Below are 70,165 nucleotides of genomic sequence, written 5' to 3' on the forward strand. Positions count from 1 at the left end.
ATCAGATGGCACAACACAGTAAGAGGTCTTTCGGACAATCATATCTCTGTCAGCTTTGTACAAAGTGATTTCTAGTTAATCTCAATTGCTTTGCTTCTTTCCATAACCTTTCTTTTCTCCCTTTCAAGTCTTTGTCCAATTCCCTTTTGAAAACTCTGAGTTAAGAAAAAACATATTGAAAGAGTTGCAGGAACTTCTGCAGTGCCCATGCTCAGTGTATGAACATTAACAACGTTTCCCTGAACCAATGACATGAAGAGTTGGCTTTTGACTCTGTTAACAGTTTTCAACATTTTTGAAACAGTTGATGTCAAATCGAATTGTTAAAAATATTATCCTGACCAATCATCTCCTCATTTTTCTCAGTCAATATTTACAATTTCATTACATTTTATCGACATCTTTACCAACATTTCACGCACCAGTCACACAGGAAAAAAGAAACATCATTTGAAACATCGAAATAATGAAACATTGAAAAAGGAAGATAGCAGTAGATATGTTACAAAGTGCAGGATGATCTGATTAACTGGTGGAGCTCGTTCGAGTTTCCCAAAACCTATTGCTGCTCCTTTGCTTCTGTTCTATTTCATTGGCAATACCAGCTATAGGCATCATGGTAGCATGGCCGAGTGGTCTAAGTCACTGGATTAAAGCTCCAATCTTTATGGAGGCGAGGGTTCGAAGCCCACTGCTGCTAAATGTTTATGTTATCCGCCTTTTAGGATCTGCAGCTCTCCAATTTGAACCAACAGATCCCAACTCACATTGAATCCAGCGAAGTTTTACTTTGATAGGAGGAACGAAGAGAGAAGATATAAATATGAGTTGCTGTCGTAAAAATGGTGCGTGTGGGATTACATTCGCTGAGCTACTCTGGCACAGAGTCGACATGTGAACAACTTGCTGAATGACCGTCTGATGTAGCCGCCTATGATTTTATACAAACTACATTCATGCAAATCTGGGGCTTGGGTTCGTGAATGATATGATAAAGTAACGGATTTTGGATACATTTGGGATCGCCAAAGGTGGGCTGGAACCCTGACAGCTAAGCTTCTTATCATTCCTGAATTTAACAGTGTACCTGCACAATTAATTGTCGATTAAGTTGAATAAGAAACACCCAAAATCTTCGGTGTTCTCTAATTTCCATTCATCTCCAAGCATTCACAAAAGTTACAGCTAGGAATGGAACAAAAACGGAGCCAGCTAGGTGACATTCTTGCTTATGGGTGTTTGTCTATCCCTTAGAGACAACCCCGTGCCCTCTGTAACTCTCGGTGTATATATCTGTGTGTGTTCCTCTGTGTGTGTCAGTGTGGTTCAGTTCCCTATTTATACCATCCAAACATTAATCTAAAGAGCCTCCCGTGTCCTTGAATTTGTGAAACGCTTTGTTTAAATGTAAGTCATTATTTCTCTTCTTTCTTTCCACATGTCAATCTAAAGTTAACAATCATATGGAATGGTGAAGTGCATCTGTTCCTTTCGGTGTTTACCCCACTCTCTGTTTTTACCGGTCTCTCTTTGTCACTATATATCTGCCTCGCTCTCTTTCACTCTCTCGGTATCTCTGTCTGTGTCTCTATCTCTGTTCACTCTTGTGCTCTTTGTTTCCTCCATTCACTCGCTGTCTGTGCGCAACCAAGTTTCACTGGATTGATTGCTGAGTGACAGTGAACATGCTGAGAGGCTGTTTCCCCCCGGTTGGAGCGTCTGGAACTTGGCTCACATTCTCCAGATAATGTGTCAGCCATTTAGGACTGAGGTGAGGAGACATTTCTTCACTCAAAGTCTTGTGAATCTTTGGAATTCTGGAGCCTGGAGCTCTGTGGATCCTCAGTTGATGGGTATACTGAAGGCTAAGGTGAATAAACTTTTGGACTTTAAGGGAATGACGGGCTATCGGGATCAGATGGGAAATTGGTGCTGAGGTTGGGGATCTGACATGATCTTATGAAGGGGTAGCGGATGCTCGAGAGGGCTTATGGCCAATTCCTGTTCCTTTTTTGATGTTTTTAATGCTCTGTTTCAGTGGAAACACCATGAAGGCGACGGGAAACAGCAGATTGAGAGAGGTAGCCTGGCCGAACGGCCTCAGGTGCTAGATTCATGTTCTATTATTTGTGAAAACGCTGCCAAGGTTATAGGTGGTTTACCTGTGGGTCACTTTGAATGCTCTCCTCTGACGAAAAGGTGCCAGCTCAAAGTGAATGCGGGTGCGTATTGGGTTTAATTTTAACTTGGAGAAGGAGGAGAGGCAATACAAATATTAATTGCTTGTGTGAGAATGTATGTCAGTGGAAGTACTTGAGTTGTTCTTCCAGACAGCCATCACGGAGAAGATGGGCCGAATGCCTGCCTTCTCTGCTGCAGCCATCTTATATGCCATCAGCATTAACCTGTCCATAGGGCCAGTTGCCCTGGCAGACTTGTTAAGGTGATGGTGTTCAAATCCATTGGGGTTTCCCGCTGCTCATTATTCCTGGTTTTAACTCATTGTCTACAGAGTTAATTCTCGGTTAGATTCAGTCAAATCCAAGGGGGTTTTCCTATTTCCGTTCATTCACAAAAACATTCACGAAAGTGGAAGAAAAACATAGCCAAGTTGATGACATGCCTGCTCTCTTGTTGTTTGTCTCTCCTTAGATACAAACCTTTGCCCTCTGTCACTCTCGGTGTATTTGTCTGTGTGTATCCCTCTTTGTGTGTCAATGTGGTTCAGTTCCCTGAGGGGGTGAACACATTTTTACCATCACAAACTTTATTCACACTAGTTGTGCAGCTTCATATCAAAATGTTACAGAGAAAAATATCAGGATGGAAGATGCAGGGGGAGTTTGCAATGTTTGGAAGGAAATGCAGCTAAGAATTGGAAGATTCAGTGAGAAGTTTTTCCCTCATTTAACAGGAGATTTGGAACCAGATCTGGGAGATACTTGTGTCGATGTGAACTGTAAAATCTCTCATCTTACCGATTTTACCTTGCAACACCATCTCTATAGTCAGTGCTTTGCAACCTATCAGTGCCCTTGTCTCCTTCCCTATCTTCACCTCAGTGTTTGTTCTAGATAACCAGATTACAACCAGATGAAATTTCCAAAATTGCAAAATTCGAGCCACTGATTGTGGCAAAGGTTACCTGCATTTCTCACTTTTAATCAGGAAATTATCCAGATTCATTTCAATAGTTTGCACGAGGTCAAAAAATTATCACTCGCTGACGGGGAACCGAACACAGGTTACAGTGGTGAAAGCATCGAATCCTCACCACTAGACCATTAGTGAAGCGGCACATAAGACTTGGAACCTGGCTTATCGATGTTAACTTTTATTTTTATTTCCGACCCCTTTCACTGGAAGACACGTTTCAAATGAACATAAGAACATAAGAAGTAGAAGCAGCAGGAATCGATCATTCGGCCCCTCAAGCCTGCCCCACCATTCGGTAAAATCATGGATGATCTGCCCCAGGCCTCAACTCCATTTTTGTGCCAGCTCCTCATAGCCCTCAACTTCCCAATATTTTAAAAATCTATCTACCTCCTCTTTAAATGTTTTCAGTGATCTCGCTTCCATAACTCTCTGGGGTAGAGAATTCCAAACATTTGCTACCCTCTGAGAGAGGAAATTCCTTCGCATCTCAGTCTTAAATTAATGCCCCCTTATTCTGTAACTATGTGCCCTCGTTCGAGATTCCCCACTAGTGGAAACGTCTTCTTTACATTAACCTGACAAGCCTCCTCAGAATCTTGTAGCGTTATAAAGGAGATTGTACTGTTTACACCGATACAAATCTCTCCCAGATCTAGATCCAAATCTCATGTTATATGAGAAGAAAACATCTCGCTGAATCCTTTGCTTCTTAGCTGCACCTCCTTCCAAACATTGCAAGCCCCTCTTGCATCTTCCATCCGGATATTTACTCTGTAACATTTTGATATGAAACTGCACAACTAACGTGAATAAAGTTGTGATGGTAAAAATGTTTTCAACCTCCCGGGGAACTGAACCACATTGACACACACAGAGGAACATACCCAGGTATATACACCGAGAGTGACAGAGGGTCTAAGGGGAGACAAACACCCAGAATGCAAACAAGACACCAACCTGGCTCCGTTTTTGTTCCATTTCCGACTGGAAATTTCGTGAATATTTTCATGAATTAATGGAAAAGTTCCCGAATTTCTGGATGGATTTGATTCAATGTAACTGATAATGAACTCTAGGTACAGAGTTAAAACCCGGAATAATGAGAAGAGGAAACTCGAATGGATTTGGACTCCATCGCCTTATCCACTCAGCTACGACGACTGGTCCTCTGGATAGGTTAATATTGTTGGTATCTGAGCACAGATGGCTGCAGCAGAGAAGGAGAGAATTCGGCCCATTGTGTCCGTGCTGGCTGTCTGGAAGAGTTACTCAGCTACTTCCACTGCCGTATATCCTCACCCAAGAAATTAATATTTGTATTGCTTCTCCTCCTTCTCCTGGTTAAAATGAAACCCAATACACGCCCGCATTCACTTTGAGCTGGCACTTTTTCTTCAGAAGAGAGCATTCAAAGTGACTCACAGGTGAACCACCTATAACTTTGGCAGCGGATCCAGAGAGACTGGAACCTGAATCTAGCACCTGAGGCCGTTCGGCCAGGCTACCACGCTCAAACTGCAGTTTCCCATCGCCTTGATGGTATTTCCACTGAAATAGAGCATTAAAATGATCAAAAATGAAACAGGAATTGGCCATAAGCCCCTTCAAGCCTCCTCCACCAGTTCATAAGATTATGGCGGATCCCCAATCTCAACACCAATTTCCCACCCTATCCCGATAGCCCTTTATTCCCTTAAAGGCCAAAAATCTAAACAGCTCAGCCTTCAATAAACGCTGAGGATCCACAGACCTTTGGGCTACAGCATTCCAAAGATTCACAAACATTTGAGTGAAGAAATGTCTCCTCACCTCAGTCCTAAGTGGCTGACACATTATCTGGAGAATGTGAGCCCAGTTCTAGATGCTCCAGCCGGGGGGAAACAGCATCTCAGTATGTTCATTGTCAAGCTGGTTCAGAATGTCGGATTGTTCAATGTGATCACCTTTCATTATTTTAAACTCCAGAGAGAACAGATTCATCCCACTTAAACTCTCCTCCAAGGACAACCGTCTCATCTCAGGAATCAATCCAGTGAATCTTGGTTGTACACAGATAGCGAGTGAATAGAGGGGTCAAAGAGCACAAGAGTAAACAGAGATAGAGACACAGACAGAGAGACTGAGAGAGTGAATGAGAGTGAGACAGGTATACAGAGACAAAGGGAGACAGATAGCGACAGAGAGTGGGGTAGACACTGAAAGGAACAGATACACTTCACCATTCCATCTGATTGTTAACTTAGATTGACAGACGGAAAGAAAGAAGAGAAACAAAGACTTTCATTTGAGCAGAGCCTTTCACCAACTCAGGACAACGGGAGGCACTTCAGAGCAAATTAAATCTCTTTGAAGTGTGTTTAGTGTTGTAATCTAATTACAAACGGATAAAAATGCTGTTTCAGCAGATAACAAAATCCGATCTTAAGAATTCCATCTCAATGTAGAACCTTTCTTTCTATATCTCTGAACATTTCATTGTTTGGTTGGTGCAGATTCAGCAGATGTAAATCTGCAGCTGAGTGAATAAATTTCACCTCGAATCCCTGACGAAACAGGGACGAAGCATCACATTTCTATCAGGAATCTCTCAGCCTTCTTTTTTCTAGAGAAAAGAGCTTCAGGCTGTTCAGCCTTTCCTGGTGATTGTAATCTCTCCGTTCCTGGAACATTTGCGATTGAAATTTTATGTTCCTGTTCCATCCGACACCTGACAGCAGTAGAAACAGTTCCTAATGTCTGAGTGATTTCAGTTTGGACTATTTGTATTTAAAAATTTATTCTCTCGATGTGTCCATTGCCTTAACCACTCAACCACAAGGACTCAGTGTCTGTCCGTTTAAATGTTGATCAGTGAAAATTTCGATCATCCTCCACTTTGTACCACCCCGACCCTCAGAAGCTGAAAAGTCTCCAGTCAAAATAGGAAAGAAAACTCCTCTTGTATCTTTTAAAACTGCTCTTTTTGTTCTCTGTATCATCTTAATATGGAGCCATACAACTAACATGAATAATGTTTGATTGGTAAAAACGAGGAACTGAACCACATTGACACACACAGAGGAACACACAGAGGCATATACACCGAGAGTGACAGAGGGCAAGGGATTGTCTCTAAGGAGAGGCAAACATCCAAAAAACAAGAATGACACCAACCTGGCTCCGTTTTTGTTCCATTTCTAGCTGTAACTTTTGTGAATGCTTGGAAACGAATGGAAATTAGAGAACACTGGGGATTTGGGGTGTTTTTTATTCAACTTAATCGATCATTAATTGTGCAGGTACTCTGTAATATTTAGGGATGCTAGGGGGCGCAGTTGGCAGGATTCCAGCCTACCTTTGGAGATCCCAATGGATTCAAAACCCTTCACCTTAACAACTGAGTCACGGATACAAGCCCCAGATTTGCTTTAATGTCATCACTTCCTTCACTGGTGTTGCCAACACAATAGAACAGAAGCAATGGAGCAGGGGTAGGTCATTGGGAAACTTGAACCAGCTCTGTCAGTTAATCAGATCATCCTGCCCTTTGCAACACACAGAAATCGTCTCTGATTTCACTTAATAAGGAATTCCTGTTCATTTTGACAGTTCACACAGTGGGAGGGGAAAGGTTTCCCTGGCCGGAAATTGAACCTGGGCTGTGGCAGTGAAAGCACGAAATTCAAAGCACTAAATTCTCCGCCTTCCATTGAAGCGGAGGCAGTTTCCACTTATAAACCTAGCAACTGTGATACTAACAAAGCGGGATGGAGAAAGACTCAGTTTGAGTGGTGACACTGCCGGAGGAACGAAGAGCTGGGGATCACCCATGAAAGCAGCAAAGTTTAAAAGCAATAGCATCCAGCAAGCAGCTCCAACTCACAACCCTCCGGATCAAGCGCCACAGACTCTGCCAAGATATAATTTAAGCATCCACTTGCTCTATTCCCCAACACGCAGACTGACAAATATGTTCCATTTGGAGCCTCAGTTTGTTCTGAATTCCAAAGTGTAGAAGGTAATCGATCTATAAAAGCCCCAGGGTTGCAATCCTTTCCTCTCGAGCATCAATAACAACATTCAACATAGAACCACAGAATTATGGAAATGTTACTGTGAAAAAGAGGCCATTCAGCCCATCATGTCTTCGCCAGCCAAAAAGGAGAAAAAAGAAACCAGCCGCTCATTATATTCCCACTTTCTGGCACCTGGTCCATAGCCTTGCGGGTTACAGCACTTCAGCTGTTGATGCATGTACATTTAAAAATAATTTGAGTGTTTCAGCCTCAACCACAAACTTAGGCAGTAAATTCCAAAAGTCCTCCATCCTCTGGATGAAAATGTTTTCCATCTTAACTTTTCATTCACGGGATGTGGGCCTCGTTGTATGGGCCAGCACTTATTGCCCATCCATATTTGCCCCTGAGAAGATGGTGGTGAGCTGCCTTCTTGAACCGCTGCAGTCCATGTGGTGTAGGTTCACCCACAGTGCTGTTGGGAAAGGAGTTCCAGGATTCTGACTCAGCGACTGTGAAGGAATGGCAATAAATTTCTGAGTCAGGATGGTAGTGACTTGGAGGGAAACTTCCAATCGGTGGTGTTCCCATCTAACTGCTGCCCTTGTCCTTCTAGGTGGTAATGGTCATGGGTTTGGAAGTTGTTCCATAAGGAGCTTTGGCACCTTGTAGATGGTACACACTGCTGCTACTGTGCCTCAGCGGTGCAGGGAAGGAACGTTTGTGGAAGTTGTGCCAATCAAGCGGCCTGCTTTGTCCTGGAAGGTGTCAAGCTTCGTGAGTATTGTTGGAGCTGCACTCATCCAGGCAAATAGGGAGCAGTCCAGAATACACCCCTGACTTGTGATTTGTAGATGGTGGACAGGTTTTGGGGAGTCAAGAGATGAGCTACTCGTCGCAGGATTCGTAGTCTCTGACCTGGTGTTGCACCCATAGTATTTCTTTGGCTATTCCAGTCAGTTTCTAGTCAATGGCAACCTCCAGGATATTGTTAGAGGTGGATTCAGTGATGGTAATGGTATTGAATGTCAAGGGGCAATGGTCAGATTCTCTCTTGTTGGAGATAGTCATTGCCTGGCAGTGGTGTGGTACGATGGCTGATCTGGGTGTGGTCTCAACTCCACTTTCCTGTCTGGACCCTTTAACCTTTGACTCCTTTGTCTTTCAAAAATCTGTCTAATTCTGCCTTGAGTAAATCCAATGACCAAACTTCCATTGCTTTCTGGGGAAAATAATTCCACAGGCTGATGATCCTTCGAGATAAAAAAAATCTCCTCAACTCCGTCTGAAAAGGGAGGCCTCTTCCTCTTCTGGGAACTAACTCACCTGGCCCCACTCCCCCGTCTTTTCCCTGGAGACCTGCATTTTTTGTCCAATTCTCTTTTGAAATCCGCGATTGAATCTGCCTCCCCCACACTCTCAGGTAGTGCATTCCAGATCCTAACCACTCGCTGTGTAACAGAGAAACCCCTTTAGAATTATCGGCTTCAAGGCAATCAGAATACTTGGTAACAGACAAACACAAAAAGGCTCGAAGGGAGATGGCACCTGTAGTAGGAGTACTGGTTCCCAGTGACATGGATGTGTCTGCAGTGAGTGGGACCGCGAAGAGTATAACTGATAGAGAATATTTGTCATTTGAGTTGTGGCAATCTGTAGCTTTCACTCGCTGAGCCATTGGTTTAGGGTATCTTACAGCGTGCAAGATATTTCCTCCAATGTCTGTGGCGCAATTGGTCAGTTTGTTGGGCTATTAAAAGCAAGGTTGGTGGTTCGAGACCATCCACGGGCGCAGCTATCACTGCTTTCATTAATATTCTGGTTCCTTCTGTGGCCCCAAAACCACAAAAAAATCCACCTCCGGCCACCATTCCCCCAACCTCACGTTGCAAACTCGGCTGCCACCCAATGGGTTCCCACATCAAGCTCTGTTTATGGATATTCATTTCAGATATAACAAAAGAAATTAACGATCATGTACTCCCATCTAAATCAGTAGAGATTGATGAGACTTTTGGATTGAAACAAACCCATCAATTATTCGCCCTTCCTCTGTTGCACAGAGAGTGAGACAGGAAAAAGTAGCAAAATTCCAGAGCTGCAGACTCTCCAATCACCCGCAGCCAGCGGAAACATCATCTTATTTTGCTGAACGTAATATTCAGAAATAGTGAAGAGCGAATTTAATATGGCTGCACGATCCTGCATTCAGGTCACATTAAACAACAAACAGGAATGGGGATGATGTAACTTTTCCACACAGCTGGATGATAATGTTTTCCCCGAGCAACATGTAAAATTAACGGGGTAACCACAACGCTACAGGAACACTTGCCTGCCTGGATCCCAATGGAGCTGTCTGGAATGCTAAACGGAGACGTCATGCAGCAGCACTTTGGGTCTTTGTTTTGAAGAAATGGAATTCGGCTGTTCTCATTAGGAATGCTAGAGACAGACTGATCAAGAATGTCATCATCAAATGGCACAGGGCAGCAAGAGGACCTTCCACCCATTCTATTTATAACCAGCCATTTACAAACATCTTGCCAATTAGTTGCAATTTCCTTCTCTATTTCCATGAAACAAAATTTTCTCCCTTTCAACCATTGCCAAATTCCCTTTTGAAGAAAGAGTTTCTGCAGAATCCACGCAGTTTGCCTTAATGAACATTTCCCTTACCCAGTGAAATGAAGAGGTTGACTAGGGTTGCTTCTGCAGTTTTCAATACAAACAGTAGTTACTTCCGCAATTCATTTCATATCGAACTTATAAAAGGCTTTTATTCTGATCAATCATGCCCTCAATACTTTCAGTCATGATGACCATGAAACTATTATTGATTGCCGTACAAACACATGTGGTTCACCAGTCCTTTAGGGAATTCAATCTGTCGTCCTAACCTGGTCTGACCTGCATGTGACTCCAGACCCACAGTGATGTGGTTGACTCTCAACTACCCTCTGAAATGCTTTAACAAGTTACACAGCTGAAGAGAAATTCGGGATGGGCAACAAATGCTGGCCAGCGATGCTCATGAAAGAATGAAGATCCATGATGAAGAGCGATACAAAGTGATTTTCTACCATCTCTCCCACTCCCTCATGTTCAATCACAGTATCAGTTGCATCTATCTTTAGGATGACGTTAGTCTTTGGATCACACTGATAGTCATCTTTCAGTCAGTAAGTAACTTTGAATTTGCACTTGTAAACTCATTAATTTCTGTTGTTAACTAAAGCAACTGCTAGTTTTTGTGTCTAGTCAGTTTCATCACTTTTGAATTTGTGGGGGGAGGCGGGGGAGCTTTTTGAGGCTTGGCGGAGGGCAAATTTAATGTGGCGGTGAGATACTATATTCAATTAATATTACACAACAAATGTGAATTATGGAACTTTCCCTCACACTTAGATGTGTAAATCTCGATAATGTTTCTACCCTTTTCAAGATAGGGGACCTTTTGCACGTATTTAGCAACCACTGCATTACAGAAACAATGGGCAGAACCACATAGGACTGACTTAGAATATCAAACCATGCCATCTTACTGCACTGCTGAGCTCTGTTTTGTGGAAGTACAATTCGGCTGAAAAACATAGCCATGCGGCAGAGAAATTGATCTGACATTAGAATCATAAAACGACAGAGCACATCAGCAGGTCATTCAACACCACACATGAGTGAAGTATCTTTTGCAATTCGTCTGATTTATTGTCTCTTTCTCATAACCATGCCTTTTGGAGAAAATGAGTCAAAGCCTGGGGAAGTGCCAATGTCACATGGCTGTGAGATAATGTATTCAGCTATTATTTAGCAACAAACAGGTATTGTGCAACTTCTCACAATTAGTTGACTCAATTTTGATAACGCTTCAGTCAGTTTTCGAACTTGCGACCTTGCACATGAGTGAATGGAAACTACTTTTTTTCTCTAATCAGTTATAGGATGTGGACATCGCTGGCGAGGCCACTACACTACAGAAATAATTTGTGAGAAAACGCCAAAGGGACTTGTATGGAATGTCAAACTGTGTAGACATGCTGCACTGCAAGATCCTGTTTTACAGGAATAGAATTGGAATGGGACATTTTACAGAGAAATTGATCTAATTGTAAATTGACACAGCTCATTAGGAGGCCATTCGACCCATCGGGAGTGTTCTTTCTTCCACTTAGTTCCAATATCATTCTCTTCCTTCATAACCCTGGAGTTTTATTTTCCATTTCAAATAATTGCCCAATTCCCTTTTGAAAATTCTGATTGAAGAAAACCAATATTGAAAGAGTTGCAGGAGCTTCTGCAGTGTCCATGCGCAGTGTGTGAAAATTAACAAAGTTTCCCTGACCCAATTACACGGAGAGTTGTGCTAGGGATTCATATATGGTCTTCGAAATAAAAAGAAATAGTTAGAATAAAGAGTACTCCTTATTCCATATCTACAATCTAATCCCTGTTGTTGCACAACCTGTCACAGAGGCTGCTTTGGAAAAGAGGGAAAGGTTTACTACAAATACACGAAGCTCTGGTTAGATCACACCTGGAGGGCTGTGTTGAGTTCAGGGAATGATACCTTTTCAAGGATCAATATTGTTTTGCAGCATCGTCCAAACCACCTCGCACTTCTCTACAGAAATTGTTTTTTACCCAGCGAGAGTTGAACTCGTGACCCTTGGTTTACGAGACCAGTGCTCTAACCACTGAGCTATGGAGCCAACTACCAAAACAAGCCCACGGAAAGTCGACCATAGTCAGTGGACGAGGACCAGGATGACATTTGATAGACCTGAAAATGCCTGAGAGGGAGAACAGGGAGTTAAAAGATGCGACATGAAAGCGGCACAATTTGATGTGTGTCAGTTACTTTCAGTGATGAATTTCTGCCGTGTGTCGCCTTGTCAGTTTCACAGGAACCGCAGGGATATGGTTGGTGGCACCTGGTTAAAATGAGGAATAATGAGAACTGCAGTCAGCAGGATTCAAACCTTCAGGGGGAGACACCAATGGATTTCAAATCCATCACCTTAAACATTGAGTTATGACCAACAGCTGCCCCGAACTCAAAGGTGTTCTTATCAAATCAGAGATGGCGAAAAAGTAAGTCACTCGGCCCATCGCGCCTGTGCTGGCTCTTTGGAAGAACAACTCACCCAACTCCACACACCCGACTTTCCCCTGCAGCCATTTATACTTTTATTGCCTCTCCCCGTTCTTCCTGTCAAAATAAAGGCTCATAAACCCCCTGCATTAAACTAGAATCCCCTCTTGCTCACCTAAAGGAAATTCCTAAAGTGCCTGAAAGGGGGAATGTGACTGAAACTGTGGCAGCGCTGGGATTCGGACTCACTCCTATATTCACAAAAAAACAATATCTGTTGGAACTCGCTGGGTGACAGCAGAGGTGCAAATTTTTGTTATTCATTTTATTTTGTTTGCCACTGAAGGACCCCGTGACAAACCCGCAACTGTGTGACAATGAATGAAGTTCCAGCTAACAGCAATCGCTCTTGTCATTGGCTGAGGAAGTCGTTTGTGTTCGATATAAACGTGTCATTTTTGTGGGAGAAACGTGTCTCTGGTGAGCGAGGTCTGGAATGAGAATAAAAAGTACAGGTAGCACAGATCAGCCGGTTGTGACGTTTGCAAACAGTTTCTCTGGTGCAGAGGTGATTAAGAATTGGCGCTTTCACTGCTGCGGTTCTATATGTACTTTTTGAAATAAACATAATTGATTTATGCAATTGATTTTATAGCGAATTTAAAACAACACATTTTTTCTTCTCAAGTTACCCTCGTTATTTCTGGGCTGATATCTACAATCTGATTCAATGTGCTCTACAAGCGGGAGAGCTGAATTCATGTTCCAGTTTCTGGCTGAGTGGGTCCGAATCCCGCGGCTGTCAAAGTTTCAGATGCTTTCCCCTTTCTGGCACTTTAGGAGTTCTATTTGGGTGGACAAGAGACAGCTCCAGTTTAATGCCGGGCGAGGGTTGTTGGAGAGGGGGGGGCGGGGGAGGGGGCGGGTTGGGGGGAGGTGGTAGAGATGAGGGGAGCGTGCGGATTGCAGTCCATGATTTTGTTTGGAAGAACGGGGAGAGGCAATACAAATATAAATTGTTGTGGGGGGAAAGGCGGGTGTGTGGAATTGGTTGAGTTGCTCTTCCAGAGAGCCAGCAAAGGCACAATAGGCTGAGTGACTTATTTTGTCACCATCTCTGATTTAATATGAGCGTGCTTGGACTATGGATGTGCTGTTAGTCGGGGACAAGTGTTTGAAGAGATGGTTTCAAGATCTATAGGGCCTTCCCAATGTAGGTTGCAATCCTGCTGACTGCGGCTCTTATTACTCCCGATTTTAACCAGGTACCAACAGAATTAATTATCGGGTAAATAGAATAACACAAAAACACCCGCGCTTTCTTATTTAAATTAACCTGCATGGATTCATGAGATCTGCAGTCAGAAATGGAACAAATTGAGCAAGTTGGTGACATCCTTTCTTTCTGGGTGTTTGTCTCTCCTCAGGCCTCTGTCACTCTCGGTGTATATGCCTGTGTGTTTTTCTTTGTCTGTTTCAATGTGGTTTCATTCCCCATTTTTCACAATCCACACTTCATTCACCTTAGTTGTGTGGTTTCGTATTAGAATCGGAGAGAGAAAATAAAAATAGATTTAAAAGATTGAAGAGGAAATTTTTTTCTGTATTTTTTTGAGTGGAAACTGTTCAGTTACTAATTGCCCGTTTGTTACAAAGTGGAAATTTTCACCGAGCAACATTTAAACAGACAGACACCGGATCGTTATGGTCGAGTGTTTAAAACAACGGACGCTCGAGAGAGATAATTTGGAAATACAAATAATCTAAATTCATATCCCTCGGAAATTAGGAACTGTATTTCTTCTCGAAGCTGTTCCACGTGTGACATTTGCAGCTTTGATATGCAACTTCAACTCTAACTCCTCTGATTCGGGTGGAGCTTTTGTGCGTTTCCTTTTTCAATCAATAAGTGAATCAGGCCTGTTTTAACAGTTTGTATCAGATCAATAAACCTTCATTCTCTGACCAGGAAACGATCCTGGACCGCGGCAGCACAAGGGCCGAATCCTCACCTCTAAATCACGAGGACACCTCTCTATAACTCTTGCAACGTGCTTTATCTGCGCCACATTTGCCATTTGTTCAGACAATTGCACCAGAGACAAATTTTTCCTACAGAATTTTGCGTTTAACTAGAACTCAAATGACATCTTCAGCTAATGACACCCATTCTTTTTAAGGGGATTGGCACCAATAAACTGTCGTTCAACTGGTCTGATTCCAAATCCCGTGCCAGAAATAACAAGAAAACCCCTTGAATTTGCTCACACTTCAAAAGCGTCGGATAGAATGTAAGAAAGTACATTCCCCCATAATGTGCAATAAAATGTGGAATGATAGTGAAAGAAGCAACCGTGATGCTGGAAAAGATAAAATTATCGACAGTTACAGCAAAGAAAGAGGCCATTCGGCCTGGTGCGCTGCTTTCAAAGAACAGTTGTGAAATCGTGATTGCGCACATCATATGAAGGAGAAGCTGTCTCAATTATTACTGCATTTGGCATCATGGTATAGGACAATAACAACAGAAACAGGGAATTGTGTGATATGAATGGAAGCATGTATTGGTGCAGCATTAACTGAGACAGGGTCCAATTTGATAGACACGTGGCAGGTGCTACTGTGGTAAAAGCCGAGACAGAGTCTTGTGAAATGCAAATAAAACATGTTCTAGTTTTCTATAACCAGAGACAAGCTCTAATGCAGTGCCAGCTGGGGCATGGCTTATTGTAACTTTAGCCACGACCTGATTCAGTGTCGTCATGACTGAGATAGTGTCAATTGTATTGTGGCCATAGTGCATAAACAACTGAGACTGAGCCAATTACAGAAACAACTGATAATATGATTAGAGACATGTCCTAGTGTAATAGAAACAGAAACGGCGTCTAATTTAATATGAACAGAGACAGTGCCAAATGCAGTAATAATTGAGACAGAGCTTGCTTCATGTGATGTGAGCAATCACGGTTACACTGCCATCAACTGGTCAAACTCTGCTATTGCAGATGTTGTGAAAATGTCGATTCCATTTCCTGTTTCTGAGATCAATGGTTACAAATGGCGTGATATTTGTGTCAGTGTAAACAGTCGACAGTGAAATCTCCAACATTACCATGGCAGATATTCATCACAGAAGCAACTGACACACATCAAGTTCTGCCGCTTTCATGTCGCATCTTTTAGCTTCCTGTTCTCCCTCTCAGATATCTCCAGGTCGATGAAGGATCATCCGCGTGGAACGTTATCCTGTTCCCCTTTCCACTTATTATGGGGACTTACTGTACCAGGTGTTCCTACATATCTGCTGCCATTGACCTTCTAAAAGGTAATGGTCATGAGTTTGGAAGGTGCAGTCGAAGGAGCCTTGATGAGTCCCTGCAGTGCATCATGTAGATGATACACACTGCTGCTACTGTGCGTCGGTGGTGGAGAGAGTGAATGATGAAGGTGGTGGGTGAGGTGTCAACAAGTGGGCTACTTTGTGCTGGATGGTGTCGAGCTGGAGCCAACAGTGTGTCGTTGGAGCCGCACTCACCCAAGCAAGTGGAGACTCCTGACTCGAGCCTTGTAGGTGCTGGGTGAGTTTGGGGATTCAATAGGTGAATTACTCTCCGCAGCATTCTCCGTGCCCGTCTTACCAAAGAAATGGTTGGTAGGACACGAATTTCTAATCAAGAGCACGCAACAGAATATACTACCAATGAATATTTACGATATTAGGCGATCTGTAGTTACAGTTTGAATAAGAGAGAATAAAAACAAACGGAAACATTCTGGTGAAGATAAATCTTTTATCTTTGTGGAATGATGCAGCATGATTTGTTTTCACACACACATACAGAAGAGGCGATGTCTCATATGTAATACTGTTGGCTGTAATGAAAATGAATATCACGAGCTGCGAGGAACAAAGGATCAATGGGAAACTTCTAGTTTTAGGCCAAAGTCAGAGGCCCATTTCGAGCTCGAGGCCCACCTTATAGAGACATAGACTAGTGCAATAACACCAGTGACAGAGCCTGGTGTGGTAATTACTGAGACAGGGCCTAGAGCAATTTAAGCAGAGACATTACTAGTGCAGTAACAATAGAAACAGCATCTAATATTACTTAAGCAAAGACGGGGACGAGTGCTATATTAACATAGGCAGAGTCTACTGCTGTAATATCGGAGACGGGTCTAGTGCAGTAATTACTGATACAGGGCCTGGATCAATATCAATTGAAATAGGGTAGTTATTACAGGCACATGACATAGAGTAATTGCTTCCTAGAGAGAGTCTAAGGCCATATTAATGGAGACTGCCTCCAGTGTAAGAGAGAGAGAGATATGATCTCGTGGAGTAAAAACAGAGACAGGGAGAGCGGGATAGAAGCAGAGACAGAGGTACAAAAACAAATAAATGATCCACTTTGATTAAAAAGACAGACAATTTCGAGTGTAATACACGCTGATACAGATTCTGCTGTCACTTGTTCTGAAAGGGTCTAGCGGACTATAAGTGCAGACATGATTGAGTGTGTTATAAGCAGGCCGCGATCTAGTGGAATATAACTGAGGCAGTGCCGAGTGCAGTAATAATTGAGACAGGATCTTGTGCAATACGAACCTGCCTAGTGTAGCGATAACAGAGACCGGATCCTGTTTAAGAAAACTGATACACGGCCCAGTGGAGTTTCATATGATTCAGGGCTCTTTTTAATATCAACTGACGCAGTGTCTGGTGAAGTAAATACCAGCAAATGTACGAGATTAATAAAAACAGAGAGATGAACAAGTCCAGCAATAACAGAGTAATGGTATAGGACAATAACAACAGAAACAGAGAAATGTGTGATATGAATGGTGGAATGTATTGGTGCAGCATTAACTGAGACAGGGTCCAATTTGATAGACACGTGGCAGGTGCTACTGGGGTAATAGCTGAGACAGAGTCTTGTGAAATGCAAATAAAAACATGTTCTAGTTTTCTATAACCAGAGACAAGCTCTAGTGCAGTGCCAACTGGGGCATGGCTTATTGTAACTTTAGCCGAGACCTGCTTCAGTGCAGTCATGACTGAGATAGTGTCAACTGTATTATGGCCCTAGTCCAGTACATAAACAACTGTGACTGAGCCAATTACAGAAACAACTGAGAGATGACCTTCTATAATATGATCAGAGACATGTCCTAGTGTAATAGAAACAGAAACGGCATCTAATTTAATATGAACAGAGACAGTGCAAAATGTAGTAATAATTGAGACAGCCCTTGCTTCATGTGATGGAAGCAATCACGGGTTCACCGCCACCCACTGGTCAAACTGTGCTACTGCAGGTGTTATGAAAATATCGCTTCCATTTACTGTTTCTGAGATCAATGGTTAAAATCAGAAATAATGGAAAACGTAGTCGATAGGATTTGAACCTGCGCGGGATAACCCCAAAGAATTTAAAATCGATCGCCTTAACCACTCGGCCACGACTACAAACATTGGCATTAAGCCTGTATTATTTATATGAAATCATAGAATGGTTACAGCAGACAAAGAGGGCCTTCTGCCCGCCCTGTCTCTGTCACAACCTAGCCGGGCATGCACGCGTGTTATTTCCTATGTGAAAATTCAGGGAGATCAATGTTGTTCCCTCCTGGAGCCTCAGCTTGTTCTGAATTTCAAACTGTGGAAGGTAATCGACCTACAAAATCCACAAGGTTGTAATGCATTCCTCTCAATCATCAATAACATCATTCACATCTTCCACTTCTTTGCTGCACCTCCTTCCAAACATTGCAAACTCCACTTGCATCGTTCATCCTGATATTGTTCTCTTTGACATTTTAATATGAAGTTGCACAACCAATGTTAATCAAGTTTGTGTTGGTGAATATGTGTCCATCCCCTCGGGGAACTGAACCACATTGACACACACACAGGAACACACACCGACACAAACAGTGAGAGTCACAGAGGATGAAGGAGAGACAAACACCCAGAAAGCAATGATGTCACCAACTTGGCCAATTATTGTTCCATTTCAGACTGCAAATGTAGTGAATATTTGCAGATGAATTGAAGTCAGAAACACGGGAGTGTTTGGCTGGTTTAGTTTTCATTTGATCGATAATTTATTCTGCAGACAGTTTGTGTCAATCAGGAATGAGAAGAAGTGGAGTTGGCAGGATTCGAACCACATGGGAAAACACCTCAATCACTCGGCCAGGACAACTGAGTAAAGGCTGCATGTTGTTTGTTTAAAATAATAGAATGAATACAGCGAGTTCCAGTGAAAGAAGGTCTTCCAGTCTGTTTCATTGCCCCACCTTTGTCAAATCACCCTGGGATTTACACAGCCTTACCTCATTCTTCCAACTGAAATACAACACTGCACAGCTCAGCTGCCCCTTCACCACGCAGAGAATCTTTTGGAAGCGTCTCAAATAACAAAGCACCAGAAAGTTTGGCAGCGGTGGGAGTAAGGCCCAAATCACCAGAGAGATTGGAACCTGAACCAGCAGCTGAGCCCGCTCGGTCTCACTACCACATTCAGATTAGACACAAACATTGTCTTCACCAACATTGACACTGAACTAGAATGTAAAAATCACGATCGAGAATGGGCCATTCGGTCCCTCGAGCATTCTCAGCTACTTAATAAGATCATGCGAAAACTTCAATCATCCTCCACTTTGAAACATCCAGAAGTTTAGTTGCTGAACAGTCTCCACTCAAAACAAAGAGAGAAATGTCGTGTTAACAGCTTTTTTTTCTGGCTGATATGAAGTCAGGGAACTAATATGGATAATGTTTGGGTGGTGAAAATGGGAAACTGAACCACATTGACACACACAGAAAATCACAAATATGCACGTTGTTAAGATTTGAAATTGTACTTATTTTCACACTGTCTTTCAATGTGCAGAAAGTGGAGCTGTGATCAGCTTATAGCTCAGAAGATGTACAGCAAGAATGTACGGAACAGGCTGATGCTCACTGTGCCTGTTTGGACTCGGTGAACTGCATCTTACGATTGAGACCCTTTAAATGTCGTTCAATGGGCCCGGTTCCAAATTCTGTGCTCGAAATGATAAGAAAACTCGCTGAATTTGCTTATTGTCTTGAATTCAAAGCATCACATGGAAGATAATAAAGTTAATCTTAACCGTGGTGTTAGGAAATATAAAATGACAGACAGTTACAGCAAAGAAAGAGGCCATTCGGCCCTGTGTGCTGCTTTCAAAGGGCAGTGTGATTGGTTGATCTGAATATTCAAAGATATTCGTCATTTAGGAAGAATGGACAAAAAGGAAAACGAGGCGGGGTCGCGCTGTTAATAAGGAACGAGATGGGTACATTAGTCAGAGAGGCTCTTAGATTGAAGGATGAAGATATAGAATCAGTTTGGGTGGAGCTAAGAAACAGAAAGAGGCAGCAAAGAGTGATGGGCGTTGTTTATAGGCTGCCAAACTGTAGTGGAGTTTACTTTTACAAACTTCACCAAGGATAAGTTTCTTTGACCAAATGGTCTGTGTCAGTTGAACACAAGTGTCCTCTTCAGCCAATGAGAAGAACCATTGCTGTTCGCTGGAACATGATTTTGATACTTTCCTCCTTTAAGACAGTTCTTAAAGCCTCCCCCTTTGACCTAGCTTTTCGTCATCTGACCGATTATGTGGCTCAGTGTCACACTTTGTGATAAAATGCTCCTTGGGAACGCCTTGTGACGTTTCATTAGGAAAAAGGAGCTTTATAAATATAAGTTGTCGTTGTAGTCCATACATTGAAAGAGACAAACTCTCTTATCTCTTTCGTCCTGATATTTTTCACTGTAACATTGAAATGTGAAGTTGCACAATTGATGTTTCACCTCCTCAGGGAACTCAACCGCATTGACCCACACAGAGGAACACAGAGATATAGATCGAGAGCGCCAGAGGCTTAAGGAGAGACAAATGCCAGAATCAAATCATGTCACCAAATTGGCTCCGTTTTCGATTGGAGATTTGCAGAAGGCTGACGAATGAACAGAAACAAGAGAACATGGGTGTGTTTGGATCGCTTTCCCTCGATTCAAACAATAATTAGTTGGAGTCAGTCATCTTAGCTCCAGGAAATCACTGCAGGAGTTCCTTAGGGTGGTGTCCTCAGCCCAACCATCTTCAGCAATGAACTTCCATCCATCATAACGTCAGAAGTGGGGAAGTTTGCTGTTGATTGCACAATGTTCAGCACCATACCCGACTCCTCAGATACGGAAGCAGTCCATGTCCAAATGCAGCAAGACCTGGACAATATCCAGGCTTGGGCTGACAAGTGGCAAGTAACATTCGCACCCCACAAGTGTCAGGCAATGACCATCTCCAACACGACAGAATCCAACCATCGCCTCTTGATGTTCAATGGCATTAACGTCACTGAATCCCTCACTATCAAATCCTGGCGGTTCCCATGGACCAGGAACTGAACTGGACTAGCCATATAAACACTGTGGCTACAAGTGCAGGTCAGAGGTTCGGAATCGTGCAAACTTGTAACTCACTAAAGCCTGTCTACCATCGACAAGGCACAATTAGGAGTGTAATAGAATACTCCCCACTTGCTTGGATGAGTGCAGCTCCTGCAACCCTGAAGAAGCTGGACACCGTCCAGGGCAAAGCAGTCCACTTGACTGGCACCACATCCACATCCAGGTTTACCTGCAAATTATATTGCCTTGAACTTCTGACCAAAGTAAAGCACTGCAAACGTCAGTCCCTGGAGCAAGGCTGTTGTATTTGCACAGGCGAGGAACCAGCTGAAACTTTCAGTATTGATTTCCTTAACACCGATTTCCAAATGGGAATTGTTCAATGACATGAAAACGAAAAAAAAAGGGCTAAGGAGAAAGAAAAGGAAATTGTCATTACTTATAAAGATCTTTGTAGAAAAACTGACATAAACACGAGGGGTGGAAGGTCCTCTTACTGCGCTGCGCCATTTGATGGTGACATTGTTGATCAGTCTGTCTCCAGCATTCCTAATGAGAACAGCCGAATTCCATTTCTTCAAAACAAAGATCCAAAATGCTGCTGCATGACGTCACCGTTTAACATTCCAGACAGCTCCATTGGGATCTTTACAGCGCAGGGTTTACAGAGGCGAGTGGGGTCATATTCGCTTCACATATGATGGAGCTGCGGTTTGAAACCTGGCAAGAGCATTTTCCAAGCTTGTTTATTTGAGTGAGTGAAAGTTCGATAATTTCCATTTGTTGTAAATATGAACATGACGGCTGGAATCCTGCTTACTAAAGCTTTCACCATTTGTGATTTTAACAAAATTGATTATCAGTTATTTAGAAGGAAACCCATCCAAATACGTCCATATTTTCTGATTCCCATTCATTTGTCAGCATTCAGGAAATTTCCTTTCGGAAATGGAACAAACACTGAGTCAAATTGGTGAGATCCTTGCTTTCTGGTTCTGTGTCTCTCCTTTGGCCTTTCACTCTCGGTGGAAATCTCTCTGTGTCTGTTCCTCTGTGATTGTCAATGTGGGTCAGTTTCCTGAGGGTGTGAAAATTTTTTAACGTCGCAAACTTAATTCACATTAGTTCAGGTTAAAATGTCCATGAGAAAAGTATCAGCGTAAAAGATAAAACGGGAGACTGGCCCTTTCTATATATATTCTACAACAACAACAAATTATATTTATAAGGCGCCTTTGACCTGTTGGAACGTCACAATGCGTTCCCCAGGATCATTATAGAACAAAGTGTGACACCGAGCCTCAAATTCGGCCAGATGACTAAAAGCTCGGTCAAAGGGGGAGGCTTTAGGAACTGTCTTAAAGGGGGAAAGTATCGATTTCATGTTCCAGCTCACAGCAACGGTTCTTCTCATTGCTGAAGAAGTCACTTGTGTTCAACCGAACACAATTCCAGTGACTCGGGATTGGCGCTTCCATTTCACTAACAGCGAATAGGGTGGAGGGTTTTGCAAATTGAAAGTTACACATGAGCAGCTTGTGGGACTATTTCACTTCCCTGTTGGTTTCATGTTCCAGCTCACGGCAATCATTATTTTCATTGGCTGACGAAGTTGTTTATCTTGAATCTAAACTGGCAGTTTTGTGCTGAAAGACATCTGAACTGAAAAACAATAGGAAAAAGCAGCCTAGATAAGCTGAATCGAAAAAAATTGGTGGAACTTTCCTGATGGTCTAGTGGTTAGGATTTGGCGCTCTCACCGCTGCAGCCTGGGTTTGATTCCCGTTCAGGGAATGTTGATTTCTGAATTTTTTGAAACGAGTGTTGATCACTCATTGATGAGAAACGTTTAAAAGAGCTTCACCAGAATCAGAGGAGTGAGGGTTTAAATTTCGCCTCAGATCTGGAAAACATCACACTCGTGAGTGGCAGTGAAGGAAGAGGAGAGAAGAGCTGTTTACAAAGCACTTACTATAGAAATGTTGGTGTGAGGCAAAACATGGCTGGGAGAAGTACGAATATTGCTGCCTACTGTTTGCACTGACACAAATATCACTCCTGTTGGATCAACCAATCATAACTGCTCTTTGAAACCAGCACGCCCGGCCGAATGGCCTCTTTTTGCGCTGTAACTTTCTATAATTTTATGCTTCCCAACAGCACGGGGCATTCTGTCATTTTATAACCGACTCGAGCGAGATGCACTTTCTTATCTTGCATTTGGCTCTTTTGAAACCTAAAGACGGAGCAAATTCAGCGAGTTTTCTTGTCATTTCCAGCGCGAGATTTGTCACGAGACTAATTGAACGACACATTAATGGTGCCAATCCTTCACTGGAGCTCGCCGCGTCCATAGAGCACTGTTACCATCAGCCTGTTAGGCACCTTCTTGCAGTACATCTGCTGAACAATATAAGCTTCTCACAGCTCTGCTTTCTTCACATTGAAATCCAGTGTGAAAATCAATTAAAAAGCTGAACAACTGGGAGGAGAGTGACTGTGGATAATCGGCACTGTGCTCATTTCTGTAATCAGTATCTGGGAGAATCAGGAAGATGAGATCCAGGTGTCTCTTTACCAACGAGTTTTACCCATTCCCACCAATTGGCTGTGTCTGCATCGAGCAGCTAATTGACCTGAGAACAGGGAGGGCAGAGGGAGCTGGAGGCGAGACAGGGACAGAAGCAGGAAGAAATGCGACCATAAAGTGCTTTGAATTTGATGTGTGTCAGTAGTTTTCAGTGGTGAATGTCTGTCTTGTAAGTTTCACAGGAGCCGCAGTGATTAGTTGGTGTTTTTTTAGGCAGCAACATTTAAAAGAAAAAGATAAAAGCAAATTACTGCGAATGATGGAAATCTGAAACAAATACAGAAAATGCTGGAAAAACTCAGCAGTTGGAAGGAGATACAGAGTCAATATTTCCAGATCGTACGACTCTTAATTAGATTTTTAAAATCTTGTAGCGTCCAACATGGGGCTCAAACCCACAACCCTGAGATTAAGAGTCTCATGCTCTACCGACTGAGCTAGCCGGGAATGTGAAAAATGATTTCATATCTCAACATACATGGGATTGCTTTCCATCTGATACTTCAGCTTGGTCGGAAGTTTAAAGTGTGGGACGTAATCGGCCTTCAAAAGCCCCAAGGTTGCAATGCATTCCTCTCAAAATTCAATAACATCGTTCACATCTTCCACTTCTTAGCTGCACCTCTTCCAAATACGGTGATCCATCTTCCTCAGAATTTTCTCCTGGATTTAATGCTTAGCTGCTTTGTGTCCTCATTTCGAAATTAGGTTCACTTCATTATCCAACACAAATTGAATTACAAACCTGATGGACAAACAATGGAAAACAAGTCACTCGGTAACTCAAATCCCATGGTGCTCATTTTCAGATTCACAACAGTCAGCTTTTCAATAAAATGAAGGAACTTTACAGTGAAAAGAATTAGAAAGTTTGTGTGACTTTTATTTGTGACTCACTCACTCAGGTATTCTGTAAATGCTGCTCGGAGGTTTAGTAAGCGGGATATAATCTACCTGCATTTTCCTGAGCCTGTGCTCGGTGTATTGGGAGGTTTGGTCCGGGTTGGAATATCTCGTGTCCCAAGGATGGGCAGTAACCCCTGTTTGAAGCTCCAGTCGCTTCTTTCTGCTGGCAGCGGGTGATTGGAGAGTGCGGGGTCGGAATATTACTGCTTTTCTGCTTTTCCCTGTCTCACTCACTGTGGAGCTGAGGAAGACTGAGTAATTGATGGGTTCGTTTGTTTCCAACAATTTCATGGATTTCTAATGGGTTACAGAGTGGGTCCAAATCTTTTCTCATTGTATTTGACAGAAAACGTAATGTTAAAAAGAAGCTGTTTTTGTGGGACCTCACTGGACAACAAAAGACCTGCCACCGTTTTGGGGATGATATCTTGCAGCCCAAGTACCCAGTGACAATCCAGAACTGTGTGGCAATGATTGGTGATGAGGGGGAAAAACAGTAAAAACCTTCACCACCTGGGTGGTTTTGAATCACTAAACTTTAAGTTAACACGCAAACACGCTGACCAATTGCGTCACAGACACCTACACAAACCTAACTGACAAGGTATCCCAACCAGGCTGTCAACGAGTCTAATCTTCAGATTGCCACTACCCAGATGGCTATCGTACTCTATCAGTTTTATACTTCCAAAATAAGGGGTGAGACATTCATTATGGATACATGGAAACAGTCTGATCCCACCCACTGCAGACACATCCATTTCACCGAGAATCAGCTCTCCTACAACCGGTGCCATTTCCTTTCGAGCCTTTCATTGTCTTGTCTGTTACCAAGTATTCTGATTGTCCCGAAGCCAATATTAGGTTTGAATTCCTGATGTGCAGTAACGAGAATCCTTTCACTGTCTGAGATCAGTTAATTTCACTGAGAACATCAGAGTCAATGTTCCAGCGTCTTAAAGAAGGGAAAGTGCCTTGACTTTCTCTGGTTCACCTCATTCGCATTGGATTCCATTCCTCAAAGGGGATTTTCATTTCCTTCTTGAGCTCCCTGACCTCATCTGGCAACTTCTTTGGGTTGAGAGGCTTAATTAACATTTCGGATGCAGTGCAGTTCTAATGAAAGGCTACAGACCTGAAATGAAAACGATGTCTCTCTCTCCACAGACGCTACCAGATCTGCTGAGAATTCCAGCATTTTCTGTTTTTATTTCAGATAACCAGCATCTGCAGTGCTTTGCTTTTCTTTTCCTGATTAGTGAAACATATAAGACCCTGAGGGAGGGTTTGGAGAAGATGTTACCTCTTGTGGGAGAATCTAGAACTCGGGATCACTGTTTAAAAATAAGGGTTCACCCATTTAAAATGGAGATGAGGCGTTTTTTTTTCTCTCAGTGGGTCGTGAAACTTATGAACGCTCTTCCTGAAAAGGCTGTGGAAGCAGAGTCGTTAAATATTTTTAAGGCTGAGGTGGATATATTCATGGCAAGCAAGGGTGTGACAGATTATCGGAGATAGGTGGGGTACAGATTTCAGGTGACTATCAGATCAGCCATGTTCTTATTAAATGGCGGAGCAGGATTGAGGAGCCGAATGGCCTACACCTGATCCTTTTTCTTATGTAGTGCTAAGAATGTGGAACCCATTACCAGCAGATTTCGAGATCATGTCTGAGCTGAAAATGTGTAGGTAAATTCACACTGTAAACAGATTCATCTGGAATTGGAAAGGGATTCACTCTCATCCCATTTACTGACACAGGAACACAGTCTTGCTGGTGTGAGACCATTCAGATACTTCACGTGTGCAAAGGGCTTTATTCAGTTATCCCACAAGTTAACACTCCAACTTTAAAAGTTCAAAGGATTTGATCCACAATCGGAGAAATGATAATAGCATGACACGGTTTAAATGTTCCACGTATAGGGGGAAAAGTCACGAGTTCACCCCATCTGCAGAGACTGCACTGAGTTCAGATCTAACTGTAGGATCCTTATATCTAAGAGAGAATTGTGGTGGAGCCCTGAGCAATTTGGCCACTGCATCAATTGCTTCAACAATTTTATGTCTTGCCCCGATGTCACCAATCGAATTCTGAATACAGGAAATAGGTTTCTGTTCTATAATATGGTCTTCATGGCGGAGCGGAGACCCAGGTTTCACTGCGAGATAGAAATTGCCCTATCCTCACGCCAACAGCTCCCTGCGCGTGCGCATTGCTGCGTGTGGTGGGGCATGCGCATTTCGTCTATTTCATGAGCATGCGCAGTGCTGGTCTGTGACTGAAGCTGCTCAGAGCGGGTGAGAGAAAGTCGAGTGGAGCAAACTAACAGAATTAGTGGGCGTGTGAGAAGGAATGAAGCGGAGTGGGCAGGGAGGCTTCATAAAGACAGAGTGCAGGCCGCAGACCCCAAATAACAAGGTACCGGTCCTGTGTTTGCAGAGAACGGGCCGAAAAATTCTGGATTTCTCCCTTCGCCAGGCCTCGGGTAACGGCCGCCATCTTTATAGGGGGCAATGTGCAGCAGGGTGCATGCGCGGTCACCCTGTCCAGGTGGCTGGAGGAGAGAATATTGTGAATTTCTATCCTGGACTGACAGGGATGGATTTTGGAAACTCCTTTTACAGGGGTTAGATGGGGAGGATTTACAAACAGCAAACTCAAACCAAGAGAAATGTTTGGCCTTTCTGAATTTCTGTTCGGAATTGACAGTGATGGATCTTGTGAACTCTATTTACAGGATGTTAGAAGAGGAGGGTAAACTCGAGGGAGATGAGAAACCAAAACCAAACATCACGTCAAAATCTGAAAGTCACTTGATTCATCAGGACCTGAATATCACCAGCCTTTGAATGTAAGCATTGAGTTCCAGGTCATTACCATTCACTGGGTAAAAAAACTCTTCCTGGCATCCCCCTTGTGGATCTTGCCCAAAATCTTAAAACTCTGTCCCTTAATCCTTTCATAATCAGCTAATGGGAACAGCTTTTATTTAACTACCTTTCATAATCCTGTACACCTCTATCACATCACCCCTCAATCTCCTTTCTTCCAAAGAGAACAACCCCAGTTTCTCGAACGTCGTCTTACAGTTAAAGCCCCTCATCTCTTGAACCATACTGGTTAATCTCCTCTGTACCCTGACATCCTTCATAATGTGTGGTGATCACTGATTTGCACAGACCCAGATGTTCTGTGTCTGTGACATCATCACACATCAACAATTACACTGTGACATCATCACACATTGACAATTACGTGGTGAGATTACCCCACTCCCCGGATATTTCCTCAACTGGGAGATTTTTCTCTGACTCCAGTGCTTCTGATATCTTTCCAGCTGCAGGCTCCGGCAGGAGAGTTTAAAGTTGAAAACTGAAACTGTTTCAGAGTTGACTGATTTTCACCATCCACCTACAATTTAGAGCTTTTAGGTCTATGCTCTGTATCTGTGAGAGGCTCCATGGCTCTGGGGCTGGTGTGGTTCCTTTACTGTGGATCTGAATCCAGGTTCAGCCATTGATCTGTTTCACGGCTGCCCACCCTGATCACCTCCCTGCCATTTTTTAACTTCCCCTGTCTCTGATAATGGATGTATTTGAGTTCTGTTTAGTATTTTACTGTTACTACTGTCGATTGTGTCGAAATGAAGTTTCCACCACTGTCCACCCCCCGACCATGTGCTGCTGGCTTCGCAGCTTTATCTTCCCACAGTATCTTTCACAGTCAGGAATTGCTTTTCCTGACCTATAGTCCATTTCTTTTCCACTTCTGAGCTTATATTGACCATCAAATTCTGCACCATTTTTACTCCCTGGGAGGGGATAGTGTAATGGTATTGTCACTGGACGAGTAATCCAGAGACCCAGGGCAATATCCTGGGGACACAGGTTCAAATCCCGTCATGGCAGATGGTGGAATTCCAATTCCATTAAAAAAATCTAGAATTAAAAGTCTATTGATGACCAATGATGATTGTCGTAAAAACCCACCTGGTTCACTAATGCCCTTTAGGGAAGGAAATCTGCCATCCTTAGTCTTGGCCTACACGTGACTCCAGACCACAGCAGTGGTTGACCTTTAACTGCCCTCTGAATGTTGGCCTAGCCAGTGATGCCCACATGAATTTAGAAAAATCATTCTGCACACCTTGAAACGTTAACTCTGTCTCTCTCCACAGATACCAGCATCTATTGTGATCCCCAGTTGCCTGTGGAGAAGATGATGTTTGACCTTCTTGAATCGCTGCAGTCCATGTGGTGAAGGTGCTCCCACAATGCTGTTAGGTAAGGAGTTACAGGTTATTCACCCAGTGATGATGAAGGAACAGTGATATATGTCCAAATCAACAGCAACAATGTGTATTTATATGGCACTTTCAATGTAAGACAATATTCCAAGCATTTCACAGAAAGGTTAAAAGCAAGGTTTGACACTGAGCCAAACAAGGAGATATTGGGGCAGGTGACCAAACGTTTGGTCAGAGAGGTAGGTTTTAAGGAGTGTCTTAAAGGAGAAAAATGAAGTAGAGAGGAAGAGAGGTTTGGGGAGAAAATTCCAGGGCTTGGGGCCATGGAAACTGACAGAATGCTCAGCAGGTCAGAACTAAAGGAGCACAAACATCTCAGAGGGTTGTGAGGCTGGATTACAGTGATAGGGAGGGGCGAGACCAACATGGAATTTCAAAAAGTGGATGAGAATTTTAAAATGTAGGTGCTTCTTATCCTAGATCCTTTGTAGGTCAGTGAGCACATGGGTGATGGGTGAACAAGACTTGGTGCGAGTAAGCACACGGGCAGCAGAGTTTTCGATGACCTCAAGGTTACAGGGACGTTGAAAGTGGGAGACCAGCCGGGAGTGCGTCAGACAGGTCAGGACGGTGTGTGACTTGGAGGGGAACTTGGAGATGATGATGCTCATATATAAACCTGCTACCCTGGTCCTTCTGGGGGTGGAAGTTGAGGGATTGGAAGGTTCTGTCAAAGTTCTGCTTATGTTATAGATATAAACAATACATCTCCTTCGCCTCCTGCACTACCTACCTCTTTTTTTCTCTCTCTCTCACTCTCTCTTTCCATAGAGGCCAGTGTAGATCCAGACTGGGTGGCAGGTTCCCTTCCCTGAAGGACATTAGTGAACCAGTTGGGTTTTTATGACAATCCAGCAGTTTTCATGGTTTCTTTTTCCTAGTGCCAGCCCCACAAATTCCCAGATTCATTCAGCTCAATTTCACAACCTGCCTTTGTGTTTTTGTGGGTTCTCTCTCACTCCCTTTTTTCTGTTTTAAATCAATTTCACAGGGTATCAGAAGGGGAGGATTTACAGTCAGGAAAATGAAACCAAACTTCACATCAGGATCTGACAGTCACTTGATCCATCAAGCTCGATAATGGAAGGAAAAAGCAGTGTTTACACTGAGGAGAAACTGGAAATGTGGGGATTGTGGGAAGAGATTCAATTCCCCATCTCAACTGGAAACTCATCAGCGAGTTCATGCCGGGGAGAGACCGTTCACCTGCTCCGAGTGTGGAAAGGGATTCACTCAGTCATCCAACCTGCTGAAACACCAGCGAGTTCACACTGGGGAGAGACCGTGCACCTGCTCTGTATGTGGGCATGGATTCACTCAATTATCCAACCTGCTGAGACACCAGCAATTCAACACTGATGAGAGGCATTTTAAATGTTCGGACTGCGGGAAGTGCTTTAAAAGTTCTGGGGAACTGTTGTGCCAACAACGTGTCACACTGATGAGAGGCCGCTCAGACGCTCTCACTGTGGGACCGGATTCAGGCACTCACCTCACCTCACTGTACACCAGCGAATTCACACTGGGGAAAGGCCGTTCTCCTGCTCCGAGTGTGGGAAGGGATTCACTCAGTTATGTCACCTGCTAACACACCAGTGAGTTCACAAGTAACTACAGTGATTGGATTTTGTTGTTGATCACATCCAGGACTGAACAAATTTCATCGGAGTCGGTTTTTGCCGATGTTGAAAAACTTCAACCATGTTAGAGGTGCTAAATATTCTGGATGAAGTTAAATAAATCAGCTTTGTATTAAACACACAGTATGTTGAACATTTTTAATATCTTTAACACAAGTCAGTACCTTTTGCAGGTCTCTCCCTCTCTCTCCGTTGTCTCCAACCTCACCTCCAACAAGTGTGAGGAGCTCATGGAGCTTCTTTGTCACTAAGATTGAGACAATCCAATCAGCTGCCTCTGCTGCTTCCCTCCCTTCCATTAGTCCACCGGGACAATCTGTCTCTAAAGTTCCCCTTGTCAGAGCCCTGAACTCACATTTTTCCCCAGTTTCTCTCCCCTCATGCCCTCTCAGTGCTCATCTTGTCTTCTGCTGTATTGACCCCATTCTCATTAAACTACTGATCACCCAGCTTCCCTATCTCAGCTGATATTGTTAATGACTCTCTCTCTCTCTTTCTTCTGGTACTGTCCCTCTCACCTTTAAATCCACTGTTATCACCTGAAAAAACACTTGACCCCACCACCCTAAAATTCCACCCCATCTCCAAACTCACTTTCCTCTGCACAGTCCTTGGACTTGGTGTCCCCCAAGGATTTCACTCTCCATGACATCACATGTCTCCACCTGCCCCAGCTCATCTGCTGCTCAAACCCTCATCCATGTCCGTGTTACCTTTAGACTTGACAATTCCAATACATCCCTGGCCGGCCCCTCACATTCACCCTGTCCCCACGGAAACATGAGATCATCCAAAACTCTGCTGCCCTTGAGCTTTCTCACATCAAGTCCGTTCCCCCATCAGTCCCTGAGCTCTCTGACCTACACTGGCTCCTGGTCCAGCAGTGCCTCCAGTTTAAAATTCACATCCTTGTTTACAATTCCCTCCATGGCCTTGTCCCTTCCCTATCTCTGTAACCTCCAGTCACTCACCCTCTGTGATATCTGTGCTCCTCTCATTCTGTCCTCTTGAAGATCCCTGATTTTAACTGCTGCACCATTGGTGACTGTGCCTTGGTGTGAAACCCTGAAATTCCCTCCCTAAACCTCTCCACCCCCTCCAGCTCTCTCCTGATTTAAGATGCTGGTTAAAATCTGCCTCTCCAATCAAGGTTTTGTCCATTTACCCTAATATTGCCCTCTGTGACTGGGTGTCAAATTTTTTCTTTACAAAACTCCTCTGAAGCACCTTGGGATGTTTTATTACATTAAACATGTTAGATAAAGACAAGTTGCTTCTGTTTCATCACAGCCAGATGCGCAAAGTAACATTCCACAAGCAGCAATCACACAAGTGAATGATTAATCTGGTTTGCCTTTGATGCTGTTAGTTAAAACACGCATGTTGGTCCCACTGCACCAGGAGAACTCCCCTGTGGACAGGATGTGGAGTTGTTGAGCTCTCCTGAGCTGAGAGTGGAGCTGATTGAGCTGTCGGGCCTGCCGTGTACCTTGAAGAACCGCTGTCTGGGATCTTTCCTCTTAATTCACTGACTCCCAGCTGAAGTTGTTTCTGCAGTTAAATAGTTAACTTTGAATATCAATCCCAATTTAATCTTTGAAGTAAAATCTACAACTTCAAAGCAGCTGTAGAAAAGACAGAAAGTTGTGTTTATTTATCATCTTACACATCCTCAGATCATCCCAAAGTGATTCACAGTCAATGATGTATTTTGAAACAAAGAATGAGGAGAGGCAGAATAAACTAAATGGTACAGTTTTAAACAGAGTGTAGGAAAAGTGTGACCAAGCTGCTTAATAAAAGCTAATGGAGTCCTCAGTTTATTCATTGAGACATGGAGTACACTGACAATCCTCAGCTGAAATATTGTGTTCAATTCTGAGCACCACACTTTAGGAAAGATTTCAAGGCCTTGGAGAGGGTGTGGGGGAAATGTCCCAGAATAGTATCAGGGATAAGGGGTTTCAGTTCTGTGGAGAGACTGGAGAAGCTGGGATTGTTCCCTTTCGAGCAGAGAAGGTTATGGGGTGCTTTAATAGAGGTGCAGAGATTTTTGAGGAGTTTTCATCTACACAGGGAGAAATTGTTTTCATTGGCAGGATGGTTGGGAACCACAGAACACAGCTTTAAAATAATTGGCAAAGAATCCAGGATGGAGATGAGGTGAGATTATTTTACTCGGTGAGTTCTGATGATCTGGAACACATTGTCTGAATGACTGGTGGAAGCAGATCCACAAGTAACTTTCCAAAGTGATTTGGACTGATCGCTCTGCACAAGTTCAGGGTTCACACATGTGCAGAGCGCACTCAGTGACCACGGCAACAGACTCTCTGTCTGTTGGTTAAGGGGCTTGAGTGGAACTTTCCACTGTTAAACTTATCATTCATTGTACATTAGGCCACATCTACAATCTTGTCCCTCACATTTCCAGTGAAGAGGAGCATCTGTGGATGGATGGATGGGTCACTTCAAGAAGCTCTTCACTATCTGATGCTATTTTCTCTCTCGAAAGCCAGTTTATATATCTCATTTCTGGGGGTCTCATGTCAATCAATTATTCAATTGTCCATTAGCAAGGGACAGACATTCAAGGTAACCCCTCCTATTTCCATTGGAAGTTCATGAAGTCTTTTGGAGTTCACACTTGCTGGGACATCCTGTTTCCCCTTCACGCAGACAGTTGGTTTACATATGGGTCATGAGATCCCCTCACCCGATCAAGCTTGTCTTATTTCAGGGTCTGTGCCAGAGACATGTCCTTGGCGGAGAAACAGGCCTCACTGTCCTGTGTTTCTCAACCCAGGAAGCTTTCCTTCATGAGAGAGACAGACAGAGAGTAAGAGACAGAGAGTGAGAAGTTAATTGCAATAATGTTCAATAAATTTCTGACAATTTTATAAGGTTATTGGACAGTGATTTCTCACAGATCTCCCCACCTTCAGAAGGGTGACTCCTTATCGATTTCTCACAACTGATATCTGACTAACCTCACTATTTCTAAGCTCCGAGCTTCTTTTCCTAATTTCTTGATGACAAACTGTAGATAACGTACTAAAGCTACTAGAATGATCAGAATCAGCAACACAAACCATTGAGCTGCCACCAAAAATAAATGTCAAAACTTTTCCACAAAAATATCATAACTATCATCTCAGATTCATCCTCCCCACCTGTCAATCATCTCACACAATCTAAATTATTGGCATGTTGTAAATACATCTGGTTTAAACAAAGGTTCATGCATGGACTTTAAAGATTCTCTAGCTCTCTATTCACCTGCATCCACCTTGTGGGTATTTTCGAACTCATCCTGGACCTTTATCAACTTAATTTGTCCTTTCTGACCCTCCTTACCAACCCTATCAAGGATATACTCGTAATCCCGGTCACACTCTTCTCCAATCCCCAGGATCTCTCTCACCCCCCGGCCCGCCTGTTTTCTCTTTCAGACTATCTATCAGTCACTCCCTGTAATGTGTCAATGCCATTGTATACTCTTGGCTTCACTTAGGAACTTCTCCATTCATGTTTAAATAAGTGTGTTGCTTCTCAAGCCTATGATCTTGATCACCCCGATCCCACTCCTAACACCACTTGTAAGATTGAGGTTCGGGAGTCACAGATTACCTGAAAAGGGGGTTGAGCACAGAAGTGATTTTAAAGTAGTTTATTGAGAAGTGACAGTTTAAATATGATGCAGAACCTAAATAGACACGAGAAACACACGACCCATGACAGGTTAGAATGGATTACTGGTCCTGGAGGACACAGAGTGAGTGCTGGTCTCCGTAGCTGGTGGTGGCAGTCTCTTCTGAATGGTTAACTGGTGTGGGGAGTGTGAGTGTTGGGCTGAAGCCAGTGTGGATCACTTCAAAATCTCTTTACTCTCGAGAGCCTATTTTAACCTTTTTATAAGGTTATTAGACAGTGATTACTTGCAGTCCGTTACTTGGATTGAACTTGTCTCCATTCCCGTGCCGAGGGAATTTCTGTACCAGGCGGGAGGGGTAACATTTGGGATCTCTCGATTCTCCACCAATTCCCATTCCCCTTCTTTCTGGTGGATAATGGAGGTGTCACTGTGAGTGATGTGCAAGTCAGTAAGAATTGTCAGCAAAGATTAATGAGCACTTTCTAATTGGAGATGTTAATCAGTGGAACCTCTCAGACACTGAATTGTAGAGTTTGTACCAAGGATCAATTTAGGATCGAAGTAAAAGTTCAGAATCTTGTTGTAAACTAATTTCTGATGAGAGTTCCTGAATTGTGGGGAAAGATCAGAGACAGCGGTTCTTAAAGGGACACTGCAGCCCCGAGCTACAGATCCAGAATATTAAACTCCAGCCCAGTTACAGGGATTGTAAACATCAGCAGAAACAAGCCTAATATTGTCAGACTTTTCATCCTGGATGTGATTAACAGCAGAATCCAATCCCTGCAGTCACTTATGAACTCGCTGATGTTTCAGCAGGTGGGATAACTGAGTGAATCCCTTCCCACAGTCGGAGCAGGTGAATGGCCTCTCTCCAGTGTGAATTCGCTGGTGTACTTTGTAGTTGGATGAAGACCTGAAACTCTTTCCACAGGAAGTACAGGTGAAGGGTCTCTCCTCAGTGTGAATTCGCTGGTGTGTCAGCAGGCTGGATGACTGAGTGAATCCTTTCCCACACTTGGAGCAGGTGAACCTGCTCTCTCCAGTGTGAACTTGCTGGTGCACTTTGAGGTTGGATGAAGACCTGAATCTCTTTTTACAGGAAGTACAGCTGAACGGCCTCTCCTCAGTGTGAATTCGCTGGTGCTTCAGCAGGACAGTGGACCCAGTGAATCCTTTCCCACATACAGAGCAGGTGAACTGTCTCTCTGCAGAGTGAACTCGCTGGTGTGTCAGCAGTGTGGATAACTGAGTGAATTTCTTCCCACACTCAGAGCAGCTGAATGGTCTCTCTCCAGTGTGAACTCGTTTGTGCGTCAGCAGGTGGGATGACTGAGTGAATCCCTTCCCACACTCGGAGCAGTTGAATGGTCTCTCCCCAGTGTGAACTCGCTGGTGTGTCAGCAGGCTAGACAACTGAGTGAATCCCTTCCAACACTCAGAGCAGGCGAACGGCCTCTCCCCAGTGTGAACTCGCTGGTGTACTCTGAGGTTGAATGAAGACCTGAATCTCTTTCCACAGGAAGTACAGCTGAATGCTCTCTCCTCAGTGTGAACTCGCTGGTGCTTCAACAGGTTAGGGGACCCAGCGAATCCTTTCCCACATACAGGGCAGGTGAATGGCCTCTCTCCACTGTGAAATCGCTGGTGTGTGCATAAGTGGGATAATCGAGTGTATCCCTTCCCACACTTGGAGCAGGTGAATGGTCTCTCTGCAGTGTGTAACTGTTGGTGTGTTAGCAGGTTGGATAACTGAGTGAATCCCTTCCCACACTCGGAGCAGGTGAACGGTCTCTCTCCAGTGTGACTGCGTCGATGGTTTTCCAGATGGGATGGGTAATTGAATCCTTTCCCACAGTCCTCACATTTCCATGGTTTCTCCATGGTGCAGGTGTCCCTGTGTCTCTCCAGGTTTGATGATCAGTTGAAGCCTCGTCCACACAGAGAACACGTGTACAGTTTCTTCCCGCTGTTAATGGTGTGATTTTTTTCAGGCTGCGTAACTTTCCACAGTCAGTTCAGTGGAACACTCTCACTCGGGTGTGTGTGTGTCTCGGTGCTTTTCCAGTCACACTGATGTTTGAAATCTTTTCCCATAGAAGAACAGACAAACATTTCTCCCTCCACATTCAAAGTTCCATGATACTCAGGTACTGATGAATCGAGTGACTCTGTCAGATCTTGATGTGGTGTTTGGTTTGAGCTTCCTGTCTACAAGGCCTCCGCTTCTAATTCTCTGTAAAAGGAGTTTACAAAAGTCATCACTGTAAGGACAGGATAGAAATTCAGGACAAACAATTCTAGTTTCAGTGGAACATTTCTGCATCGCTTGTTCCCCCAAAGCTGCAAATCCCCATTCCACACACTCTCCCTCCACCCTGTGCTGAAATCTAAACAGAGTTTTGGACAATTATTTCTGTACCATTTTAACAGATTTCTACAACTGGAGATAACAATATGTCTGATCATTCACTTTAGTCATTACTCATGACAAAACATTAATCTGAAACCCCCTGACTGACCATACAGAATAGCAGATGTTAACCTTGCATCCAAAACTCTCAGTGTGGAGATTTAATGAGTGATTGTGAAGGTGGTTTCTCCAAACCTCACAGGGTTTCCTTCCTTCCTTCTCTCCCTCTCACTAAGTTAAATCTGGGGTCAGTCTCGTGGCCCATTCTGGTTCCTGCTTCTCTTCCTGATGACTAATTAACTCCAATTAAACACTGAGAAGACTGAAGACACTGTTTTCAGTCCCTGCTCCAATCTCCATTCCCTAGATACCAACTCCATCCCTCTCCCTGGGAACAGTCTGAGATTAAACCAGTCTGTTCACAACCTCAGTGTTACATTTGATCTCAAGATGAGCTTCTGACCTCATATCTGTGTCATCACTCTGATCACTTGTTTCCACCTCTGTAACATCACCCAACCTCACCCTGTCTCAGTGAATCTGCTGCTGAAACCCTCATCACTGCCGTTGTTACCTCCAGACTCGACTATTCCAACACACTCCTGGCTCGTCGCCCAAGTTACCCTCCGTAAAGTTGAAGCCATCCAAAGATCTTCTGTCCATGTCTTCACTCGTGGCGAGGCCCATTCCCCTAACACCCCTCTGCTTCCTGACCTACCTTGGCTCCCAGTCAAGCAACAAATTGATTCTAAAATTCTTATCCTTGTTTTGAAATCCCTCCATGGCCTCGCCCCTCCCTATCTCTGTAATCTCCTCCAGCCCCACGACCCTCTGAGATATCTGCACTGCTCTAATTCTGGCCTTGCACATTCCCTACAATCGCTCCACCATTAGTGACCGTGCCTTCAGTTCCCTTGTCCCCAAGCTTTGAGATTCTCTCCCTACACCTCTCCCTCTGCCTACCAGACTTCCCCCTTTAAGACACTTGAGCATTGTTAAAAAAAGAGACATTCTGCCAAACTTTTCACCTTGTACTCATCAGGACAGACGCAAGAACATCAAATCTTAAAGATTATCAGTCAGGCTCGTAATGTGTCTCACTTACACTTACTAGAAGCTACATATATTCATACACAGGGGCCTGTCCTCTGCAGGCAGAAGGAACAAGTCCAGGCACGGGGTCTTTTGTTGAATTAAACAAAAGCACCGGGGGCGGGGGAGGGGGGTGGGGGTAGGGGGAGAGATAGCTCCATGGAACATTCTCCATAGCAATGACCACTCAGAACTGACTGGCCAACCAATCAGCATGCTTTTCTCATGCAGCATAATCTGTTGCTTCCTTTGAAATTTGGTTTATTTTTGGCCCTGCACTCTCACTATTTCCTTTTTGAATGACTCCCACTGCTCTGATGTAGATTTTCCTACAAGTAGCTGCTCCCAGTCCACTTTGTCCAGATCTTGCCTTATCATATTAAAATCAGCCTTCACCCAATTCAGAACCTTTATTTCCGGACCGTTTTTGACCTTTTCCATAACTACCTTAAATCTTACTGAGTTATGGTCACTATCACTGAAATGCTCCCCCACAGGCACTTCTACCATTTGTCCAGCTTCGCACCACTGCTTCTCTTGTAGGATCTCTTGTGTGCTGGCTTACAAAGCTCTCCTGGATACATTTTAAGAATTCAGCCCCCTCTAAGCCTTTCACACTTAGTCTTTCCCACTTCTGTGAGATTTGCCTATATATCTGCCCTCCTACCTCTCACTGACCATTTGGGGGTCTGCAGTACACTCCCAGCAATGTGATTTCCCCCTTTTTGTTTTTAAGTTTTACCTATATGGCCTCATTTGAGGAACCTTCTAAGATATCGTCCCTCCTTATTGCAGTAATTGTCTCCTTGATCAATATTGTGACCCCACCTCCTCTTTTACACCCCCACCCCCATCTCACCTGAAGATTCCATACCCCGGAATATTGAGCTGCCAGTCCTGCCCCTCCCTCAACCATGTCTGTGTTATAGCAATGATATCATATCCCCATGTGTTAATCAACACCCTCAACTCATCTGCCTTGCTCAGCAAGGCTCCTTGCATTAAAATAGATGCCATCCAGGCTTGCTATGCTCCCTTGTGCCTTAACTTGACCACATATGCTCTGCCTTCCGGACTGACTTGGTTTTTCTTCTATGCTTATCTGTGCATCCCTCCTACTATATCTCCACTCCGTCACCCATCCCACTGCCAAATTAATTTAAACCGCCACCCACAGCATGAGCAATCCTTTCGCAAGGATGTTGGCCCTGTTCCAGTTCAGGTGCAACCCGTCGGAACTGTACAGATCCCACTTTCCGCAGAAATGGGCCCATTGGTCCAGGAATCTAAAGCCCTCCCTCCTGCACCAACTCTTGGACAGTGATGGATTTTTTCATAATCTTTTTACAGCATTTTATTCTTTCATGGGACGTGAGCATCGCTGGCTAGGCCAGCATTTATTGCCCATGCCTCATTGCCCTTGAGAAGGTAGTGCTGAGCTGCCTTCTTGAACTGTTGTAGTCCATGTGGTGTAGGTACACCCACTGTACTGTTAGGAAGGTTTTTACTCAGCGGCAGTGAAGGAACGGCTGTTATATTTCCAAGTCTGGATGGTGAGTGACTTGGAGGGGAACTTCCATGTGGGGATGTTCCCATCTATCTGCTGCCCTTGGTCATGGGTTGGTGCTGACTAAGGATCCTTGGTGAGGATTTACAGATGGGAAACTCAAACCAAACATCACATCAAGATTGGACAGAGCCACTCAATTCATCAGGAACTGAATATCATTGTTCCACCTGCTCCACCCCTCTTAAGCAGTATGAAGCCCATGATATTTCTACTTCTTTTATCTCTGAAGAAGAGTCATACGGACTCGAGACGTTGACTGTCCTTTTCTCTCCACTGAGGTTTCCCAGCATTTTGATTTTTTGCCCCTAATAAAAATGGCGGCGGCGCATGCGCCTTGTTCCACTTTGCCCCTAATAAAGATGGCGGCCGTTACCCGGGTCTGCAACTGGGAGAAAGCAGCGGCGTCGCTCGGTGCAAACGGAGAGACGGTTCCCCAGGGACCGGAAGTTGTTTTTCCGGGTTTGCGGTTGACACAACACGTTTACGAAGCTGCCCCGCCCACCCGCCGGACCCATTACACCCCCCCCACCCCCATTTACTTCCTTACCGATTGAGGATCAGAAAATGAATCGTTTCTCCAGCGCCATTACTTACACTGCGCATGCTTCACTCCCAGCCCGGCCCCGCCCCTCATTCACTCCGATTGGTTGGAGGTCCAGCCGCTCCCCCTCGGTCCACCAGTCCCGCCCCTGCTTCCTATTGGTCAGAGCTGCCGTCAATCAGCCGGGCATTGTGACGGTTTCAGATGGTGAGAGCGGCCACAGACTCAGCCTGACTTGCTGATTCTTGGCAGCATTTTCTGTTTGGGAATTAGAGCTAGAGATGGATGGTCAGTTCCCCTCTGTCCGGGGGGGATTCACACTCATTTCCCTAGTGCACTGATTATCACGTTTACTTTACATGAGAAAGTCCCCGGTTCAATCCCGGCTGGAAGCTTTGTGTTTACAATTGTTACTGAGGAGGAATTAACAGTGAGTTTAGTTTCATGTCGAACAGGGGGACAGTTATTGTCTCATTCTGTAAAAGCTCCTTCTTCACCTTTAAACAGGGAACGATAAATCAGAGAAAACTGATCCACTGTGACCCAAAAACAAGATACTGCAGATGCTGGGAATCCGACCTCAAAACAGAAAATGCTGGAAACTTTCAGCTGGTCAAACAGCTTCTATGGAGAGAGAAACAGACTGAATGTTTCAGATCGCTGACCTTTTATAGAAAATGGAAGAATTTAGAGATGTAATAGTTTACAAACAAGTACAGAGTCAGGGAAAAGAGAAGAGGAAAGGACAAACGGTCTTGTGATGGGATGGAAGGCTGGAGTGATTAAATGACAAAGGGGATGATGATACAACATTGGGTGATAATGAGACAAGTAAATAAACTAATGGGACAAGAGGAGAAACAAAAGACAGGTCCAGAGGAGGGATAAATGGTAACAGCAGAACCATGACCAACACCGACTGTCTGAAAAAAATGGGAGTGGTGGCAATGATCTGAAATTGTTGAAATGAAGCTTGAGTCTCGGAGGTTGTGAAGTGTCTAATAAAAGATGAGCTGCTGTTTCCCGAGCTTTCACTGAGCTTCACTGGAACAGTGCAGGAGGCCGAGGACAGAGAGTTCAGACCAAAAGTGATTCCTAGAATTAAAATAGTAAATGAGCAGAAGCTCCAGATCACACTTGCAGACTGAATGGTGATGTTCCACAAAACAGTCACCCAATCGGGAATTAGTCTCCTCAGTGTAGAGGAGATCACATTGTGAGCAGTGAAAACACAATACTGAATAGCAAGAAGTACAAGTAAATCATTGTGTCATCTGGAAAGTGTGTTTGGGGCCCTGGAATGTGGGAAGGGAGGAGGTGACAATGAATCTGTTTCAATAAGTCTGTAACAGACCAGTGTACAGTTGTTCTGCTGTACCTTACATTTTAAAGGGAATTTTCAGATATTTTTTCTCACTATGAGCTTGGGTTGTGGACGAGAATGTTTTCACTCTTCTCTGTTGATCTTAACCAGGAGGGTTGCTGTGGTAAGAAAGACTCGGTCTGTAAGATACGGCCACTGTGAGACTGATAATGGATCATTTTTCTATCTAAGTTCAGTGAGATCTGATCACTTGCTGAGTGAGTCAATCTGTGAAATCGTAACTCAAATAGCCACAGCTCCTGTAGGTGATTCTCTGGCTATAATGAGATCGATAAGAAAGGAATCAGGAGTGTGCAGTCCCACCCAGCTGGACACCAGTGGAGAGGCATTGGAGGAGGATGCTTTGGTGAATGGTGTCAAAGACTGCAGACAGGCTGAGAAAGAAATGAGGGAGAGTTTGGGTGATCAACAGTTTAGTGGGAATAGGGTTGATGGAGCAGGAGGTGGGTCTCATGGACAAGATGAGCACTGAGGGGAAATGGGAGAGAAACTGGATAAAGATGTGGGTTCAGGGCTCAGACAAAGGGAAGCTTCAGAGACAGTTTGTCCCAGTGGGCTAGTGGAAGGGAGGGAAGCAGCAGAGGCAGCTGATCGGATTGTCTCAATCTTAGTGACAAAGAAGCTCCATGAGCTCCTCACACTTGTTGTTGGAGGTGAGGATGGAGGAGAGAGGGAGAGCACTTCAAAAGGAACTAACTTGTGTCAGACATATTAAAAAGATTCATCACACTGTTAAACACCAAGCGGATTGATTTGAATTTTATCCAGAATATTAACACCTATAACTGGGCTGGAGTTCATTAACATCAGCAAAAACAAACCCCAATGAATACGGTTCAGTCCTGGATGTGATTAACAGCAAAATCCCATCACTGTAGTTACTTGTGAACTCGCTGGTGTGTTATCAGGTGGGATAACTGACTGAAACTTTTCCCACACTCAGAGCAAGTGAATGGTTTCTCCCCAGTGTGAACTCGCTGGTGTGTCTGCAGGTTCGATGACTGAGTGAATCCCTTCCCACACTCGGAGCAGGTGAACGGCCTCTGCCTAGTGTGAATTCGCTGGTGGTCAGTGAGGTCATTTGATCGCCTGAACCCAGTCCCACAGTGAGAGCACCAGAACGGTCTCTCATCAGTGTGAACACGTTGATGGTACAGCAGGTCCCCGGAACTTTTATAACACTTCCTGCAGTCTGGGCATTTAAAAGGTCTCTCATCAGTGTGAACTTGTTGGTGTCTCAGCAGGGTGGATAACTGAGTGAATCCTGTCCCACACTTGGAGCATGTGAATGGTCTCTCTCCAGTGTGAACCCGCTGGTGTGTCAGCAGGTTGGATGACCGATTAAATCCCTTCCCACATTCAAAGCAGGTGAACAGCCTCTCCCCAGTGTGAATTCGCTGGTGTTCAGTGAGTTGAGATGATCGTATAAACCCAGTTCCACACTGAGAGCACCTGAACGGTCTCTCATCAGTGTGAACACGTTGATGGGACATCAGTTCCCCAGAACTTTTAAAGCCCTTCCCACAGTCCAGGCATTTGAAAGGTCTCTCCCCTGTGTGAACTCGCTGGTGTCTCTGCAGGTTGGGTGACTGAGTGAATCCCTCCCCACACTCAGAGCAGGTGAACGGCCTCTCCCCAGTGTGAACTCGCTGGTGTGTCAGCAGGTTGTATAATCGAGTGAATCCCTTCCCACACTCAGAGCAGGTGAACAGTATCGCAATTATGTTCCGACAGGTCAGATGATCGGCTGAAGCCTCGTCCACACACAGAACACGTGTACGGTTTCTCCCCACTGTGAACGGTGCTTTTTCCTCCATGTTCAAAATCCGATAATGTTCAGGTTTTGATAAATTGGGCAACTCCATCAGATCGTGATGTGATGTTTGGTTTCAGTTTCCCAAGCACAAATTCTCTCCTTCTGATACCCTGTGAAATTGATTTAAAACAGTAAAAAGGGGAGTGAGAGAGAACCCACAAAAACACAAAGGCAGGTTGTGAAATTGAGCTGAATGAATCTGGGAATTTGTGGGGCTGGCACTAGGAAAAAGTGACCGTGAAAACTGCAGGATTGTCATAAAAACCCAACTGGTTCACTAATGTCCTTCAGGGAAGGGAACCTGTCATGCTGCCTGGGTCTATACAAAACTCTGACCTCTATTGGAGCAGAGAGAGAGAGAGAGAGATGAGAGATGCAGGTGATAAGCAAGATTTTGTATCACTGCAACTTGACCAGAACTTTGATAGAATCTCCCAAACCATCAAACTCTTCCACCGAGAAGGGCCAGGGTAGCAGGTGTATGTGAACACCATCACCTCCAAGTTCCCCTCCAAGTCACACACCATCCTGACTTGTCTGACATCCAGTAATGGATGAGGAGAAATTTCCTCCATTTAAAAATTGAGAAGACCGAGGTCATTGTCTTCATTCCCTGCGACAAACTCCACTCCCTTGACACCGACTCCATCCCTCTCCCTGACAACTAATTGAGACTGAACCAGACTGTTCACAACCATGGTGAAATATTTCACCCCAAGATGAGCTTCCAAACAAAAATCCAACACTTCACCAAGACCATCTATTTTCACTCAGTAACATCACCGACTCAGCCCTCATCTCAGCTCATCTGCCTATTGAGGATGAGAATTCCAAACATTCACTACCCTCTGAGAGAAAAGCATTCCCCTCATCTCTGTCTTAAACGGGCACCCCCTTATTTTTAAACAGTGACCCCTCGTTCTGAATTCTCCCACAAGAGGAAGGTTCCTCGCCACAATGACCCTGTCAAGAGCCCTCAGGCTCTTAAAGGTTTGATTCAAGTCATATCTTCCCATTCTAAACTCCAGCGATACAAGCCTAACCTGTCCAAACTTTTCTCATAACACAATCCGCCCATTCCTGGTAATAATCTAGTAAACTTTTTCTAAGCTGCTGTTAACACATTTATATGTTTCCTGAAATAAGGAGACCAGTACTGTACACGGTTCTCCAGATGTGGTCTCACCAGTGCCCTGTCCAACTGAAGCATAACCTCCCTACTTTTGTTCTCAATTCCCCTCACAATAAATCATAACATTCTAATAGTTTTCCTAATTACCCGTTGTACCTGCACACTGACCTTTTGTGACTCAAGCACTAGGACACCCAGATCCCCCTGAATCTCAGAGCTCTGCAATCTCTCATCATTTCAATAATTCCTGCCAAGATGAACAATTTCACTTTTGCCCACATTATACTCCATTTGCCAGATCTTTGCCACTCACTTAACCTATCTATGTCCCTTTGTAGCCTCCTTATATCCTCTTCACAACTTACTTTCCTACCTATCTTTGTGTCATCAGCAAATTTAGCCACCATACCCTTGGTCCCTTCATCCAAGTCATTGATATAAACTGTAAAAAGTTGAGGCTCCAGCACTGATCCCAGTGGCACACCATTCGTTACATCCCACCAACCAGAAAAACACCCATTTATGCCAACTCTCTGCTTCCTGTTAGCTAGCCAATCTTCTATCCATGCCAATATGTTATCCCCTACACCATGAGCTTTTATTTTCCACAAGAACCTTTGATGTAGAACCTTATCAAATGCCTTCTGGAAATCTAAGTGCAGCACATCCAGTGATTCCCCTTTATCCACAGCACACATGACTCCAAAGCACTCCAATAAATTGGTTAAACATGATTTCCCTTTCATAAAACCATATTGACTCTGCCTGATTACCTTTAATTTTTCTTCATGCTCTGCCACAATGTCTTTAATAATAGCTTCTAACATTTTGCCTACGACAGACGTTAAGCTAACTGGTCTGTAATTTCCTGCTTTCTGTCTCCCCCACTTTTTGATTAAAGGAGTTACATTTGCTAATTTCCAATCTAATGGAACCTCCCTGAGTCTAGGGAATTTTAATAAATTAAAACCAATGCATCAACTATGTCACTAGCCACTTCTTTTAAGACCCTAGGATGAAGTCCATCAGGAACCGGGGACTTGTCAGCCCACAGCTTCAACAATTTGCTCAGCACCACTTCACCAGTGAGTGTAATTTTCTTGAGTTCCTCCCACCCTTCCAGGTCCCGATTTACAGCTATTTTTTGGGATGTTACTTTGATCCTAATTTCTGAAAACCGATGTAAATACCTGTTTGATTCATCTGCCAGCTCCTTGTTCCCCATTATTAATTTGCAGACTCACTTTCTATAGCATCAATGCTCACTTTCATAAGTCTTTTCTTTTTTCAATGTCGATAGAACTTCTTTTCTTATCTTACTATCTGCCTTAATCTTTCAAGCTGGCATTCACTCATACTCTAATTTTTCCTACATTCTTTGCTGATTTAAAATATTCTCACCAATCTTCTGACCTGCCATCCATCTTTGCGCAATAATATGATTTTCCTTTAAGTTTGATATTATCTTTAACTTTCTGGGTTAACTACACGTGAGGATCGTCCCCTTGAAATTTTTCTCTCTTGTTTGAATTTATCTATTTATTCTGTATATTCTGAAATATCCCCTCAAATATCTGCCACTGCATCTCCATTGGCCCATCCCCTTACGTAATTTGCCAGTTCACTTTCGTTAGCGCTATTGGAAAAACTTAGCAGGTCAGGCCATATCTGTGGAGAGTGAAACAAAGAGTTAATGTTTCAGGGTGTGCAGAATGAAATATGGGGAATAAAGATGGTGCAAAATCTGATGGGCAATATAAGCTCAGAAGTGGAAGAGAAATGGACTATAGCACAGGAAAAACAATTCCTGACTATGAAAGATACTGTGGGAAGATAAAGCTAAGAAGCCAGCAGCACATGGTCATGGAATGGGCAGCAGTGGACACCTCATTGAGACAGTCAGCAGGAGTAATAGTAAAATCCTAAACAGAGCTAAACTACACGCAGTATTAGAGACAGAGGAATGGTAGAGAGGTGATCAGGGAGGGCAGAGGTAAAATGGAGCAATGGATGGATACGGGTTTAGATCCACAGGAAAGCACTCACACCAGCCCCAGAGCAATGGAACCTCTCACAGAAACAGAGCACAGAACTAAAAACTTGAAATTGTAGATGAATGGTATTTTGAAATACTCACATCTAAAACAATTTCACCATTTTTAAATTTAAAATCTCCTGCTGGAGCCTGCAGCTGGAAATGTATCATAAGCACTGGAGTTAGAGAAAAATCTTCCAGTTGAGGAAATACCCGGGGAGCGGGGTGATGTCACCATGTAATTGTCGATGTGTGATGATGTCGCAGACATGGACACAGAACATCTGGGTCTGTGCAAACACCACACATTGTGAAGGATGTAAGCGTCCTGAGGTTTATATGAGGTAGTTAAAGGCGGTTTCCATAAACTAGTCGTAAAAGGATACAGGGACACAGTTTAAAGATTTTGGGCAAGATTTACCGGGGAGATATGAGAAGCAAACTTTACACAGTGAGTGCTAATGACCTAGAACTTATTGCTTACACTCAGAGGCTGATAATATCCAGGTCCTGATGAATCGAGTGATTCTATCAGACTTTGAGATGATGTTTGGTTTGAATTTCCCATCTGCAAAACCTCACCTTCTAGCATCCTAGAAATGGAGTATACAAAATCCATTCCTGTCAACCTAGGGTAGAAATTGAGAAGAGGGAAACATTTCTCTTGGTTTGAGTTTGCTGTGTGTAAATTCTAACCCCCTGTAAAAGGAGTTTCCAAAATCCATCCCTGTCAATCCAGGATAGAAATTCACAATATTCTCTCCTCCTGCTACTGGACCAGGATGACCGCGCATGCGCCCTGCAGCACATTGCCTCCTTTAAAGATGGCGGCCGTTACCCCGGGCCTGGCGAAGGGAGAAATCCAGGATTTTTCGGCCCGTTTTCTGCAAACACAAGACCGGTACCTTCTTATTTAGGATCTGCAGCCTGCACTGTGTCTTTATGAAGCCTCAATGCCCACTCCGCTGGCTCCATTCCTCCTCACACACCCACTAACTCTGTTAGTTTGCTCCACTCGACATTCACCCGCTGTGAGCAGTTTCAGTCACAGACCAACAATGCGCATGCACGTGAAACAGATCGCAACGCGCATGCTCCAAAGGCTAGTAGGTGAGCGCATGCGCAGCGACCATCTCTAGTGAACAATGCCCTCTGATCAGAAAACGATGGAGTCGAATCCGAGGAGAATGAAAGGTGAACTTGTGCGACTGACCAGAGACAGTCAAGGCACCTTTCCCTTCTTTCAGACGCTGGAACATTGATTCTAATGTTATCAGTGAAATTAACTGATCTGAGACATTGAAAGGATTCTCGTTACTGCACATCAGCAATTCAAACCTAATATCTGCTTCAGGACAATCAGAATACTTGGTAACAGACAAGACAGCGAAAGGCTCAAAAGGAGATGCCCCTGAGTGCAGGAGCTTTGGTTCCCGGTGACAAGGATGGGTCTGTAGTGGGTGGGATCAGACTGTTTCTATGTATCCAGAATGAATGCTGCCACCACCACTCACCCCCAACACCCCCCCCGCCCCCCGCCCCCACCCCATCCTTTATTTTGGTAGAGAAAAACTGACAGAGAATAATTGTCATTCTGGTAGCAGCAATCTGAAGCTTTAACTTACTGACACCCTGGTTTAGGATATCTTGTCGCCTAAGTGGATAGCAGCCTTTTTGATGCCACTGGTCAGTGCGTTCAGCCATTAACCAAACAGTTGGTGGTTCGAGACCAACCAGGGATGAAATTTTCATTGTTTTCTCTCCATTAGCATTTATTGTCACACAGTTCAGGGTTATTAATGGGTACATGAGCAGCAAGAAAAGATCCCCCAAGCTTTGCCCGCTCCATTGTTATCCTGTGAGTTCCCACACAAGCAGCATTTTCTCGAGTATTCCTTTGAAACATTATGAGAAAACAATTAGATCTACCATGTACCTATAACTAACGCATTAGAAATCTATGAAGCTATTGGATTCAACCAAACAAACCTCTTCCTCAGCTCCACTTGAGTGAGACAGGGAAAAGCAGAAAAGCAGCAATATTCCGGCCCCGCACTCTCCAATCACCCCTACCAGCAGAAAGCAGCAACTGCAGCTTCCATCAGCGGGTTACTGTCCATCCTTGGGACGCAAGATACTCCAACCCAGTCCAAACCTCCCAATACACCGAGCACAGGCTCAGGAAAATGCTGGTAGATTATATCCCGGTCACTAAACCTCCAAGCAGCATTTACAGAATATCTGAGTGAGTGAGTAACAAATAAAAGTCACACCAGCTTTCTAAATAGTTTCATTCTAAAATTCCTTCATTTTATTGAAAAGCTGACTCTTGTGAACCTGAAAATGAGTACCATGGGATTTGTGTTACCAGGTGACTTGTTTTCCATTGTTTGTCCATCAGATTTGCAATTCAGTTTGTGTTGGATGATGTTGAAGCGAATTTGCTTTCAAATTGGGAGCATAAAGCAGGTAAATATTAAATCCAGGAACAAATCCGGAGGAATATTGATCACGTTTGGAAGGAGGTGCAGCTAAGAAGCGGAAACTGTGAATAATGTTATTGATGATTGAGAGTAAAGCATTGGGACCTAAGTCAATCATGCCCAAGTGGTAAAATGGATGGTTTTAAAATCCATTGGGGTTTCCCCAGGAAAGTTCAAATCTTACCGACTGTGATTCTCATTATTGCTGATTTCAACCAGATATCCACAGAACTAACTATCCGATCAATGGAAGAAAAAACAACCGAAGATCCTTTTTATCTCTGAAGAAGAGGCATATGGAATCGAAACGTTAATTCTGTTTCTCTCTCCACAGATGTTGCAGACCTGCTGAGTTTTTCCAGCATTTTCTGTTTTTATTTCATATTTCCAGCATTTTGCTTTCATCCAAAAAAGTTGTGATTTTTGGACTCTAAGGGAATGAAGGGCTATCAGGATTGGGTGAGAATTTGGTGTTGGGGCTGGGGATCCGCCATGAAATTATTAAGTGACGGTGGAGGCTTGTGGGGGCCTTATGACGTATTGTTGCTGCTTTGCTTCTGTTCTGTTTCAGTAGCAACAAGGAGTTGGCAGTCTGAGCTTGTCATCGTGGCCGAGTAATGTAAAGCGCTGAGTCCGAGTTGAAGCTTTTGTAGAGATGTGAGTTTGAATCCAGCAGCTACCAAAAATTGCATTGTTAGAGTTCCCTTTAATCGAAGACGTGCCAGCTCCCAGGTGTGTGTGGTGTTTCATGTTAACATGAAGAACGAGGAGGGACAATACAAATATAAATGGCTGTGGAGAAAAAGCAGGGTTATCGAATTAGATGAGTTCCTCTTCCATAAGCCGGCATGGACACGATGGGCCGAATGCCCTGCTCCACTCCTGTTGTTTTATACCAACAACATTAACCCGTCCAATGAGCCTGTCATTGTGGCTGAGTGGTTAAGGCGATGGAGTCCAAAACAATTGGGGTTTCCCATTTCTCATTATGCCTGGTTTTAACTGTGTGCCTACAGAGTTAAGTATTGGTTAAATTGAATAAAATCCATGCAAATGCATGGGCATTTTCCTATTTCTGTACATTCACGAAAACATTCACCTAACTTCCAGTCAGAAATGGAACAAAAACGGAGCCAGGTTGGTGGCATGTTTGCTTTCTGGATGTTTGGCTCTCCTTAGAGACAAACCCTTGCCCCCTGTCACTGTCGGTGTATATGCCTATGTGTGTGTCAATATGGTTCAGTTCCCGAGGGGGTGAACACATTTTTACCATCACAAGCTTTATTCATATTAGCTGTGCAGCTTCACATTAAAATGTGACAGAGAAAAATATCAGTGTGGACGATGCAAGAGGAGTTTGGAAGGAGGTGCAGCTAAGAAGTGGAAGATGTGAATGATGTTATTGACACTTGAGAGGAATGCATTGCAACCTTGGGGCTTTTGTCGGTGGATTACCTTTTACACTTTGAAATTCAGAACAAGCTAAGGCTCCAGGTGGAAAACAGCAATGCTCTCCATGTACGTTGAAATATGGGGCATTTTTTTTATACACACCTGGCTAGCTCAGTCGGTAGAGCATAAAACTCTTACTCTCAGGGCCATGGGTTCGATCTACTGGGTGCAGCTCTCCTACAACTGGTGCTGTCTCCCTTCCAGCCTTTTGGTGTTTTGTCTGTTACCAAGTATTCTGATTGTCCCGAAGCCGATATTAGGTTTGAATTCCTGATGTCCAGTAATGAGAATCCTTTCAATGTCTCAGATCAGTTAATTTCACTGATAACATCAGAGTCAATGTTCCAGCATCTTAAAGAAGGGAATGGTGCCTTGATTGTTTCTGGTCAGTCGAACAGTTCATCCTTCATTCTGCTCTGATTCCGGTTCCCAGGAGTTTCTAAAGATTCACAGAAAGCTGGAGACTGTGTTTTCTCTTTTGGTTCCCAGTCCATTTTCCGACTTGTCACCTGACAATATTTTCCAAATATTGAGGAGAAAACAGCAAAGTGGCCTCGAGACCACAATCAGATCAGCCATGATCTTGCTGAATGGCGGAGCAGGTTCAAAGGGCTGAATGGCCTCCTCCTGATCGTCATTCCTCTCTTTCCTGTGACACAGCCTGAATCAACTCCTGACTTTAGCAAACTGCCTTCGGAATTAATTATCAGTTAATTGAAATAAAAACCATTCAACTATTTCTGTGTTTCTTATTTCTGTTCATTTGCAAACATTCACTACATTTGGAGTCTGAAATGGAACAATAATTAGTCAAGTTTGTGACATCCTTGCTTTCTGGGTGTTTGTCACTCCTTAGGCCTCTGTGACTCTCGGTGTATGTGTCTGTGTGTGTTCCCGTGTGTGTGTCAATGTGGTTCAGTTCCCGAGGGGTTGAACACATTTTTCCCATCACAAACTTTATTCACATTAGTTGTGCAGTTTTATATCAAAATGTTACAGAGGAAAATATCAGGATGGAAGATGCAAGAGGAGTTTGCAATGTTTGGAAGGAGATGCAGCTAAGAAGTCGAAGATTCAGCGAGGAGTTGTTTTTCCCCTTTAACATGAGAGTTGGAACCAGGCCTGGGAGATATCTGTGTCGGTGTAAACAGTAAAAGCTCCTCCCGTACCACTATATTTTGCCTTGCACCATCTCTAGAGTCGGTGCTTTGCAGCCTATCACAGACCTTCCCTCATTCCCTATCTTCACTGCTGTATTTGTTCTCGGAGAGCCTGTTGCACAGGTGACATTTCCGGCTCCGATGAAAATCTTTAGGTTTTACTCCACTGATTCTGGCAGAGCTTTTATGTGTTTTAAGAGTTTAATCAGCTGAATTTTAGCACTTCGCACAAGGTCAATAAATCATCATTCTCTGATCGGGAATCAAACCTGGGCAGTGGTGGTGAAATCACTGAATCCTGACCACGAGACCACCAGGGAAGATACTCTAAAACATTATAACCTGGCTTATCTATGATACTTGTGTCTTTTATTTTCATTTCTGACCTCTTTCACCAGAGGCACGTTTCTCCCACAAAATGAGATGTTTATATGGAACACAAACAACATTCATTGTCACTCAATCCCGGGTGTCATTGGGTCCTTAAACGACAAAAGAAAGAAAAAAAAATGCAACATTTCCTTTTACCCAGCGAGTTCCGACTTTTTCCCGATTTTTTCTGAAGATCAATTTCAAATATAATTTAACAACTGACCAACCATGTATCTGTACGTTACACATACCAAATCGATGAAGTTTTTGGATTCAAATAAACCCATCAATTCCTCTCTCCTTCCTCAACTCCACAGTGAGTGAGACAGGGAAATGCAGGAATATCCCGGCCCCGCATTCACCTGCTGCCAGTTGAAATGTGCACTCACTTTGTTGAGTGTTTATTCTGTGAGATGATGAAGAGAGAATATAACATGGCTGTAAGACGCTGCTTTTAGCTAGTACTCGGCAACAAACAGGAACAATTCAACTTCATAGCGCTTTGATAGTGTTTCTGCTTGGTTTCGAACCGGGGGCCTTTTGCATGTAAGGTGAATGTGATAACCAACTACACTACAGAAACACTGTAACATACAGTACCCAATACCCCTGATTACAATGCAGTCCTGCAGTAGCACTTTGGGCCTTTGTTTTGAAGAAAGGGATTTCAGCTGCTCTCATTCGGAATGCTGGAGACAGATCAACAATGTCATCATCAAATGGCACAACATGTTGGAAAATCATCAGATCATCATATCTATCCAAACCCAGGCCAAGGCCGTGAGAGTGCTGAATCCTAACCACTAAACCTATCTCTGCCAGCTTCTGTTGTGAAGAGGAACCAATTAGTCTCAATTTACTTCCCTCTTTTCATAAACCTGATGTTTATCAACATCAAGTAGTTGTCCAATTCGCTTCCAAAGAAGGAGTTTCTGCAGAATCCATGCACAGTTTGACATAATGAACAAAGTTTCCTTCACCCAAGGACATGAAAAGTTGGATTTGGGTCCCTTATACTGTTTTTGATATAAATATTACTTATTTACACAACTGATTTCATAGTGAATTTATAAAAGACGTTTATTCTGATTCAGCACGTCCTTATTATTTCTGAGTTGATATTTACATTCTCATTACGTTTCCTCTACAACCTGCCAACCGAATCTGTTATCGAACAGGGATAAATGATTGTTACAGATATCCAAAGATCTGGTTTGATCAAATGCTTAAATAGATAGTTTAGTTTAATTGGGTTAAAATAATTTAGATCGGGGAATGGAATCTTATACAGGATAAGTATTTGTCTTGGAAACAGGAAAGTGAGTCACTGTGAAATGCAAATCCCATGGTGCTCATTTTGAGATTTGGTGAATGCTTGCAGATCAACGGGAATGAAGGGACAGAGAAGTGAAGCAGGAAAAACACACGGGAAAGTTTCGAAGCTTTTTGACTTCATTTAACCAATAATTTATTCTGGAGGCACTGAAAGGGAAGAAAAGGGAGCAGCGCAGTCAGCAGGATTCAGACCTGCGTGGGAAGATTCCCAATGGGTTTCGAATCCTAACTTAACCGCTCGGCCACAGCAACGGACCTTCAAAGAGAATTTATGTTGTTCATATAAAATCTTGGGATGGTTATACCAGGGGAAGAGGGAATTCGGCCCGATTGATTCCAGGTCACCCTACAAATTGTATTGCCTCTTTCTTCCGATCAAAGTAAAGCACGGTAAACCTCAGTGCCGGATTACCAACCCTGAAGTATTTGCTCAGGTGAGGAACCAGCTGAAGCTTTCAATATTGGTTTTCTTAACACCGAGTTTCCAAATGGGAATTGGACAATGGCTTGAAAGCAAAAAAAAAAACAGGGTTAAGAAGAAAGAGAAGGAAATTGAGATTAATTAGAAAGCTCTTTGTACAAAACCTACATAGACACCATGGGTGGAAGGTCCTCTTACTGAGCTGTGCCATTTGATGATGACATTGTTGATCAGTCTGTCTCCAGCATTCCTAATGAGAACAGCCGAATTCCATTTCTTCAAAACAAAGACCCAAAGTGCTGCTGCATGACGTCACCGTTTAACATTCCAGACAGCTCCATTGGGCTCTTTACAGCGCAGGGTTTATAGAGGCGAGTGGGGTCATATTCGCTTCACATATGATGGAGCTGCAGTTTGAAACCTGGCAAAAGCATTACCCAAGCGTGTTTATTTAAGTGTGAGTGGAAGTGCAATCATTTACCTTTGTTGCAAATATAAACATCCTGCTGACTAAGGTTTTCACCTTTTGTGATTTTAACCGAATTAATTATCATTTCAATAGAAGAAAACCCATCCAAATAAACAAGTATTTTCTGATTTCCATTCATTTGTCAGCATTCAGGAAATTTGCTTAAGGAAATAGAACAAAAACTGAGCCAAGTTAGTGATCTCCTTGCTTTCTGCGCTTCTGTCTCCCCTTCTGCCTCTGTCACTCTCGGTGTATATTCTGTGTGTGTTCCTCTGCGATTGTCAATGTGGTTCACTTCCCTGAGGGGTGAAAGCATTCTTAAAATCACAAATTTATCTACATTAGTTGTGCAACTTCATGTTAAAAAGCTGCAGCGAGAAATAGCAGCGTAAAGGATAAAAGAGGAGATTGCACAGATATTAGGTTTGAATTCCTGATGTGCAGTAACGAGAATCCTTTCAATGTCTCAGATCAGTTAATTTCACTGATAACATCAGAATCAATGTTCCAGCATCTTAAAGAAGGGAATGGTGCTTTGACTGTCTCTGGTCAGTCGGGCAGTTCACCCTTCATTCTTCTCGGATTCCATTCCTCGAAGGGATTTTCTTTTTCCTCTTGAGTTCCCTGACCACATCTGGCACCATCTTTGGATTGAGAGGTATAATTAACATTTCAGATGCAGTGCAGTTCTGATGAAAGGTTACAGGCCTGAAATTAAAACTATGTTTATCTCTCCACAGAGGCTACCAGACTTGCTCAGAATTCCAATATTTTCTGTTTTTATTTCAGATAGCCAGCACCTGCAGTATTTTGCTTTCCATTAACTCCTTAGTGAAACGTATAAGATCCTGAGGGAACTTGACAGGGTGAACGTGGAGAGGATGTTACCTCTTCTGGGAGAATCTGGAACTAGGGATCACTGTTTAAAATAAGTGGTCACCCATTTAAAACTGAATTGAAGCAATTTTTTTCTCTCTCAGAGGGTCGTGAGTCTTTGGAACTCCCTTGAAAAGACTGTGGAAGCAAAACCTTTGAATATTTTTAAGGCAGAGGTGGATATATTCTTGGTAAGCAACGCAGTGATAGATTATCGGGGGTAGGTGGGAAACAGATTTTGGGAAAATTTCAGATCAGCTATGATCGTATTGAATGGTGGAGTGGCCTTGAGGGGCCGAATGGCCGCCTCCTGCTCCTTGTTCTTATGTAGGAACCCATCACCAGTAGATTTCGAGATCCATGTCTGAGCTGAAAACATATAGGTAAACTCAAACAGATCATTCATCAGCTGGAAATGGAAAGGGATTCGCTATATCTTCCCGTTTACTGACACAGCAACACAGTCTCACCCGTGCGAGGCTATTCGGTTACTTCTTGTGTGCCAAGGGCTTTATTCAGTTTGCCCACATGTTAACATTTCAACTTTAAAAATTCAAAGGATTTGATCCACAGTCAGAGCATTGCTACTGGCAAGAGGCAGGTTAAATGTTCCATGTTAGGGAGAAAACAAAAGGTCACACCAGCTCAGCCCAACTGCTGAGACTCCACTGAGTTCAGGTCTAACTGTAGGGGTTGGTTCTGCTTTTCATTCCATCTAGGAGAGAATTACTGGTGGAGGCCAGGCCAATTTGGTCACTGCATCGATTGATTCAAGAATTTCATACCTTGCCCCCTTGGCATCGTATTCTGATATGTTTCTGTTGCACATTATCGCCTTTGAATGGCGGGGTCTTCACCCAGCGTTCGCTGCGGGGCAGAATGTGCCCTATCCTCATTCCAGAAGCTCGCTGCACATGCGCATTACTCTGTGTGTGTGTGTGTGTGTGTGTGTGTGTGTGTGTGTGTGTGTGTGTGTTTGGAGCATGCGCATTGCGGTCTGTTTCATGAGCATGCGCAGTGCTGGTCTGTGACTGAAGCTGCTCAGAGCGGTGAGAGAATGTCGAGTGGAGCAAACTAACAGAGTTAGTGGGTGTGTGAGGAAGAATGGAGCCAGCGGAGTGGGCAGGGAGGCTTCATAAAGACACAGTGCAGGCCGCAGACCCGAAATAACAAGGTACCGGTCTTGTGTTTGCAGAGAACAGGCCGAAAAAGTCTGGATTTCTCCCTTCGCCAGGCCCGGGGTAACGGCCGCCATCTTTATAGGGGGCAATGTGCAGCAGGGCGCATGCGCGGTCATCCTGGTCCAGGTAGCAGGAGGAGAGAATGTTGTGAATTTCTATCCTGGACTGACAGGGATGGATTTTGGAAACTCTTTTCTAGGGGGTTAGAAGGGGAGGATTTGCACACGGTAAACTCAAACCAAGAGAAACGTTTGTTCCGTCTGATATAGGTCTTGTAAATTTCTTTTGCAGAATATTAGAAGGGGAGGATTTATAGACAGGAAACTCAAATCAAGAATCAAAATAAAATCTGACAGGGTCACTCAGTTGCTCAGAACCTGAATGTCATCGGCCTTTGAATACTGGAAGGAATAAGGTTTATCTGTTTTGCATATGGGATAAGATTTTACACATCTGTGTGACTGGAAATAGAGAGGAAGAGAGCATGGAGGGATTTGTAACCAAGGATGTGAATTTAAAAATTGAGATGCTGCAAAACCAGGGTCCTGTGTAGTTCAATGAGCAGGGGATGGGGGGACGGGACATGGTGTGACTAAGATTTATTTAGTTATGATTGGAGGTATTCAAAATTATCAGGGGTCTGGACAGAGTAGATCGGGAGAGCATCAGGGGTCTGGACAGAGTAGATCGGGAGAAACTGTTCCCATTGGTGGAAGGATTGTGAATGAAAGGGAAGAGATTTAAGGCAATTGAAAAAAGAATCAATGGAGACATGAGTAGAAGCTTTTTCACATAGCGAATGTTTAAGATCTGGAATGTGCTGCCTGACAGTGTGGTGGAGGCAGGTTCAATTAAGGCATTCAAGAGGGAATTGGATTATTATCTGCAAAGGAAGAATGTGCAGGGTTATGGGGAGAAGATGGGGGAATGGCACTAAGATTCGGGCTCATTTGGAGAGCCGGTACAGCGGGGCCGGCTGAATGGCCTCTTTCTTTGCTGCTTTTCACAATTCTGTGAGTGCGATACAGACAGTGAAGTTTTGGATGATCCCAGGTTTATCGAGCTTGAATGTGAGAGGCCGGATAGGTAAGTGTCAGCATATTCAAGTCTAGAGGAACAAAGGAATGGATGAGGGTTTCAGAAATGGTTGAGCTGAGGCAGAGGCAAAGTCGGGCGATATTACTGAGGTGAATCCACTCGAGCACAGACCTTCCCTTTTGTTCTCCCACCACCAAATCGCCGTTCCGCTGAGCCCAACCTATCACATTTGTATCTTTCCAGAGTATTTCTGAAATTTTCTGTTTTTATTGCTGAGGTGGAAATAGGCGGTCTTGGTGATGATGTGATTATGTGGTTGGAAGCTCATCTTGGGATGAAATATTTCACCATGGTTGTTGACAGTCTGGTTCAGCCTCAGACAGTTGTCAGGGAGAGGGCTGGAGTCGGTGTTTAGGGCATGGAGTTTGTAGTGGGGATTGAAGGCAATGGCTTCAGCCTTCCCAATATTTAAATAAAGGAAATTGCTGCTCATCTGACTGGATGTCAGACAAGTCAGGACGGTCTGTGACGTGGAGGGGAACTTGGAGGTGCTGGTGTGTCACATACACCTGTTACCCTGGTCCTTCCAGGTGGTGGAGATTGAGGATTTGGGAGATTCTGTCAAAGTTCTGGTCAAGTTTTAGATGTATAACATACCTCTCATTCATCCTTGCCTCTCCCATCTCCCTCTCTCTCTCGGTCTCTCAGTCTCTCATCTCATAAAGGCCACAGTCTTGCTTAGGCCCAGACTGGGTGGCAGGTTCCCTTCCCTGAAGGACATTAGTGAACCAGTTGGGTTTTTATGACAATCCAGCAGTTTTCATGGTCACTTTTTCCTCGTGCCAGCCCCACAAATTCCCAGATTCATTCAGCTCAATTTCACAACCTGCCTTTGTGTTTTTGTGGGTTCTCTCTCACTCCCTTTTTTCTGTTTTAAATCAATTTCACAGGGTATTAGAAGGGGAGGATTTACTCAAACCAAACATCACATCAGGATCTGACAGAGTCGCCTAATTTATTGTAACCTGAATATCATCGGAATGAACATGGAAGGAAAAAGCACCATTCACAGTGGGGAGAAACCGTACACGTGTTCTGTGTGTGGACGAGGCTTCAGCCGATCATCTGATCTGTCGAAACACAGGTGCAGTCACACTGGAGAGAAACCATGGAAATGTAGGGACTGTGGGAAGGGGTTCAATTACCCATCCCAGCTGGAAATTCATCGGCGCATTCACACTGGAGAGAGGCCATTCACATGTTCTGTGTGTAAAAAGGGATTTTCTGATTCTTCCACTCTACTGAAGCACAAGCGAATTCACACTGGGGAGAGGCCGTTTACCTGCTCTGAGTGTGGGAAGGGATTCACTCAGTTATCCACGCTGCAGACGCACCAACGACTTCACACTGGGGAGAGGCCATTCACCTGCTCTGAGTGTGGGAAGGGATTCACTCACTTATCCAGCCTGTTGACACACCAGCAGGTTCACACTGGGGAGAGGCTGTTTGCCTGCACTGTGTGTGAAAAGGGATTTGCTGATGCATCCACTCTACTGAAGCACAAGCGAGTTCACACTGGGGAGAAACTGTGGAAATGTGGGAACTGTGGGCAAGGATTCAATAGACCATCCCAGCTGGAAATTCATCGACGCACTCACACTGGAGAGAGGCCATTCACCTGCTCCGAGTGTGGGAAGGGTTTCACTCAGTTATCCACCCTGCAGACACATCAGCGAGTTCACACTGGGGAGAGACCGTTCACCTGCTCCGTATGTAAAAAGGGATTTGCTGACTCATCCACCCTATTGAAACACAAGCGCATTCACACTGGGGAGAGGCCGTTTACCTGCACTGTGTGTGGGAAGGGATTCATTCAGTCATCCACACTGCTTATGCACCAGCATGTTCACACTGGGGAGAGGCCATTCACCTGCTCTGAGTGTGGGAAGAGATTCACTCGGTCATCCCACCTGCTGACACACCAGCGAGTTCACAAGTAACTGCAGGGATTGGATTTTCTTACTAATGACATTCATGCCTGAACAATGTTCATTGGGGTCTGTTTCTGCTGATGTTAATAAACTCCAGCCCAGTTATATATTTTGGATAAAATTCAAATAAATCAGCTTTGTGTTAGGTAAACAGAGTGTCGAGCCTTTTTAATATCTTTAACACAAGTTAGTTCCTTTTGAAGGACTCTCCCTCTCCCCTGTCTCCTCCATCCTCACCTCCAACAACAAGTGTGAGGAGCTCATGGAGCTTCTTTGTCACTAAGATTGAGACAATCCGATCAGCTGCCTCTGCTGCTTCCCTCCCTTCCACTAGCCCACCGGGACAAACTGTCTCTAAAGTTCACCCTTGTCCAAGCCCTGAACCCACATCTTTCTTTTGTTTCCCCCCATCTCCTCTCATGCCCTCTCAGTGCCCTCTGTGTGCATCACCTGCTCCATTGGCCCTATTCCCACTAAACGACTGACCACCCAACTTCCCCATGTTTGCTATCATTGTCAATGGTTCTCTCTTTTCAGGTACTGTCCCCCTTTCCTTTAAATCTTCCATCATTACCGCTGACCTTAAATAAAAAGAAACCCTTCACTCCTCCATCTTTGCTGCCGCCCCATCTCCAGCCTCTCTTCCCTTTCAAAAATCCTTAAACGTTTTATAATCCCCCAAATCCATGTCCATCTTTCCCAGAACTCCAGGTTTGAATCCCTCCAATCAGGTTTCTGCCCTTTCCTGATCATAGTTTTTTAATTTGCTAATTCAGTGCCAATGCCAATCAAGACAATGGCTGTGTCTAATGTGAATATGGTAGTGAGACCGAGTGAGCTCAGTTGTTGGTTCCGGTCCCAACCTCTATGGCGATCAGAGCTCAGCTCCCACCGCTGCCAAACTTTCGAGTGATTTGTTGTTTAAGGCGCTTCCAAAATATTCTCCATGCGGTGAAGGGGCAGCTGAGCTGTGCAGTGTTGTATTCCGGACGGAAGGTTGAGGAGAGACCGTGTAAATCGCAGGGTGACTGGGAAAAGGTGGGGCAATGGCACGGACTGGAAGGCCTTTTTCCTCTGAAGCTCTCTGTATCTATTCTATTATTTATACAAACAATATCAGTTACTTAGTGGGCAGTCTTGGCTGAGTGGTTAAAGTGTTGTGTTTGAAATCCATTGGGGGCTTTGGTTTGAGTCCTACCGATTCCCCTTCTCATCATTCCTGATTGCAACAAGCTATCTGCAGAATTAATTATCGGTTAAATAAAATCAAGAACACCCCAGCAGCCCTGTGTTTCTAATTTCTGTTCATCTGCAAACATTCTCTAAATTTGCAGTCTAAAATGGAACAATAATTGGCCACATTGATACCATCCTTGTTTTCTGGGTGTTTGTCTCTCCTTAGGCCTCTGTCACTCTCGGTATATATCTGTGTGTGTGTTCCTCTGTGTGGGTCAATGTGGTTCAGTTCCCTGAGGGGGGTGAGCATATTTTTACCATCACAAGCTTTATTCACATTAATTCTGCACCTTCATGTTAAAATTTTACAGAGAAAAATATCGGGTTGAAAAATGCAGGAGGAATTTGCAATGTTTGGAAGGAGGTGCAGCTAAGAAGTGGAAGATGTAAATGATGTTCTTGATGATTGAGTGGAATGCATTACAACCTTGGGGCTTTTGTAGATTGATTAGCTTCCACACTTTGAAATTCAGAACAAGCTGAGGCTCCAGGTGAAAAAACACTTTTTTTTCACTTTAGCATTGTTAGCTGAGTTGGTAAAGCCTGAGACTTTTCACCTGAGGGATGTGGGTTCAAGCCCCATGCTGGACATTACTGTTTTCTTTTCTAAACTTTGCTGCATTTATGGATGATCCCCAGGTCTCCATTCCTCCAGCAGTGTCACCGCTCAAACTGAGTCTTTCTCCATCCCGCTTTGTTAATATCACAGTTGCTGGTTTCTGAGTGAAAACTGTCCTCGGCTTCACTGGAAGCCGGAGAGTTTCATGCTTAAGATTTTGTGCTTTCACCACCGCAGCCTAGGTTCAATTCCCAGCCAGGGAAAACCTTTTCCTTCCCGCTGTGTGAACTATCACAATGAATGGGAATTCATTATTAAATGAAACCAGGAATGGCAGTGTCTGCGGAGTGAGAAACATAGTTAATCTTCCAGCTGGATGATCTTTCATCAGAGCTGGAAAAGCCAGAGATGTAACAGGTGGAAAACAAGTCCAGAGGCGGGAGGGAGGGGAGTGAAAGGACAAAAGGGAAGGACTGTGATAGGTTACCACGCACGAGAGAGAAACAGGCTAAAGGGATGATGGTGCAAAATGTGGGTGGGAATGGGACAGATTTTTCTTCCTGCTGTTCAAACTGGCAAAAATATCACTGATCAACCAATCACAACTGCTTTTTCAAAGCAGCACGCCGGGCCGAATGGCCTCTTTCTGTGCTGTAACTTTCTATAATTATCTAATTTCCATCCTCACTGCTGCTGCCTTCACAGTCATTCGATCATCTCACAACCCTTTCCAGCAAAATCCACCTTCTTCCCTTTGATGTCATGGGACTGAGTAAAATCAGTGCAAAGTGTTCTTGTCATTTTGCACATGATTTGGATCCAGACGTGGAAGGTTTTTATTCCACTTCATCCCGAATCAATTCAGCAGGGACATGGAGAAAGTCATGAAAGGTGAGAAGCATATCAGCGTGAGTTGAAGCTGAGCGGCGAGAAGGTAATGGATTTTAAAGCCACTGCCTGAAGCACAGTTCCAACCCTGAAACAGGTTGACTGCTCATTATGACGTTGCTGTTTGTGAGAGTTTGCTGAGCGGTGATTGGCTGCCATGTTTCCTGCATCACGACAATGATGACACTTCAAAAAGTCCTTCATTGGCTGGAAAGCGCTTTGAGACGCCCACTGCTCGGGAACGTGCCATACAAATGCAATTTTGTCTTTCTTTAATTATCTTAAATCCCATTCGTCCAGTTACTGACCCCTGTCAATGGAAATAGTCTCTCCCTATCTGCCCCATCAAACCTCCCTTCCCCACTGCCCCCACACCAATCATTTTGAACAGCTCCATAAAATCTCTGTTTAATCTTTGCTCTGAAGAGAACAAACCCGGTCTCTATAATCTCTCCACAAAACTGAATTTCCTCATCCCGGGACATGCTGCAAGGCGGAGGATTGAGATGAGATTTTAGAAAATATTGTCAGTTGGCAGGTGGGAAAATGAAGAAAGAACCAAAGCAGAAAACCCAGTCTCCAGCTTTGTGAATCTTTAGAAACTCTTGGAACTGGAATCAGGGGAGAATGAAGGATGAAATGTCTGACTGACCGGAGACAGTCAAGGCACCTTTCCCTTCTTTAAGACACTGGAACATTGACTCTGATGTTATCAGTGATCTGAGACATTGAAAAGATTCTCATTTCTGCACATCAGGAATTCAAACCTAATATTGGCTTCAGGACAATCAGAATACTTGGTAACAGACAAGACAATGAAAGGCTCGAAGGGAGGCGGCACGGGTTGTAGGAGAGCTGATGACAGGGATGTGTCAGCAGTGGGTGAGATCAGACTGTTTCCATGTATGCACAATGAATGTCCCACCCTTTATTTTGGAAATGTGAAACTGAGAGATCAATTCTCATTCCAGGAGCAGCAATCAGAAGCTTTAACTCCCTCATTCTCAGTCTCTGTGGTGCAATTGGTCAGTGCGTTCAGCTGTTAACTGAAAGATTGGTGGTTTTAGACCACCCAAGGTGGTCTCACCCATTAGTGTTCATTGTCACTCAGTTCCCGGTTGTCACTGGGCACTTGAGTTGAATGTCAGGGCCCCCAAAATGTTGGCGGCTCCACTGTTATCCAGTGAGCTCCCAGGCAAGCGGATTTTCTTTGAATATTCATTTCAAATATAATGAGAAAACAATTAAACCCACCATGTGCCAACATCTAACCAACTGGAAATTTATGAAGTTATTGGATTCAAACAAGCCCATCAATTATTCTCTCTTCCTCAGCTCCACAATGAGTGAGACAGGGAAAAGCAGAAAAGCAGCAATATTCCTGCCCCACACTCTCCAATCACCCGCTGCCAGCAGAAAGCGGCGACTGCAGCTTCAGTCAGCGGGTTACTGCCCATCCCTGGGATTCAAGATACTCCAACCCGGGCCAAACCTCCCAATACACTGAGCACAGGCTCGGGAAAATGCAGGTAGATTATATCCCGGTCACTAAACCTCCGAGCAGCATTTACAGAATTCCCAAGTGAGTGAGTCACAAATAAAAGTCACACCAACTTTCTGAATCGTTTCACTGTAAAATTCATTCATTTTATTGAAAAGTTAACTGTTGTGAATCTGAAAATGAGCACCATGGGATTTGTGTTACTGAATGACATTTCCATTGTTTGTCCGTCAGGTTTGTAATTCAAATTGTGTTGGATATTGAAGTGATTCTGATTTCAAAATGAGGTCACAAAGCAGCTAAACATTAAATCCAGAAACAAATCCTGAGGAAAAAGGATCACAATGTTTGGAAGGAGGTGCAGCTGAGAAGCGGAAGCTGTGAATGGTGTAATTGATGATTGAGTGGAAAGCATTGGGGCCTTGGTCAGTCATCGTGTCTGAGTGATGAAAATTATGCTTTTAAAATCCACTGGGGTTTCCCCAGGAAAGTTCCAATCTTATCGACTGTGCTTCTTATTATTGTTGATTTCAACCAGGTGTTCACAGAACTATTGGATCAATGGAATAAAAAAAGTCAAAAAATTCTCCTGGTTTTTGGACTCTAAGGGAATGAAGGGCGATCGGGTTCGGGTGAGAAATTGGTGTTGAGGCTGGGGGTCCTCCATGATCTTATTAAGTGACGGAGGAGGCTTGTGGGGCCTTATGACCTATTGCTGCTGCTTTGCTTCTGTTCTATTTCAGTATCAATACCAACCAAGGCGATGGGCAGTAGCATCCTGAGCTCGGTAGTGCAGCTGTAGTGATTGTTGATGGTTTAAGGTCTCATTTTTTATTGAAGCTTGGTTTCTAACCCCAATGCTGCTAAAATTGCCCTATTGATCGACAAAGTGCCAACTCACAGTTAAAGCAGGTGTGTGCGGTGTTTCACTTTAACAGGAAGAACGAGGAGACACAATAAAAATATAAATGGCTGTGGGGAAAAGGCAGGGTTTTGAATTCACTGATGCGTCGAATGTCCTCCTCCTCTGCTCAAGCCATCTATAGCTTTATACCAATGATGCTAACCTGTCCATAGGGCCAGTCATCGTGGCCGAGTGTTTAAGGCAATGGGGTTTCCCGCTTTTTGTTATTTCTGGACTTAACTGTGTGTCTACAGAGTTAATTATCGGTTAAATCGAGTAAAATCCATCAAAACACAGGGGCGTTTTCCTTTTTCTGTTCATTCCCGAAAATATTCATGAAACCTGCGGTGGAAATGAAGCAAAACTTGGCATCATGCTTGCTTTCTTGGTGTTTGTCTCTCCTCAGAGACACCTCCTTGTCCTCTGTCGCTCTCGGTGAATATGTCTGTGTGTGTTCCAGTTCCCCGAGGGGATGAACAAATTTTTACCATCACTAACTTAATTCATATTAATTATGCAGCTTCAGATGAAAATGTTACAGAAAAAAATGTGAGGATGAAAAATGCAAGAGGAGTTTGCAATGTTTGGAAGGAGGTGCAGCTAAGAAGTGGAAGATGTAAATGATGTTATTGATGATTGAGAGGAATGTTTTGCAACCTTGGGGCTTTTGTAGGTCTATTACCTTCTACAAATTGAAATTCAGAACAAGCTGAGGTATCAGGTGGAAAACAATAATTTCAGGGTTGTGGGTTCGCCCCGCTTCTTACAAACAAATAATGACCAACCTGCACTGCAGTTCCTGTGAAACTTGCAAGGCAGCACAGGAGAGATATTGACCACTGAAAACACTTGATGTACATCAAACTCAAAGCACTTTCATATCACATCTCTTTCTGCCTCACCTCCAGCTCTTTCTGCCAGTCCAGGTGGAAGTTTGATGCAAACACAGTCAGCTGGTACAAATGTAAAACACAACATTGATCGGTTTACAGATAACAGTGTATAGAGACACCAGGATCTTCCTGATTCTCCCAAGTGCTGATTACAGGAATATGCACAGTGCCGATTATCCACAGTCACACTCTCCTTCCAGTCTTGTGTACGTTGTTCAGCATTGAAATGTTCATATTTGTACACCAGGTTTCAATGTGAAGAAAGCAGAGCTGTGAGAAGCTTATATTAATCAGCAGATGTACTGCAAGAAGTACCTTGAATAACAGACTGACGGTAACAGTGCTCTTTGGTTGCAGTGAGCTCCAATGAAGGATTGGCACCATTAATTTGTCGTTCAATTAGTCTCGTGACAAATCTCATGCTAGAAATGACAAGAAAATTTGTTGAATTCCTCCCTTTTTTGGTTTCAAACGAGCTGAATACAAGGGAAGAAAGTGCATCTCGCTTGAGTGGGTATAAAGTGTCAGAATTACTTTGAAAGAAGCATCCATGGTGTCGGGAAACATAAAATTAGAGAAAGTTACAGCAAAGAAAGGAACCATTCAGCTTGGCGCGCTGCTGTCAAAGAGCAGTTGTGATTGATTGATTGATCAGGAGTAATATTTTTGTCAGTGCAAACATGACGCAGCAAAATTTGCCCATCTCTCACCCATATTTTGCCTGGCACCATCATCCCTATGGTCAATGCTTTGCAACCAGCTCTTCTCTTGTCCTTCTTTCACTCCGCTTCTGTCTTTGTTCCCGGCCTGTTCCAAATGTGACATTTCCAGCTCGGAGGTGAAACTTCAACTGTCACCCAACTGATTCTGGTGGAGCTGTTAAATGTTTTCAATCTATAAGAAATTAATACTCGTTTCAACAATTTCACATGATCATTAAATCAACATTCCCTGACCAGAAATCGAACCCAGGCCGCGGCGGTGAGAGCGCCAAATCCTGACCACCAGGGAAGCTGGGGAGCTCTTATCAGCTTGGTTTATGGACGCTGCTTTTATCCATGTTTCCATTTTAAATGTAATGAATTCTTCAGTCAATGACAACAACGGTTTCTGTGAGCTGGAACATGAAATTGACAGTGAGGTGAAATATCCCCACAAGCTGCTCATATGCAACTTTCAATTTCCAAAACCCACCAACCTCATCACTGCAGCTCCTGTGAAACTTCCAAGTGAACACACGGCAGACATTCATCACTGAAGGAACTGACACACATCCGTCAGTTGTTTTCATCTGTAATACACTGTCTGAAAGTTTAAAAGCAAAATACTGCAGATGCTGGAAATCTGAAACACGTCACTCAATTCTCAGACCGTAACTGACCTCATTCCTTCTGGAGGAGAATCCTGTCATCATAGAACTGAATTTGGATTTGTCCAGCCTGAGCATGGGCCTCACTCACATCCTTGCATATTGTCTTCAAATCAGAAACACCCCTGGTTCCTGATGGTGCTCTGCTCCTTATTCAGGCTGCCGGCAGATTCTCTCTCTGCTTCTACAAACTGCTGAGGACATAGACTGACCCCCAGACTGACATTTACTGCAGAAATATGGTGAACTTTCCCCTCTCAACCCATTTCCATTATCACTTGATACACATGGCCTGTCTTTAGAAATAAATGGAAATTATTTATCTTTAACTTTAAACCACTTCTTTGACCTGAAAAGTATTTGGATACTTTGAAACCATCTCTTGGTTACCAGTGGCCTTCAACTTTCTCTGATCTGGGGAAAATTATTAATAATATAAACCCTCACAGACAGTCCATCTCCTCAAGAGACAGTTACCGAGACCTCCATTGTTTAACTTTTAACACCTCCTATTATGGCTTCATGGACATTACATGGGACCTCACTTTGATCTGAAATTACCCCAGACCTGTCTACTTTCCCTTCAGGCCAGGTGCTCTTTCATTTATCCTACATTTAAAAATTACAATTTCCAAACCAGAAATAAGCTTATGCACATTTGTAACATAAGTCAGTCATTTTTATCAAAAAACAGCAGAGATCCTGGTGCTGAACCCTGGGAACTGCACTGTAAATCTCACTTCTTTCCAAAGGAAATGCCATTCACCCTAGCTCTCTGATTGCTATCACTTACATATCTTTGTATCCATGCTACTGCTGATGTTTTGATCAGATGAGCGTCAAGTTTACTAACAGACTTAATAAATGGTACTTGATCCAATGTCTGCAAACACAGCACAAACTGCACTGGCCTCAACCCCCCTCCCTGTTAAACTTGTCAAAAAACTCCATCAGGTTATTTAACAAGTCCTGAGACTTCATTCCCTCAGCATTTTATCAGAAGCTTATTAAAAAACAAATGAGGTTTGGAACACAATCAGTGTCCCTTGGGTAGTAGGAGCGGCCCATTTCACATTCCATCTATACACTTATCTACCTTCACCTGTTTGGATCAGGGTCACATTGAGAGGGACAAACAACACTTTGGTCATTCTTGTCTCTCTTCACTGGCAGGAAAATCTCTGTGTGGGTTAATCCCTGAGATGTGTATAAAGTTTGTCCTGGCCGCTCTGTTCCAGGGTTCAGATCTCCTAGACATGAAACAGAAGATTCCTTTACAGCTGTGTTTAGAGTCAGGAAGAACAACGGTGAATGCTGGAAAAGTGTTGTCAAGTCAGAAACAAAAATACCCAGAAAAACTCAGCAGGCCTGACAGCATCTGCAGAGAGGATTACAGTTAACGTTTCGAGTCCGAATGACTCTTCACCAGAACTAAGAAGAAATCAAAAAGAAGTGAAAGATAAGCTGGTTTGGGGGGGGGGGGTGGGGGGGCGGACAGGTAGAGCTGGATAGAGGGCCAATGATAGGTGGAGATAACCAAATGATGTCACAGACAAAAGGACAAAGAGGTGTTGACAATGGTGATATTAGCTAAGAAATGTGCTATTGGTGACATTAATGGTAGAAGGTAGGACGAGCAAGGTACAGATAGCCCTAGTGGGGGTGGGGTGGGGGGAAGGGATCGAAATAGGCTGAAAGGTAGAGATAAAACAATGGATGGAAATATCTTTAAAAATAATGGAAATCGGTGGGAAAAGAAAAACCTATATAAATTATTGGAAAAGCCGGGATCGGAAAGGGGGTGGGGATGGAGGAGAGAGTACATGATCTAAAGTTGTTGAACTCAATATTCAGTCCGGAAGGCTGTAAAGTGCCTAGTCGGAAGATGAGGTGCTGTTCCTCCAGTTTGCGTTGAGCTTCACTGGAACATTGCAGCAGACCAAGGACGGACATGTGGGCATGAGAGCAGGGTGGTGTGTTGAAATGGCAAGTGACAGGGAGGTCTGGGTCATGCTTGCGGACAGACACTAGGTGTTCCGCAAAGCGGTCACCCAGTCTGCGTTTGGTTTCTCCAGTGTAGAGGAAACTGCATTGGGAGCAGCAAATGCAGTAAACTAAATTGAGGGAAGTGCAAGTGAAATGCTGCTTCACTTGAAAGGAATGTTTAGGCCCTTGGATGGGGAGGAGAGTGGAAGTAAAGGGGCAGGTGTTGCACCTTCTGCAGTTGCATGGGAAGGTGCCGTGGGAGGGGGTTGAGGTGTAGGGGGTGATGGAGGAATGGACCAGGGTGTCCCAGAGGGAACGATCCCTGTGGAATGCCGCCCTGGGGGTGAAGGGAAGTTGTGTTTGGTGGTGGCATCATGCTGGAGTTGGTGGAAATGGTGGAGGATGATCCTTTGAATGCGGAGGCTGGTGGGGTGATAAGTGAGGACAAGGGGGACACCATCATGGTTCTGGGAGGGAGAGAAAGGTGTGAGGGTGCATGCGTGGGAGATGGGCCGGACGCAGTTGAGAGCCCTGTCAACCACCGTTGGTTGAAAACCTCAGTTAAGGAAGAAGGAAGACATGTCAGAGGAACTGTTTTTGAAAGTGACATCATATAACAGATGCGACGGTGCCGAAGGAACTGAGAGAATGGGATGGAGTCCTTACAGGAAGCGGGGTGTGAGGAGCTGTAATCAAGGTAGCTGTGGGAGTTGGTGGGCTTGTAATGAATATTGGTGGACAGTCTATCACCAGAAATTGAGAGAGGGGTTAAGGAAGGGAAGGGAAGTGTCAGAAATGAACCATGTGAAAATTATGGAGGGGTGGAAATTGGCAGCAAAATTAATAAATTTTTCCAGGTCCAGACAAGAGCATGAAACAGCACCGAAGCAGTCATTGATGTACTGGAGAAAGAGTTGTGGGAGGGGGCCTGAGTAGGACTGGAACAAGGAATGTTCCACATACCCCATAAAGAGACAGGCATAACTGGGGCCCATGCGGGTACCCATAGCCACACCTTTTATTTGGAGGAAGTGAGAGGAGTTTAAGGAGAAATTGTTCAGTGTGAGAACAAGTTCAGCCAGACAGAGGAGAGTAGTGGTGGATGGGGATTGTTCGGGCCTCTGTTTGAGGAAGAAGCTAAGGGCCCTCAGACCATGCTGGTGGGGGATGGAGGTGTAGAGGGATTGGACGCCCATGGTGAAGAGGAGGCGGTTGGGGCCAGGGAACTTGAAATTGTTGATATGATGTAGGGTGTCAGAGGGATCGCGGATGTAGGTGGGAAGAGTCTGGACAAGGGGAGAGAGAATGGAGTCAAGATAGCAAAAGATGAGATCCATGGGGCAGGAACAGGCTGACACGATCGGTCTGCCAGGACAGTCCTGTTTGTGGATTTTGGATAGGAGGTAGAAGTGGGCCATCCATGGTTGGGAGACTATGAGGTTGGAAGCTGTGGAAGGAAGATTTCCAGAGGAGATGAGGTCAGTAACAATCCTGGAAACAATGGCTTGATGTTCAGTGGTGGGTTCATGTTCCAGGGAGAGGTAGGATGAAGTGTCTGCGAGTTGATGCTCAGCCTCTGTGAGGTAGAGGTCAGTGCGCCAGACAACAACAGCACCACCCTTGTCTGCAGGTTTGGTGACAATGTCAGGGTTGGATCTGAGAGAACGGAGTCCCACCTGCTCCCCCCCACCACCCCTCACTAAACCAGCTTTTATTTCACCTCTTTTCTATTTTTCCTTAGTTCTGATGAAGAGTCATTCGGACTCGAAACGTTAACTGTGTTCCTCACTGCAGATGCTGTCAGACCTGCTAAGTTTTTCCAGGTATTTTTGTTTTGGATTCCCAGCATCCGCAGTTGTTTTGCTTTTGTCAAATGAGACATTGGTGTAAAACTGTGATCTGTTTCTGACTGAAGGTGAAACGGCAGGTTTAAGTTTCCAGTCTGAAAGTGATTGTATTAAGTATTCTGTGAATTGATATTTCTGAATGAAAGAAAGATTTAATGTGTGTGTGTGAGACAGTCCTCTGTCTATCATTTTAAGGCAGTTGTTAACTCTGACAAAGCCTAATGCCTGAAATGTTAACTTTCTCTCTCCACAAATGCTCCCTGACCAGCTGAGTGTTTCCAACATTTCCTGTTTGATCCATGGGAAAATGGTTTGCTAAATAAACAGTCCCACTCCCCTGCCCCCAAATCCAGTATAAAAAGAGTATTGTTTTAGAAACAAATATTTTTCAAAAGGCTTTTCATTCTTGGCGTGTGGGTGTTGG

At 43.9% G+C, this 70,165-nt stretch overlaps 2 protein-coding genes, 1 long non-coding RNA gene and 1 other non-coding gene across 4 annotated transcripts; 2 read left to right on the forward strand and 2 right to left on the reverse strand.

The window, feature by feature from the left end:
- Positions 1–23,660: 23,660 nt before the first annotated feature.
- trnak-cuu lies at positions 23,661–23,733 on the reverse strand. Its single transcript has one exon. It is a non-coding gene; the product is annotated as a tRNA-Lys (tRNA).
- A 2,746-nt stretch (positions 23,734–26,479) lies between these two features.
- Positions 26,480–29,936, forward strand: LOC121292960. The gene is made up of 4 exons (XR_005946394.1): positions 26,480–26,614; positions 26,934–27,047; positions 28,374–28,479; positions 29,494–29,936. It is a non-coding gene; the product is annotated as an uncharacterized LOC121292960 (long non-coding RNA).
- Positions 29,937–33,797: 3,861 nt separating this feature from the next.
- LOC121292954 (zinc finger protein 271-like) lies at positions 33,798–46,821 on the reverse strand. The gene is made up of 3 exons (XM_041215467.1): positions 46,686–46,821; positions 41,680–42,723; positions 33,798–35,694 (listed from the first exon to the last, which is right to left on the reverse strand). The coding sequence occupies exons 2-3, from the start codon at positions 42,660–42,662 to the stop codon at positions 34,587–34,589; spliced, it is 2,091 nt and encodes a 696-aa protein (XP_041071401.1). The 5' UTR covers positions 42,663–42,723; positions 46,686–46,821; the 3' UTR covers positions 33,798–34,586.
- A 10,792-nt stretch (positions 46,822–57,613) lies between these two features.
- On the forward strand, positions 57,614–58,709 carry LOC121292952 (zinc finger protein 239-like). Its single transcript, XM_041215464.1, has one exon. The coding sequence runs from the start codon at positions 57,614–57,616 to the stop codon at positions 58,565–58,567; it is 954 nt and encodes a 317-aa protein (XP_041071398.1). The 3' UTR covers positions 58,568–58,709.
- The last annotated feature ends 11,456 nt before the right edge of the window (positions 58,710–70,165 follow it).

This window comes from Carcharodon carcharias, chromosome 21 (genome assembly GCF_017639515.1).
Source record: "Carcharodon carcharias isolate sCarCar2 chromosome 21, sCarCar2.pri, whole genome shotgun sequence".
Taxonomy (NCBI): Eukaryota; Metazoa; Chordata; class Chondrichthyes; order Lamniformes; family Lamnidae; genus Carcharodon; species Carcharodon carcharias.

Excerpts from the sequence above, each read along its gene's own strand:
- LOC121292952 (XM_041215464.1), top strand. The coding sequence starts at position 57,614 with ATGGAAGGAAAAAGCACCATTCACAGTGGGGAGAAACCGTACACGTGT.
- LOC121292954 (XM_041215467.1), bottom strand. The coding sequence starts at position 42,662 with ATGGAGTTGCCCAATTTATCAAAACCTGAACATTATCGGATTTTGAAC. Across the intron at positions 35,695-41,679 it reads ACACACCAGCGAGTTCACAA|GGACACCTGCACCATGGAGA; the intron begins GTAACTACAGTG and ends GGAGAGACACAG.